The 72,089-nt window shown below is 43.7% G+C and overlaps 4 protein-coding genes and 1 pseudogene across 4 annotated transcripts in view; all 5 read left to right on the top strand.

The window, feature by feature from the left end:
* The window catches only part of LOC124595451 (cuticle protein 21-like), a 2,028-nt gene extending 139 nt beyond the window's left edge, over window positions 1-1,889 (top strand). Inside the window, exon 2 of the mRNA XM_047134196.1 lies at window positions 1,252-1,889. Within this exon, the coding sequence (XP_046990152.1) occupies window positions 1,252-1,857 (606 nt within the window). The 3' untranslated portion in view covers window positions 1,858-1,889. The remainder of the gene's footprint in view (window positions 1-1,251) is intronic.
* A 13,951-nt stretch (window positions 1,890-15,840) lies between these two features.
* Window positions 15,841-18,333, top strand: LOC124595436 (cuticle protein 21-like). The gene is made up of 2 exons (XM_047134177.1): window positions 15,841-15,867; window positions 17,728-18,333. Exons 1-2 carry the CDS (start codon window positions 15,856-15,858, stop codon window positions 18,331-18,333), a joined length of 618 nt encoding a protein of 205 aa, XP_046990133.1. The 5' UTR covers window positions 15,841-15,855.
* Window positions 18,334-45,521: 27,188 nt separating this feature from the next.
* On the top strand, window positions 45,522-47,893 carry LOC124594888 (cuticle protein 21-like). The gene is made up of 2 exons (XM_047133361.1): window positions 45,522-45,619; window positions 47,206-47,893. Exons 1-2 carry the CDS (start codon window positions 45,608-45,610, stop codon window positions 47,809-47,811), a joined length of 618 nt encoding a protein of 205 aa, XP_046989317.1. The 5' UTR covers window positions 45,522-45,607; the 3' UTR covers window positions 47,812-47,893.
* Window positions 47,894-50,931: 3,038 nt separating this feature from the next.
* On the top strand, window positions 50,932-51,049 carry LOC124597103 (annotated as a pseudogene).
* Window positions 51,050-67,365: 16,316 nt separating this feature from the next.
* Window positions 67,366-70,275, top strand: LOC124594889 (cuticle protein 18.6-like). Its single transcript, XM_047133362.1, has 2 exons — window positions 67,366-67,405; window positions 69,650-70,275. The coding sequence occupies exons 1-2, from the start codon at window positions 67,394-67,396 to the stop codon at window positions 70,214-70,216; spliced, it is 579 nt and encodes a 192-aa protein (XP_046989318.1). The 5' UTR covers window positions 67,366-67,393; the 3' UTR covers window positions 70,217-70,275.
* Window positions 70,276-72,089: the final 1,814 nt, after the last annotated feature.

Below are 72,089 nucleotides of genomic sequence, written 5' to 3'. Positions count from 1 at the left end.
GCCGACACAGACGTGAGCATGTGGGACTCTGTATAAACTCGACACGAACGTTGTGTAGGATTCAGTGCCTTGAACTGGCTAGTCAGTGTGACTGTGTTTTAGAGTAGCTAGTTGGGAACTACACGGAATGTGGGGAGGGGATGTGGAGCTTTCTCGAAGATTCCAGATAGAGCATTCTAAAGATAAGAAGGAAAGTTAAACATCTCGTCAACGTAAAGGTCGACTCATTTGAGCATAAGCTCAGAATCAACGTAAATGGAGAAAGGAATCGGTCGTGGATCCCGTTGAAGGACTGAACCAATATTTACCTCTAGTGATTGAAGGAATTTATGAAACATTTAAATCAGGTTGGATGGAACAGAACACGAGTCCAAAGTGAAGTGAATACTTTCTAGACAAAATAATCGCATGCTCACGTGGACAAGCACGAGCCTGTTCCAAAATCTTACTGATTGGAGTCAATGGGGAAATGTTTATGCGCGAAAATAACAGTGAGACGGAAGGACGTACTGAACACTAGTACTGGATGCAGATTTTAATTTGGATTTACGCCACCTTCCTCCGTACAATACATCCTTGAGAGTCGGCCGAGCGCATTATGACCCGGGTGAGGGGTGCCAAGGTAACTCAGTTATTAAGAAGATACCTTTGAACCCCATCACAAATATTTAATCTACTAGCAAGTTTCATTAGAAAGTTCGTCATGTCTCAATGATAGTTACGTCAGTTTTTGAAACGATAAAAAAATAAGATCTTACAAGATAACGAGGGTTTCCTTTTTCCCAATTTATCTCCAACTCTAAGTAAAGTACATGGAAGAACGTTACTGCCACACGACGATTGCCGAAGAGAGCAAAATAACGCTGACCATACTAAGCACTCAGTTGCGACATTGCACATGGTATGTTCATTGTAAAACCAAATTCTTATTCGTTTTGCAATACTGTGCCATCAAATTGACGTCACAGACGTAACGTTACTATGTAACTAATGTGGATTAGAAAGATTAGGTGCCAATGTAATGTCGTAATGATGATTGTCTTAGTAGACTTCTAATGGTCAAGAACCTTTCACACGACAGCTATAAACCGGATCTTTAAAACGCCAATGGCCCCCACTTCTCCATCCATAGCCAAATAACTACACCTCCTGACCTTCCTTTTGAAGCTCCGCAGAAGAACGTGCAAAGAACCACTGCCTCACTAGCAAATAAAGGTAGACACTATAACTAACAGATTTCCTGTGTTACAGCTGATCGTCCTCGCCGCCTTCGTGGCCGTAGCCCATGCTGGTTTCCTGGGCGCCCCCGCCGTCGTTGCCCCCGGCCCAGCCATCGCCGCCCGCGCTTACGCCGCCCCCGTGGCGTACGCCGCCCCAGCCCTTCGTGCTGCTCCCGTGGCATACGCCGCCCCCGCACTGCGTGCCGCCCCCCTGGCCGTCGCCCCCGCCGTGAGAGCTGCCCCCGTCGCAGTCGCCGCCCCCGCCGCAGTCGCCGCCGAGTACGACCCCAACCCCCAGTACAGCTACGCTTACAGCGTGCAGGACGCCCTCACCGGTGACTCCAAGAACCAGCAGGAGAGCCGCAGCGGAGACGTCGTCCAGGGCAGCTACAGCCTGGTCGAGCCCGACGGTTCCATCCGCACCGTTGACTACACCGCTGACCCCGTCAACGGCTTCAACGCCGTCGTGCACAAGGAGGCCGGCGCCCACCCCGCCCCCGTCGTCGCCAAGGTGGCCGCCCCCGTCGCCTACGCCGCCCCCGCCGTCGCTAAGATCGCCGCCCCTGTGGCCTACGCCGCCCCGGCCATTGCTAAGTACGCTGCCCCCCTTGCCTATGGCAAGGCCATCCTGGGCTAAGCTAAATAAACAACTGTCCAGGCTATATTTGTTGTGTGTGAATGAGTTTTGTATGGTATGATGAACGTAACGAATAAAATTCGTTTCTTAAAGTAATCCATTGTTTCTAATTCGTTACCTGAATATTCTCATTTTCCAGTACTGTTTTACTTCATATGTCTGCTTTCACTGGGCATTAATGTCAGATAATACTACGATGCTCATATAATGAAAGGTACACTTCGCACCCAAAGAGTAACACTACTGGAATTACAATGTTCCTTAAATATTTACCTTTGACACACTAACAAACTGTTCTAGTTTGTCCCTTGTTGCTATCGAAGTGATCACTTAGTGACTGCGGAATCGTTCCCTCAAGGGAAAGTGTTCAATAGAAGGCGCCGCACGTGACAAAGCGTGGAGGGGATAGGGGGTGGGGGCTTACGTGCACTGTCCAGGACCAACAGCGCCGCAAGCAATCGCTGTGTTCTCCCAACGTAGGGTCTGAACCTTGCTGCAGCACTGTGTTACAGTGACGAAACGAGCGATGATAATGAAACTGATACTTTTGTGTTTCTTGATGAAGAGAAAAAGAAGAAACCTGACGGAAAAGTGTTTGGGCGAACACTTTGTATCTGAGAGGCCTGCATTCCTCGGGGCATGCAAGGAGGCGAATGACTCCCCAGGGGGCCGAAAGTAAGGCCTCTCCTGTCAGTCTGACAAACAGGTTCAAGGTGCTGCCTACGGATGACACTGTCCTTCAGCCAGATGCAGTCGCTGGTCCTGTTTAAGAGGAAACCTTCCAGAGGGCAAGAGCCAGACAACCACAGACCATGGGAATATTCGCAGTTGGGAACTCCAATGTTAGTCGCGTTATGGGGCGTCTTAGGCACATGATTACCAAGGAGAAGTAGAAAGCCAGTGTGCACTCCGTGTGCATAACAGATGGAGTCTTTCCAGAAGTGGAACGGGTTGCCATGAAGAGCACAGGGTGCAGCCAACTGCAGGTGATGTGCCATGTCGGTACAATTGATGTGGTCTCTTTGTATCGGAAAGGATTTTCTCGAGTTTCGTGCGGTTATCAGAAGCTGTAAGGGCTGCCAGTCTTTCTTACGAGATGAAAGCAGATCTTACCACTTGCAGCATAGTCGACAGGACCGATTGCGGACTTCTGGTACAGAGTAGAACATTCAGAGGCTCAGTCAGTTCTGCGACCGTGTAGGCTGCAGATTCCTCGAATTGCGCCATGGGGCGGTGGGTTTTCGTGTTTCGCTAAATAGACCAGGAATGCATTACACACAGGAGGTGGCTACACGGGTAGCAGGGGCTGTGTGGCGTGGACTGGGTTTTTTGGTTAGAGGGTCTCGGAGAGACACAAGAAGATCTTCAGTCTCAAACGCTGCATGACGAACAGAGGAAGAACGTATATCTATTAATCAGAGGTATAACACTTCTAAACTATAGTAGCTGTGTTGGGAAGTACCAGATCCAAACGCTAGTAGAAAGCACTGACACTCCAATCGCTACAGGCAGTGAAAGCTGGCTGAAGCCGGAGACAACGTAACTTTGTCTCGAAACCTGGCAGAAATCCAGAGAGATTCTGGTCGTATGTAAAGCATGCTGCCGTCAAGACTCAATCAATGCTTTCTCTGCATGGTAGCAATGGATATACGGTCGATGATAGTGCTGCTAAAGCAGAGCTACTAACCACAGCCTTCGGAAATTCACTCGCCAAAAAAGACGCAGTAAACATTCCAGAATACGAATCAAGAACAGCTGCTACCATGAGTAATCAGCAGTAGATATACTAGGAGTAGAAAAGCAACTTAACTCAATAAAAGCAAGTCTTCTGGACCAGACTGTATACCAGTTAGGTTCCTTTCAGAATATGCTGATGCAATAGCCCAATACTTAACAGTCATATACAACCGCTGGCTTGGCGAAAGATCCATACCCAAAGACTGCAAAGTTGCACAAGTCACACCAATATTCAAAAAGTGATTCAAATGGCTCTGAGAACTATGGGACTTAACATCTGAGGTCATCAGTCCCATAGAACTTAGAACTACTTAAACCTAACTAACCTAAGGACATCACATACATTCATGCCCGAGGCAGGATTCGAACCTGCGACCGTATCAGTCGCGCGATTCCGGACTGAGGCGCCTTGAACCGCTCGGCCACCGCGGCCGGATCACACCAATATTCAAGAAAGGGAGTAGGAGTAATCTACTAAATTACATACCCATATCATTAACGTCAATGTGCAGCGGGTACTAACATTACGAATTACCTCGCAGAAAACGGTCTTTTAACACACAGTCAACACGGATTCAGAAAACATATTTCTTGTGAAACACAACTCGCTCTGTCCTCTCACCAAGTGGTGATTGCTATTGGCAGAGGATTTCAATTTTATTCCGTATTTCTAGATTTCCAGATGGTTTTCAACACCATAGCTCACAAACGGCTTGTAATCAAACTGCGTGCTTATGGAATATTGTCTCATTTATATGACTGGATTCGTGATTTCCTATCAAAGAGGTCACAGTTCGTAGTGACTGATGGAAAGTCATCAAGTAAAACAGAAGTGATTTTTTGTGTTCCCCAAGATTGTTTAATAGGCCGTCTGCTGTTCCTCACCTATATAAACGATTTAGAAGACAATCTGAGCACAAGTCTTAGATTGTTTTCAGATGATGCTGTCGTTTATCGCCTAGTAAAGTCATTAGAAGATCAAAACAAATTGTAAAACGATTTAGAGAAGGTATCTTTATGGCGCGGAAAATGGTAGTTGGCCCCAAATAACGCAATGTTTGAAAAGAATGCGTCAAACTTCGGTTACACGATTAAACAATCAAATCTAAAGGCCGTAAGATCAGTTAAATACCCTGGAATTATAATTACAGACAATGTAAATTGGAAAATGTTGTGGGGCAGGCGAATCAAAGACTAATTTTTTTTTGGCAGAACACTTAGAAGATACAGCAGATCTACTAAAGAGACTGCCTGCACTCGGCTTGTTCGTCCTCTTTTGGAGCAATGCGACACGGTGTGGGATCATTTACAGACAGGGTTAACGGAGTGTATCGAGAAAGTTCAAAGAAGGGCAGCACGTTTTGTATTATCGAGAAATGGGGGAGAGAGTGTCACGGATACCATACAGGATTTGGGGTGGACATCATTAAAACAAAGGCGTTTCTCGTTGCGGCAGTGTCACCTCACCTAATTTCAATCACAAACTTTCTCCTCCGAATGTGAAAATATTTTCTTGACGGCGACGTACATAGGAAGAAACGACCATCATAATAAAATAAGGGAAACCGGAGCTCGTAAGGTAAGATACAGGTGTTAGTTTTCTCACAGCTCTCTTCGAGAGTGGTATAATAGAGAATTATTGTGGAGGTGGGTCGACGAACACCCTGCCAGGTACATAAGTGTGATGTACAGAGTCTTCAGGTAGATGTAGATGTAAAACAAAACAGCAGAATAAAAATTACTACGAACGCTGGGAGAAACAACTATGGCAGTACTTCTCGATCAGGTATGCAGCTGCCGTCTGACTTAAAAGCAAAATGTTATAATTCCAGTATTAAAAACGGGATGTGTTTTTAAGTACTTGATAAGGCACAGCTGCAGAACACAAACAAGAATTAGCTAAAGAAGAATGGAACGGCTGGTCAATTTGTGTTCAGGAGAAATACAGGAACATGTGAGGCAATACAGACCTAACGACTCGTCTTACCAGACATATTGAAGTAATTCTTTTATTTAGCAATTGTAGAGTTATAAAAAATTGTTAAAGTTCAACAGCAATACATTCTTTGAAACTCAGAAGTTATTGGGGGTATAATTCTGGTAACGAAAGGTGATTTACGACTTGTGCAGAAATCATATAACAATTATAAGACTCTAAGGACATGAAAGTGAGGCAGTCGTTGAAGAAAGCCTGAGAGTGGATAGTATCAGCCGATCAGTCTGCACAGCTAAGTTTAATTCAACGGGTAATTACTTGAAAAGTGGTTAAAAGATATAAATCGGTATTGGAATATAGTCAAGTGTTGTTGGGAGAGATAAAGTAGGAAATGAGACATCAGAAGTAGTAGAACCACTCCGTCTACAAGCCACAAGTGACCCATCGGGACCATCCGACCGCTATGTCATCCTCAGAGGAGGATGCGGATAGGAGGGGCACTGGGTCAGCACACCTCTCTCCTGGTCGTTACGATGGTATTCTTGACTGAAGCCGCTACTATTCGGTCGAGTAGCTCCTCAAATGGCATCACGAGGCTGAGTGCACCCCGAAAAATGGCAACACCGATTGGCGGCCTGGATGGTCACCCATCCAAGTGCCGACCACGCCCGACAGCGCTTAACTTCGGTGATCTCACGGGAACCGGTGTATCCACTGCGGCAAGGCCGTTGCCGCAGAAGTAGTAGAAGCACTTTTCTTATTCCTGCATCAAATGATGGTAGAAGTACAAGGGATTGAAATACAGACTGACGATGGGCAAAAAATGACAAATATCTCCTAAAAAGAGGAATGTACTAACATCGAAAAGAAACGTACTTTTCAGAAAGTGCGAGAATCATTCGAAAATTAACCTCCGTTAGGCTACAAACAAAATAGTGGAATACTTAATACAAACTTATTAGGAAAATCATAAAACTCCAACTACAGAATCACCATCAAAGCATCTGTCACTTCTCTTAATAAGAAGACAAATCCCATCTGCAGAAAATTCTGCCGCCTGTGACTGTAGCCATTCCGGAACAGAATCTCGAATTTCTTGCCCGGATTCAAAGCTAGTTTTTCATTTTCATGAATAAGTGGAAATGACTTGGCGCCAAGTCTGAGCAGTAGAATGGATGTTCAAAAATGTTCTGTTCGGACTGATGCGATAATTTTTGTTTACTGCGTAGAGTGTGGCCGAGCATGCTCCCTGCCGCCGTTGGATAAGCAGCTGAGCAGCAAGTCGTATACTCCTAGCTCACTCGTTTGTTACATAGTTTAATTCTTAATTTCTTTGCGTGCTTTTGGTACTTGTATTGTTTAATTCATAAATTTCGGGCGTATTATAGTATTTGAGAGTTGTAGCATCGCGTTTTAGTACCTGAATAGTGTAAATTCGCGTAGTCGTTTGTCTACTGTTTTTGTTTTGAACGGCCAGTGTCGGTTGGTCACAGTCAGTGTGCTCCCTGCCGCCGTTGGATAAGCAGCTGAGCAGCAAGTCGTATACTCCTAGCTAACTCATTTGTTACATAGTTTAATTGTTAATTTCTTTGCGTGTTTTTGGTACTTGCATTGTTTAATTCATAAATTTCGGGCGTATTATAGTATTTGAGAGTGTAGCATCGCGTTTTAGTACCTGAATAGTGTAATTTCGCTTAGTCTCCTTCCGCCGCCGAGCAGTGTCAGCAGTGCGCAAGTAGCAGCATTACTGCATTTACTAGGCAATCTTGTATTTTAATAACCGTTTAAATTTTGTCGATTTGTTTGCGCTCTCTGTAGATTAGTTCAGACGTTCTTTGCAAAACAGTTTTTAGCATGGATAGGGACTGCAACTGCTGTGTTCGGATGCAGGCTGAGTTGGCATCCCTTCGCTCCCAGCTTCAGGCAGTGTTGGCTTCGGTCACACAGCTTGAGGCTGTTGCCAATGGGCATCACTGTGGGGGTCCGGATGGGGGTTTGTCGGGGACGGCCAGCTCGTCCCACGCATCCCCTGATCGGACTACGACTGTGGTTGCCCGGGATACTGCCCGCAATGAGGCTGATCCCTCACCTGTGGTAGAGTGGGAGGTCGTTTCAAGGTGTGGCAGGGGGCGAAAGACATTCCGGAGGGCTGAACGGAAAGCCTCTCCAGTTTGTCTGACGAACCGGTTTCAGGCTCTGTCTCAGGCTGATACTGATCTTCGGCCTGACATGGCTGCTTGTCCTGTTCCAGAGGTTGCCCCTCAGTCTGCAAGATCCAGGCAGTTGCAGAGGGTGGGCTTACTGGTAGTTGGGAGCTCCAACGTCAGGCGCGTAATGGGGCCCCTTAGGGAAATGGCAGCAAGAGAGGGGAAGAAAACCAATGTGCACTCAGTGTGCATACCGGGGGGAATCATTCCAGATGTGGAAAGGGTCCTTCCGGATGCCATGAAGGGTACAGGGTGCACCCATCTGCGGGTGGTCGCTCATGTCGGCACCAATGATGTGTGTCGCTATGGATCGGAGGAAATCCTCTCTGGCTTCCGGCGGCTATCTGATTTGGTGAAGACTGCCAGTCTCGCTAGCGGGATGAAAGCAGAGCTCACCATCTGCGGCATCGTCGACAGGACTGACTGCGGACCTTTGGTACAGAGCCGAGTGGAGGGTCTGAATCAGAGGCTGAGACGGTTCTGCGACCGTGTGGGCTGCAGATTCCTCGACTTGCGCCATAGGGTGGTGGGGTTTCGGGTTCCGCTGGATAGGTCAGGAGTCCACTACACGCATCATGCGGCTACACGGGTAGCAGGGGTTGTGTGGCGTGGGCTGGGCGGTTTTTTAGGTTAGATGGCCTTGGGCAAGTACAGAAAGGGCAACAGCCTCAACGGGTGCGGGGCAAAGTCAGGACATGCGGGGACCAAGCAGCAATCGGTATTGTAATTGTCAACTGTCGAAGCTGCGTTGGTAAAGTACCGGAACTTCAAGCGCTGATAGAAAGCACCGAAGCTGAAATCGTTATAGGTACAGAAAGCTGGCTTAAGCCAGAGATAAATTCTGCCGAAATTTTTACAAAGGTACAGACGGTGTTTAGAAAGGATAGATTGCATGCAACCGGTGGTGGAGTGTTCGTCGCTGTTAGTAGTAGTTTATCCTGTAGTGAAGTAGAAGTGGATAGTTCCTGTGAATTATTATGGGTGGAGGTTACACTAAACAACCGAACTAGGTTAATAATTGGCTCCTTTTACCGACCTCCCGACTCAGCAGCATTAGTGGCAGAACAACTGAGAGAAAATTTGGAATACATTTCACATAAATTTTCTCAGCATGTTATAGTCTTAGGTGGAGATTTCAATTTACCAGATATAGACTGGGACACTCAGATGTTTGGGACGGGTGGTAGGGACAGAGCATCGAGTGACATTATACTGAGTGCACTATCCGAAAATTACCTCGAGCAATTAAACAGAGAACCGACTCGTGGAGATAACATCTTGGACCTACTGATAACAAACAGACCCGAACTTTTCGACTGTGTATGTACAGAACGGGGAACCAGTGATCATAAGGCCGTTGCAGCACCCCTGAATATGGAAGTTAATAGGAATATAAAAAAAGGGAGGAAGGTTTATCTGTTTAGCAAGAGTAATAGAAGGCAGATTTCTAACAGATCAAAACGAAAATTTCTTTTCCGACACTGACAATGTTGAGTGTTTATGGAAAAAGTTCAAGGCAATCGTAAAATGCGTTTTAGACAGGTACGTGCCGAGTAAAACTGTGAGGGATGGGAAAAACCCACCGTGATACAACAACAAAGTTAGGAAACTACTGCGAAAGCAAAGAGAGCTCCACTCCAAGTTTAAACGCAGCCAAAACCTCTCAGACAAACAGAAGCTAAACGATGTCAAAGTTAGCGTAAGGAGGGCTATGCGTGAAGCGTTCATTGAATTCTAAAGTGAAATTCTATGTACCGACTTGACAGAAAATCCTAGGAAGTTCTGGTCTTACGTTAAATCAGTAAGTGGCTCGAAACAGCCAAAACTATAGACCTATATCTCTTACGTCGATCTCTTGTAGAATTTTAGAACATGTTTTTTGCTCGCGTATCATGTCATTTCTGGAAACCCAGAATCTACTATGTAGGAATCAACATGGATTCCGGAAACAGCGATCGTGTGAGACCCAACTCGCCTTATTTGTTCATGAGACCCAGAAAATATTAGATACAGGCTCCCAGGTAGGTGCTATTGTTCTTGACTTCCGGAAGGCGTTCGATACAGTTACAAAGTAAGAGCCTACGGAATATCAGACCAGCTGTGTGGCTGGATTGAAGAGTTTTTAGCAAACAGAACACAGCATGTTGTTATCAATGGAGAGACGTCTACAGACGTTAAAGTAACCTCTGGCGTGCCACAGGGGAGTGTTATGGGACCATTGCTTTTCACAATATATATAAATGACTTAGTAGATAGTGTCGGAAGTTCCATGCGGCTTTTCGCGGATGATGCTGTAGTATACAGAGAAGTTGCAGCATTAGAAAATTGTAGCGAAATGCAGGAAGATCTGCAGCGGATAGGCACTTGGTGCAGGGAGTGGCAACTGACCCTTAACATAGGCAAATGTAATGTATTGCGAATACATAGAAAGAAGGATCCTTTATTGTATGATTATATGATAGCGGAACAAACACTGGTAGCAGTTACTTCTGTAAAATATCTGGGAGTATGCGTGCGGAACGATTTGAAGTGGAATGATCATATAAAATTAATTGTTGGTAAGGCGGGTACCAGGTTGAGATTCATTGGGAGAGTGCTTAGAAAATGTAGTCCATCAACAAAGGAGGTGGCTTACAAAACACTCGTTCGACCTATACTTGAGTATTGCTCATCCGTACCAGATCGGTCTGACGGAGGAGATAGAGAAGATCCAAAGAAGAGCGGCGCGTTTCGTCACAGGGTTATTTGGTAACCGTGATAGCGTTACGGAGATGTTTAATAAACTCAAGTGGCAGACTCTGCAAGAGAGGCGCTCTGCATCGCGGTGTAGCTTGCTCGCCAGGTTTCGAGAGGGTGCGTTTCTGGATGAGGTATCGAATATATTGCTTCCCCCTACTTATACCTCCCGAGGAGATCACGAATGTAAAATTAGAGACATTCGGGCGTGCACGGAGGCTTTCAGACAGTCGTTCTTCCCGCGAACCATACGCGACTGGAACAGGAAAGGGAAGTAATGACAGTGGCACGTAAAGTGCCCTCCGCCACACACCGTTGGGTGGCTTGCGGAGTATCAGTGTAGATGTAGATGTAGATTATCGTGCGGAAAGACTTCACCGTTGCTCTAGTGCCGTGTCTTTCTTCTTATTTTTCTAACTGTCTCATGACAGGCTGTAGAATTGACTGCCGTTTCCCTTTCCGCAACATGCACCAAACAGTCATAACCTGGATTGCAGAGATTGGGAAGCGTTTTCCGGTTTGACGGGCGAGGCGTTGCGACTCCCTACAATTGATTGCATAGGAAACCCATGTCGTGTCACCGGTTACGATTCCGTTCAGTATAAGGTTTCTCCTTGTGCGTCGAATGAAGAAAAGAGTCCCGAGAAGGAGTCATCCGTTGAGTTTAATGGTTCTCAGAAAGGAGTTATAGTAACATAATTCATTACTTACGATCTGATGCAGGAAACTCTTGGAAACTTGTCCAGCAGTGGAGAAATCAGTCTGCAATACGAAGAGTTCTGTGGCCGACAGAAATAATGACAATAACGTTACCCAGAGCTAATTCGAACTGTAACGTTTAAGATCGCAATATTGTCGGCGGACCGGCAGAAAGCTAAGTTTAACAGAAAGCAGAACGTAAACAGCCCGTGCAACTGCTTTTCACTTATAATTAAGCAATATCGGCTTGACATGGAGCAACATCATCTAATGAGATGCGCGATCTTCAACGGTTGTGAACACGCATGAACGATCTACGACAGGCAAAGCTGCGAGACAAATATCGATTCATTCAAATGCCAGTCGACAGCTACAAAATGGTTCAAATGGCTCTGAGCACTATAGGACTCAACATCTGAGGTCATCAGTCCCCTAGACCTTAGAACTACTTAAACCTAAGGACATCACACACATCCATGCCCAAGGCAGGATTCAAACCTGCGCCCGTAGCAGCAGCACGGACTGAAGTGCCTACAACCGCTGGGTCACAATGGCCGGCTCGAAAGCTACATTTACGGATAATGAGGGAGGAAGCGAGACACCAGTGTGTCATAGATTGTAGTTTCATAAAAGCTTTATACATGCGACGGCAAAATCGTCCACCCAATTTTAGAACATTATTTGATGAGTACTAACCAATACAAACATAATGACGATGAAGTTACTTGTAACTCGATGTCATTACTCCTAAAACAACACTACATCATCACTTTGGCACTGAATGTAGCTATAAAAAAAAAGCAAACGAGCTACTGAGGAAATACACGGGTATCTATCGCGTAAAAAGCTGAGAAAAGCACAAATGTTACAACTGAACAAAGCGGGTAGAAGAAGCAAAAGAAAAAATTTGTTATCTCTAAAGAAAATGCTAAACCATCAAAATCGGAGGTTAGTCCAACTATAGAGACTGGAAAGAATTTTAATCAGGTTAGTGTGTCCTGCAATTGAAATGTTGAAATTTCAGTAAAATTCAAAAACTGTAATTTTACGAGTTTTATAGCTTGTAAATAATAATCATGGGAACCGTTAGGAAAGCGATAATTGGTTGTAACAACAACAATACACTATAAATTTTAACTTATCTCTCTCTCACACAGACATTGTCTATCTCCCTCCCTCGTGAAGACAACAGTGTTGTTGTAATATCTTTTGCTGGAGAGAGGTCACTGAAAACACAAAACGGTAATTAACAAAAAGTTGAAAATATCACCAAAAACAAATCTCAGGTATTGTTCACATCTGTCAGTTGCCATATTCTTTTCTTTTTTTTTTTAAACAAAAAGTGTCGTTGGCACGAAGTTGATGACATAGGTGCTTAATCTAATTTCGAAAGAATGACGGGCCAAATACTTTTGGAATAAATATCCCAGTGAAGTACAGATAAATTTCAGAAAACCACAGTAAACTAAAATCAGGGTAACAGTAGGATTATAGTCACCGTGGAAGCAGTAGTCCTTGATGTTGTTGTGGTTTTCAGTCCAAAGACTGGTTTCATGCAGCTCTCCATTGTACTCTTTCCTGTGCAAGCTTCTTCCTCTCCGAGTAACTACTACGATTTTTACCCCCCATACTTCCCTCCAGTACTACGCTGGTGATCCCTTGATGCCTCAGAATATGTCCTACCAACCGAGTCCTTCTTTTAGTCAGGTTGTACCACAAATTTCTCTTCTCCCCAATGATATTCAGTACCTCCTCATTAGCTACATGATCTACCCATCTGTTCTTCAGCATTCTTCTGTAGCAACACATGTCAAAAGCTTTTATTCTCTTTTTGTCTAAATTTTTTATCGTACATGTTTCACTTCCATACATGACTACACTCCATACAAATACTTACAGGAAGAAGTTCATGACACTTAAATCTATACTCGACCTAAACAAATATCAATTCTTCAAAAATGCTTTTTTGCCATTGGGAGTTTACATTTTATATCCTCCCTGTTTCTTGCTTCCCAAAAAGCAAAACTCGTCTACTACTTTAAATGTCTCATTTTCTGATCTAATTCCCTCAGCATCACCTTATTTAATTCGACTACATTCCATTATCCTCGTTTTGCTTTTGTTGATGCTCAGCTTATATCCTCCTCCTAAGACACTATCCATTCCGTACAACTACTCTTCCAAGCCCTTTACTGTCTCTGACACAATTACAATGTCATCGGCAAACCTCAAAGCTTCTTTTACACCAAATGGATTTTAATTCCTACTCCAAATTTTTCTTTTGTTTCCTTTACTGCTTGCTCAGTGTACAGATTGAATAACATCGGGAATAGGCAACAACCCTGTCTCACTTCCTTCTCGAACATTGCTTCCCTCTTGTGCCCCTCGAATCTTACAACTGCCATCTCGTTTCTGCACAAATTGTAAATAGCTTTCCGTTCCCTATATTTTATCCCTACCACCTTTGGAATTTGAAAGAGAATATTCAAGTCAACATTGTCAAAAGCTTTCTCTGAGTCTACAAACACTATAAACATAGCTTCATCCTTCCTTAATCTATCTTCTATGAGAATCGTAGGATCAGTACTGCCTCAGGTGTTCCTACATTTCTCCGGAATCCAAACTGATCTTCCCTGAGGTCGGCTTCTACCAGCTTTTCCATTCTTCTATATAGGATTTGTGTTAGTATTTTGCAAACGCGACTTAGTAAACTGACATTTCTGTAATTTTCATACCTGTCAGCGCTTGGTTTCTTTAGAATTGGAACTACTATATTCTTCTTGAAGTCGGAGGGTATTTCACCTGTCTCATACATCATCCTCACAGAGATTGAGGAGTTTTGTCATGGCTGGCTCTCCCAAGGCTATCAGTAGCTCTAACGAAATGTTGTCTACTCCCGAGGTCTTGTTTCGACTTAAGTCTTTCAGTGCTTTGTCAAAGTCTTCGGCCGGCCGGGGTGGCCGAGCGGTTCTAGGCGCTACAGTCTGGAACCGCGCGACCACTACGGTTGCAGGTTCGAATCCTGCCTCGGGCATGGATGTTTGTGATGTCCTTAGGTTAGTTAGGTTTAAGTAGTTCTAAGTTCTAGGGGACTGATGGCCTCAGAAGTTAAGTCCCATAGTTCTCAGAGTCTTTTTTTTTTCAAATTCTTCTCGCAGTATCGTATCTCTCTTCTCATCTTCATCTACGTCCTCTTCCATATCCATAACGTTGCCATGAAGTACATCTCCCATGTATAGACTCCCTGTATACTCCTTCCATCTTCCTGATTCCCCTTCTTTGCTTAGGACTGTTTTTCCATCTGACGTCTTGATATTCAAACAGGTGGTTCCCTTTTTAATTTTCCCCTTTTAATTTCTCTATTCGCAACATCTAAATCCTTACATTTGTCCTCTAGCCATTCCTGCTTAGCCATTTTGCATTTCCTCTCTATTTCATTTTTTAGACATTTTTATTCCCTTTCACCTCCCTCATTTATTGTAATTTTGTACTTTCTCCTTTCATTGATTAAATTTAATAGCTCTTGTGTTGTCCAATGATTTCTACTACCCCTCGTCTTTTTACCTACTTGGTCATCTGCTGCCTTCACTGTTTCATCTCCCAAAGCTACTATTCCTCTTCCTCTGTATGTTCTTGTCAGTCGTTCCCTAATGCTCCCTCTCAAACTCTCTGCAACCTCCGGTGCTTTCAGCTTATCCAGCTCGCATCTACGTGAATTCCTACTTTTTGGCAGTTTCTTCACTTTTAATCTGCAGTTCGTAACCAATAGATTGTGGTCAGAGTCCCTATCTGCCCCTGGAAATGTCTTATAATCTAAAACCTTGTTTCGAAATCTCTGTCTTACCACTATATAATCATTCTGAAACCTCCCGGTGTCTCCAGATCTCTTCCACGTATACAACCTTCTTTCATGCTTCTTAAACCAACTGTTAACTACTATTATGCTCTGTGCAAAATTCTACCAGGCGGATTCCTCTTTCGTTACTTTCCCCTAGTCCATATCCACACACTACTTGTCCTTCTCCTCCTTTTCCTACTATCGAATTCCATTCCTCCACGACTACTAAATTTTTGTCTCCCTTAACAATCTGAATAATTAATTTTATCTCATCATACATTTCCTCACTCTCCTCATCATCTGCGGAGCTAGTTGGCATATAAACTTACACTGCTACGGTGGGTGTGGGCTTCGTGTCTCTCTTGGCTACAATAATGCGTTCACTACGCTGTTCGTAGTAGCTTATCCTTGTTCCTATTTTGTACTCAATATTAAACCTACTCCTTCATTGCCCCTATTTGATTTTGTATATATAACCCTGTATTTACCTGACCAGAAGTCCTGTTCCTCCTGCCACCGAACTTCACTGATTCCACTTTCATATGTTGACTGTGTTGCTGTAATAAAACATAACTGAGTGTTCCAAATATTTCGATCAATATAACTAGAATGGCAGTGGCCTCTCTGCTAAATGTCTTGACTACCAGCCGGATTGCATTTCGTAGCGGACGGCTGTGTCTCAATTGGGGTAGGTGTGCCTACGGCTTGCCTTGGCCGATGGCCGTCATCCACGCCACGCGTTGCGAAAACGCGGGCAGCGCCCCGCCACGCCTGCCGGGTATATAACTGCCGGCCGGACAGTGCATCGCCAGTCCAGCGCTCCACTCAGCGAGAAACTCACCGACATGGCCTGCAAGGTGGGTGCCGCCGGAAGACTGCACTACTTACACCTGCCGACTGTGTTTCCAGTGTCAATACATCAGTGGTGTTACAGTTCCGTCATGTGCTTCGAATTTGACAGCGTATTGCCAGCTGCAATCACAGCAGTGCCGACACAGACGTGAATATGTAGGACTCTGTATAAAGTTGACACGAACATTATGTAGGATTCAGCGCCTTGGACTGGCTGGTCAGTCTGACTGTGTTTTAGATTAGCTAGTGGGGAACAATACGAAATGTGGAAAGGGGATGTGGAACTTTCGGACTCTCGAAGATACCGAGTAGAGAATTCCAAAGGTAAGAAGGAAAGTAGAACATCTCGTCAATGATAGGTCAACTGATATGCAGCATTAGCTCATAATAAACATAAAAGGAGAAAGGAATCGGTCATGGATCCCGTTGAAGGAACTGAAGATGTATTTACTTCAAGCAATAGAGGGAATTTATGGAAAATTTAAATCAGGTTGAATGGAGCAGAACACGAGTCCAAAGTCAAGTGAATACTTTCTCGAAAAAAAAAAAAAAAAAGCACCCTCACGTGGACAAGCACGAGCCTGTTTCCAAAATCTTACCAGATTAAAATCACAGGAGAAACGTTTATGAGCGAAAATAACGAACAGTGGGACTTAAGGACATACTGAAGATTAATGATGGATACAAATTTCAATTTGGATCTACACCACTTTCCTCAGTACGATATATCCTTGAGAGTTAGTCGAGCGCATTATGAGCAGGCTGAGGGGTGCCTAGGTAACTCAGTTATTAAGAAGATACTCTTTGCAAAGAAAGGATACGCATTTCATTCGAACCCCATCACACATCTTTAATGTACTAGGAAATTTCATTATAAAGTCCGTCATGTCTCAATGAGAGTGACATCAGTTTTTGCAACCGTCAAAAAATAAGATTTTTAGAAGATGGGAGTGTTTCTTTCTTCCAAGTAAAGTTCATGGACGGCCAGCACACAACTACAGTTGAAGAGAGATAAATAACGTTAACCATACTAAAACTCTGTTGCGACATTGGACATAGCATGTTCACTGTAAAACCAAATTCTCGTTCGTTTTGCAATACTGTGTCATTAAACTGAAATCGCAGACGTAACAATACTATGTAGCTATTGTGGATTAGAAAGATGTTAAATACAAAAGTAATGCCGTAATGATGATTGTCTTAGTAGACTTCTAATGGTCAAGATGGTATTATACGGCAGCTTCAAAATGGGTCTTCAAAACGCCAATGACTTGCCCTTTTCCATCCATGCTACTTACATATCCATGTAATTACACGTCCTCAACCCGCCAGGTTAGCCGAGAGCGCTAATGCGCTACTTTCGCGACTCAGATACACGCCGCCCACGGATCAAATCCGCCTGGCAAATTACCGACGCCGGCCGGTGTACCGGCCAGCCTGGAAGTGATTTTTAGGTCGTTTTCCACATCCCTCTAGGTGAATACAGGGCTGGACCCGCGTTCCGCCTCAGTTACACGACTCACAGGCATCTGAACTCGTTCGCAGTATTCCATGGATTACACTGGACGCAGACACCTGGGGTACACTAATTCCGTCCCGGGGGTACAGGTGGCAGCAAGAAGGGTATCCAGTCACCACTTAAAATTAACCTGCCAAATCCCTTCCTAACCATGCCGACCCTGTGAAACAGCGGGACAAGGCACCAGCAAAAGAAAGAAAGATAATTACACCTCCTCACTTAGCTTTAAAAACGCCGCTAAAGAACGCACATAGTACTAAGTAAATGTAAAGATTTAATTTATAGACTGCCTCACAAGGAAAAGAAGCTGGACACAATTAACTGACAGATGTCCTGTGTGTTTCAGCTGATCGTCCTCGCCGCCTTCGTGGCCGTCGCCCGTGCCGGCTACCTGGGAGCCCCCGCCGTCGTCGCCCCCGGCCCTGCCATCGCCGCCCGCGCTTACGCCGCCCCCGTGGCCTATGCCGCCCCCGCACTCCACGCTGCTCCTGTGGCGTACGCCGCCCCCGCGCTGCGCGCCGCCCCCTTGGCCGTCGCCCCCGCCGTGAGAGCCGCCCCCGTCGCAGTCGCCGCCCCCGCCGCAGTCGCCGCCGAGTACGACCCCAACCCCCAGTACAGCTACGCTTACAGCGTGCAGGACGCCCTCACCGGTGACTCCAAGAACCAGCAGGAGAGCCGCAGCGGCGACGTCGTCCAGGGCAGCTACAGCCTGGTCGAGCCCGATGGCTCCATCCGCACCGTCGACTACACCGCCGACCCCGTCAACGGCTTCAACGCCGTCGTGCACAGGGAGGCCGCTGCCCACCCCGCCCCCGTCGTCGCCAAGGTGGCCGCCCCCGTCGCCTACGCCGCCCCCGCCGTCGCTAAGATCGCCGCCCCTGTGGCCTACGCCGCCCCGGCCATTGCTAAGTACGCTGCCCCCCTTGCCTATGGCAAGGCCATCCTGGGCTAAGCTGTATAAATAGAATATATTTATTGTGTGTGAATGCGTTTTGTATGCTATCATAAACATAACGAATAAATTCGTTAATAAAAAGAATCCATTATTGTGTTTTACTTCATATGTCTGCTTTCAATGTGCATTAATGTCAGACAATACTACAGTACAGTGGAAGGTACATTTCGCACCCAAAGAGTAATACTACTGGGATTACAAAGTTCCTAAAATATTTTCCTTTGACACATTAACGAGCCGTTCTAGTTTGTCGCTTAGAGCTATTGAAGCGATCACGTAGTGGCTGTTTTCTGCGCGCGTGTCGTTCTCTCAAAGTAAAGCGTCCTCTGGGAGGCGCCGCACGTGCCCAAACCGCCGAAGGGCACAAATTATTTTTGTGGAGGAGGACATACGTTCACATTAACAGCGGCGCAAGCAATCGCTGTGCTCTTCCAGTGTAGAGTCTGAAGCTGAAGATGACGGTCCATCTTTTGCTGCAGCACTGTGTGTCAGTGAAGAAATGAGCGATGATGATGATGAAACTTTTGTTTGTGTGCTGCTTGATGAAGAGGAAAAGAAGAAACCTGGCGGAAAAGGATTCTGGTGAACAATATGCATCTCAAAGGACAGGATCATGTAGAGTTCATACTCTGTTTCCAGATTTCATGGAAGACAATTTATTTTCTGTGTGGTATCATCGAACAGCTTACGAGAAATTTACTTCTGTCCTTGAATTACTCAAGATGGTTCAAATGGCTCTAAGCACTATGGGACTTAACATCGGAGGTCATCAGTCCCCTACTTAAACCTAACTAACCTAAGGACATCACACACATCCATGCCCGAGGCAGGATACGAACCTGCGACCACAGTAGCAGCGCGGTTCCGGACTGAAGCGCCTAGAACAGTTCGGTCACAGCGGCCGGCTTAAGGAAGTTCGTTTTTCCTTCACGTGTCATCTCCACTGAAATGTTTTCTGATGATTCATCAGCAATCTTCACTTCTGTTGCGGATGCTCTGTAACGTACTACTCTTTCTATTTCGATATATTATCACAATATGAAATGTTTTTACCGTTTTCGATAGACTGACGAAGAAATAGTTCAGCTTTGTCTCTCGTATTGTTTTTACTTCTCAAATATTCTCGTAGGGCAGCAGCTGCGAAAAGTTCTTAATTACCTTCTTTTTTCATGCCGCAGGCTTGTATGGTTTCCACAGTATTGCAGCTTGAAGGCGTCTGAATATTACTAAACTCCTTTTTTGTCTTTTCGTTTATGTCGAAGTATTTGAGTGTTTAGTGTTCTTCTCTATAATTTTTTCATGTCCGTGATAAAGCGTTGCCGGTTCTAGGCGCTCAGTCCGGAGCCGCGCGACTGCTACGGTTGCAGGTTCGAATCCTGCCTCGGGCATGGACGTGTGTGATGTCTTTAGGTTAGTTAGGTTTAAGTCGTTCTAAGTTCTAGGGGACTGATGACCACAGATGTTAAGTCCCATAGTGCTCAGAGCCATTTGAACCATTTGAACCATAAAGCGTTGCACGGTTCATTGAAGCTACTACCAAATCCCTGACCCTCCTGTAAATGCTGCCATCTGACTGGTGTCGCAAAGTTCACAACGCGGTATTTGTTTGTGACGTCATCCGCAACAGCCGTACCGGCCAAATGGTTGCCGACACGACACTATTGGCCACGTTCTTCGCTGCTAGACCCACGCGTCGCCGCCTAGAGCAAGCTCTCCAATTGTAGTCGCTGCAGAGGACACACGTCAGTGAGATGCATGCAGCGCATCCCAGTTAGTTCACATAACTATAATGGTATGTTAGTTACTATGACCGAATCTTATCCAAGTATTGCATTAATCTCTAAAAGGGACTAAAAATACAAAATTTTCGTTGAAGACAGAGGTGACGGTCTCGGTGGAGTCGCCTTTGTCATGGATAAAAACATAACCTCCATCCCGGTTATTTCCAGTCAAATAATGCACGTATTTCCAACCCCCGCAATTTCCAGTTAAATAATGCACATAGTGATATTTTATCAGTTAATACTACGCTGAAGGGCCAAACAAACTGGTATAGCCATGTGTATTCAAATACAGAGATATTTAAGCAGGCAACGGCTACATAAGACAACAAGTGCCTGGCGTAGTTCTTAGATCGATTACTGAGTTTAAACGTGGCGTTATAATCGGCACAATAGGACACAGTATCTCAGAGGTAGCGATCAAGTGGGGATTTTCCCGGCGAGCATTTCACGAGTGTGCCGTGAATCTCTGTAATCCGGTAAAACATCAAATCTCCGACATTGCTGGGACCAGAAAAAGATCCTGCAAGAACGGGACCAACGAAGACTGAAGAGAATCCCTCAATCTGACAGAAGTGCATCCCTTCCGCAATTTGCTGCAGATTTCAATGCTGAATCATGAACAAGTGTCAGCGTGCGAAGCATTCAACGAAACATCATCGATGTGAGCTTTCGGAGCAGAAGGCCCACTCGTGTACACCTGATGACTGCACGACGCAAAGCTTTACGCCTCGCCTGGGCCCGTCAACACCGACATTGGACTCTTTCTTCATGACTGGAAACATGTTGCCTGGTCGGACGAGTCTCATTTCATAATCTATCGAGCGCATGGACCTGTACGGGTATGGAGACAACCTCATGAATCCATGGACCTTGCATGGCAGCAGGGAATTGTTCAAGCTGGTGTAGGCTCTGTAATGATGTGAGGCGTGTGCAGTTGGAGTGATATGGGACCCATGATACGTCTAGATACGACTCTGACAGGTGACATTTACGTAGGCATCCTGTCTGATCACCTGCATCCATTCTTGCCCATGGTGCATTCCGACGGACATGACCAATTCCAGTAGGACAATGCGACACCCCACACGTCCAGAATTGCTACAGAGTGGCTCCAGGAACACTCTTTTGAGTTTAAACACTTCCGCTGGCCACCAGACTTCCCAGACACGAATACTATAGAGTACATCTGGGATGCCTTGCAACGTCCTGTTCATAAGAGATCTCCACCCCCTCGTACTCTTACGGATTTATGGACAGCCCTGCAGGATTAATGTTGTCAGTTCCCTCCAGCACTATTTCAGACGTTAGTCGAGTCCATGCCACATTGTGCTGCTGCACTTCTGCGTGATTGCAGGTGTACTTTTTTTTTTTTTTTTTTGTTGGTCATCAGTCTGCTGACTGGTTTGATGCGGCCCGCCACGAATTCCTTTCCTGTGCTAACCTCTTCATCTCAGAGTAGCACTTGCAACCTACGTCCGCAATTATTTACTTGACGTATTCCAATCTCTGTCTTCCTCTGCAGTTTTTGCCCTCTACAGCTCCCTCTAGTACCATGGAAGTCATTCCCTCATGTCTTAGCAGATGTCCTACCATCCTGTCCCTTCTCCTTATCAGTGTTTTCAACATATTCCTTTACTCTCCGATTCTGCGTAGAACCTCCTCATTCCTTACCTTATCAGTCCACCTAATTTTCAACATTCATCTATAGCAGCACATCTCAAATGCTTCGATTCTCTTCTGTTCCGGTTTTCCCACAGTCCATGTTTCACTACCATACAATGCTGTACTCCAGACGTACATCCTCAGAAATTTCTTCCTCAAATTAAGGCCGGTATTTGATATTAGTAGACTTCCCTTGGCCAGAAATACCTTTTTTGTCATAGAGAGTCTGCTTTTGATGTCCTCCTTGCTCCGTCCGTCATTGGTTGTTTTACTGCCTAGGTAGCAGAATTCCTTAACTTCATTGACTTCGTGACCATCAATCCTTATGTTAAGTTTCTCGCTGTTCTCATTTCTACTACTTCTCATTACCTTCGTCTTTCTCCGATTTACTCTCAAACCATACTGTGTACTCATTAGACTGTTCATTCCGTTCAGCAGATCATTTAATTCTTCTTCACTTTCACTCAGGATAGCAATGTCATCAGCGAATCGTATCATTGATATCCCTTCACCTTGTATTTTAATTCCACCCCTGAACCTTTCTTTTATTTCCATCATTGCTTCCTCGATGTACAGATTGAAGAGTAGGGGCGAAAGGCTACAGCCTTGTCTTACACCCTTCCTAATACGAGCATTTCGTTCTTGATCGTCCACTCTTATTATTCCCTCCTGGTTGTTGTACATATTGTATACGACCCGTCTCTCCCTATAGCTTAGCCCTACTTTTTTCAGAATCTCGAACAGCTTGCACCATTTTATATTGTCGAACGCTTTTTCCAGGTCGACAAATCCTATGAAAGTGTCCTGATTTTTCTTTAGCCTTGCTTCCATTATTAGTCGTAACGTCAGAATTGCCTCTCTCGTCCCTTTACTTTTCCTAAAGCCGAACTGATCGTCACCTAGCGCATTCTCAATTTTCTTTTCCATTCTTCTGTATATTATTCTTGTAAGCAGCTTCGATGCATGAGCTGTTAAGCTGATTGTACGATAATTCTCGCACTTGTCAGCTCTTGCCGTCCTCGGAATTGTGTGGATGATGCTTTTCCGAAAGTAAGATCGTATGTCGCCAGACTCATATATTCTACACACCAACGTGAATAGTCGTTTTGTTGCCACTTCCCCCAATGATTTTAGAAATTCTGATGGAATGTTACCTACCCCTTCTGCCTTATTTGACCGTAAGTCCTCCAAAGCTCTTTTAAATTCCGATTCTAATACTGGACCCCCTATCTCTTCTAAATCGACTCCTGTTTTTTCTTCTATCACATCAGACAAATCTTCACCCTCATAGAGGCTTTCAATTTACTCTTTCCACCTATCTGCTCTCTCCTCTAGACGGTATTAGGCAGATGTACCAGTTTCTTTGGATCTTCATTGTATGAACTAACAAGATATCACGAATATTACGGTCATATATTGTTCTCCTCACAGACACCTTTCTGAAGGCACTTGGATCGCCTGTTCAAGCAGTTCCCGAATAATTCCTATTACGTAACTATGTAAACCGACATAATGGTCTGTGGGACGATCGTATAAATGTAGTGGGATCGGGCAAGAAACTTCCATTGGTCGTTCTATCTAGTTCTGTTTAACACGAAACACACTACAAGATTCGGTACTCCATTTAAACAGAAATCCTCCCCTGACAATGACGTCACGTTAGTATCTCCTACTTCATCTCTGAAACGCTGGTGCATGCAGCTTTCTGACACCTAACTGAGCAACTGTCTGGTAATAAAAGTTTCTTTGACTCATCCTGTTTTCCATCAGCATGGTCGTGCAAGTGACGGTAGAGCCGAGAAACTGTAAACACCTTTTGCTTTTCAAATTTCTTCGCATGGTTTTCAACGGTACGTAGTGGCTACACCCAGCATATCAAAACAAAAATTGCGGTCGCGCTACACTCTATAGGGACCTAATCACGTTCAAGGGCGATGGAGCCTCGCGACGTCCAGAGTGAAGAGTTTAATCGCCCATGGGGTGTCAGCAGTGTGGAATATTGTCTAGAATGTTTTTCTGTTGTTCATCGCACTGCGAACTGTAGTTTTCGATCGCCCAACGGAAGGAATGGTTTCTTGGCGCCCTTTTGGCCTCCTCCTCATAGGTTTTCGTGTTAATTCTGAGTGTCGGTGTGTCTGAAATGTTTTCCTCTGCCACCCATAAGGAAATGGCGTCATTAAAACTCTAATCGTCGAAGTTTTTACTTCCATCACGGAGACGTCGAAAGAAGGGATGAAATGTGGGGAAGAGGGGGTGTGACGAGCTTCCCACGCTGCGACACTTCCACGGTGGTGTGAGGCTGAATGGTGGTATAATTTGTTGCCAATGTGATATCATTAACCCGTATGAACTTTTTTTCCTCTCATGTGTCGACACATAGCTATTTGAACCGTCGCCGAACCCGAGGGAGACGTCGCAGGGCGCTACTCCATTGCAACATTACAGAGGAAGGTTGTTGGCATCTTTGAGCTAATTTCTGCGTCGCAATCGGAGACAGTTACAGGGTTTCGAAAAAATGACCTTTTAATTTTGTTGAATAGTGTACTTACGAGTACTACAAACATACGTATATGACGAGTACACAGATTGCAAACGAAGGAGATTCGAATTAGCAGCAAGCTGTCATACTCTGAACTGATACATCAACAAATATTGAAATGTTCAAATCTCGCATAGACAATGGAGGAACGTGAAGAGATATCTCTGTAAACAATCACAGACTAGCTCGCTATAGTCTTCCGAAACTGTTACAGAAGAGACGACGTGAACTACTGAAAACATCATCTGTAAATAGTTAAAACGTACTGCTCTGACTCGCTGATTGACTGTCATCTATGGGTATTAGTAAAGTGGGCAAGTTGCAACGAGCTGATCAGATGCATGCGTAAATACTAAAAACATATGGGTCTTGACGTGGAATCAGATAGGTTCATCATCACTCTATGGTTGTTCGCTCATGATGCTGTAGGCTATAGCGAAGTATCGTCGCTGGATAAACGTAATGAAATGTAGAATGATTTAAAAGGTACCCCCATTTGATGCACTGGATAACAGCTCTATTTATGAGTACTTCCATACCCAAAAGTATGTGAACGGCTTGAATTGCGTTCCACCTGATATGTGTGCGATCCGCATAACGTATCTTTTTTTTGGGACAACTTATCTCTTCGCGGTACAGTCCCTTCACTATGCAAAATGGTTACCACAAGAAACACTGTGGCAATCAGTCCTGACGTAAATTAAAATCACAGTATTTCAAATATTAGGAAACAGGTTATTAGAAGTAGGACGGCTCTTAACACTTGTAAACTTAACTTTATTACAGTTACTGTCATTTGAAAAGTATTACTTTCATTACAATCTGAAACAGCTGACTATCACGTAAATCATTCAGTAATCCTTTTTTTTTTTTAAAAAAAAAAGAAACATTTTGAGAACGTGAGCAGTTACTTGTACGCATGTTTGAACTTTAAATGACGTGACTAAAGTTTTTGTCCTGGATCTATACTCAAACCCATCACCTATAGCCAAAGCTAACCAAGCAAAGCTTTCGTGCATGATCAAGACTCAATCACTGCAACGATCGTCTTTGCTAACTAGGAACAAAGAGACGTGAAATACTAAAGTGTTTACAAGTATCAGTTAGCCAGTATGAACCTGAAAACAAAAGGCGACAATGTTTGCACTGAACCGCGAATCCCATGAAGACCACGAAAGATGTTCAGTATAGTTTCACTTACAATTAACAAGGCGAGGGCTTGTTGGACATGGAAATGCAATGCTGTAAAGTTTTGTGATGGAGATTCGAACCGGATGGCTGGTCGGATTGTTTACTTAGTGAAATCACGTGTCAGGTACAGAATATTTTCAGCGGTGGCCTTACCACAGGTGAAGGACGTCCGTTAGTGCCTGTTAAAAAAATTGAAGCCTGAAGTGGGAATCGAAGCCATCTTTTGGACAATCAAACTATGTCTGCCGCTGAAGGATTTTTTTTCCTCAGAAACATCTTAAGCAACAACGTTCACAAATTTCCGCACAGGAAAAGCTCATTGACCAGATGAACATTATGTAACACATAGGGGTACGGTTGTGTTAAAATCTCGAAGCTTTTACCGAACGAAGGTTGTTTTCATCCTCAAACCTAGGCGTATAATATGGAGGTAAGAATTTTAATTTGTCTTCTGCCGACGACATTCTCAATGAATTTAATGAATTTCTAGCTACTCTGATTGTTGTCTGCGACATTGAATTTCGCCAAGTGTTGTAACGTCTCAGAGCGGAAGTCTATACAAATGCGTCAAAGCTCTTCACCCTTGTAGTCGTGAGAATCAACTCTTTCTAGCTGTATATTAACTGCTGCACTAATTACAAGTTAAATAACCAAGGGCTCATTCTCTACGTGATGGACGCCACGTGTCCAGTGACCAGTGAATGTGATGACAGACGTCTTTTGGCGAAGATAGTCTCTTCTTCGTTTACTGTGGTCAGGGACAAATTCCTGTCAGTTTAAGAACCGTGGATTTTACCATCGGAGAGATGATTTGAGCATCTTCAGTTTGACTGCATATAGGAAGATCGCCGGCACGCATTTCACAGACAGTCGTAAGTTGCAGGGTCGATCGTGGTCCCCTGGTTTGGAGAAAAGTGGAAGATCTAAACCAGAAGCTCAGACGATTCTGCGACGGTATCGGATGTGAATTTCTAGAACTCCCCTATCGAGTGCAGAGTTGTACGTTTCCCCTTAATAGGACAGGCTTGCGCTACACGCAGGAAGCGACTACTAGGGTAAGGGTAGCACAGTACATGTGAAGTGCACATGAGGGTTTTTTAGGTTAGAGGAATCCTCGCCCCCCCCCCCCTCTCTCCTTGGGATCACAGATGAATTGCCTGGCTAAATCGATGATACATCAGCTGCATTATTCTCAGATAATCTTAATAAAAGGTTAATAAAATTGTGTTAGTAAGCTGCAGGAGCGTCCGTGGTAAGGTCTCAGAATTAGTATCGCTAATTGAAGATTATAATATCCATGAAGCATTAGGAATAGAAAGTTGGTTGAAACCTGAAGTGAATAGCAACGAAAACCTAAATTCAAAATGGTTCAAATGCCTCTGAGCACTATGGGACTAAACTTCTCAGGTCATCAGTCCCCTAGAACTTAGAACTACTTAAACCTAACTAACCGAAGGACAATCTTTTTCCGTTGTCGACGTACGATGATTTGTAGTGGCTTTAAGTGTAGGACGTAAAATTCGCTATTACAAAGTACGTGAACTGAATTCGTGGAAACGGTTTAAAGTGAATCGAATGAAAAAGACAAATTCATTACGCTCGCCACTTATAAGTTTCAGAATTGTGTGTATCGGTTCAGCTTTGTCTCTCGTATTGTTTTTACTTCTCAAATATTCTCGTAGGGCAGCAGCTGCGAAAAGTTCTTCATTACCTTCTTTTTTCATGCAGCAGGTTGTATGGTTCCCACAGTTCAAATGGTTGAAATGGCTCTGAGCAGTATGGAACTTCTAAGGTCATCAGTCCCCTAGAACTTCGAACTACTTAAACCTAATTAACCTTAGGACATCACACACATCCATGCCCGAGGCAGGATTCGAACCTGCGACCGTAGCAGTCGCGCGGTTCCAGACTGTAGCGCCTAGAACCGCGCGGCCACTCCGGCCGGCACCTAAATTCAGATTGGAATATTTATCATAAGGATAGGTTAGTCGCCAGTAGTGCCAGGGTACTTACTGCAGCAAGGAATTCGATAATATCCAGCAAGGTTATCACAGATTTCGAATGTTAATCAATTTGGGTGAAGTTAAGTATAAAAGGTGGGTCAAAAACGATAATCTGATGCTTTTATAGACCACCTGCGTGAGGAGCTGTAGTGGTAGAGTGGTTGAAAAATAACTTGCAGAATATCACGAATAAGTTTCGTTGTCATGCTGTTGTAATGGGGAGGGGGAGGGGGATGACTTCAGCTTACCAGGCAGAGACTGGGAGAGTCATGCTGTCAAAACTGGCCCAGATATAAAGATTCATGTGATATTATTCTGAATGTCTTGTTCGAAAATACAACGAGCAGATAGAGAACCAACTTGAAAAGGTAACTTCTTAGACCTCCTAGCAACAAACAGACCTGAACTCTTAATCATTTAACGTAGAGGAGGGTATCAGTGACCATTAGCCTGTGGTAGCATCTGTGACTACGGATATTACAAGGAAGGCCAAGAAAGGTAGAAAAATGATTACGCTTAGCAGGAATGACAGGATACAAATCGCAGAGTCTGTGTGTAATCAACATCAAATATTCAGTGCTGAGGACGAAGATGTGGAGCACAAATGGAAAATATTCGAAAGCATGTTCAGTATGCGTTAGACATGCATATTCTGTGCAAGGTCTTAAGGGATGGGAAAGACGCACAGTGGTTTAATAGCCGTGCTAGAAACTACTACGCAAACAAAGAGAGCTTCATCACAGATTCAAGACAGGTCAAAACCTAGCGAAAATAAGCATAAGGAGAGCAATGAGAGGGACCGATGGCCGTTGTAGTCTGGTCCCTTCAACCCCGCAAACCAACCAACCAGAACAATGAGAGAAACTTTTAATGTCTTTGAAAATAAAATTTTGTCAACCGAACTGACTAAAAACCCTGAGAGGTTTTGGTCCTACGTAAAATTAGTAAACGGTTTAAAATCATCTATTTAGTCACACAGTGATCATAACGGCACCGAAACGGAAATCGACGAGAGAAGGTCAAAATACTGATTTCGGTCTTCCGAAACTGTTTCACCGCGGAAGGTGGTAACACGGTCTCTCATTTCAAACATCGTACGAACTTCTGAATAGCAGATATTGAGATAACTGAGAGCGGAATAGAAAAATAACTACTTTGTAGTGGCCAGGCATCAGGACCAGATAAGATACCTGTAAGAATATGCAGAGATTATGCGAAAGAATTTGCTTCCCTTCTAGCCTCAGTTCATCGTAGGTCGATGGAGCAACGAAGGATATCTACTGACTGGAAAAAAGCGCAGGTCATTCAAGTTTTCAAGAAGGGTTGTAGGATAGATGCAATTAATTATAGGCCCATATCGTTGACGTCAGTCTGTTGTACCATTGTCAAATATGTTTTATGCTCATGTGTAATGACGTTTCGGGAGAACGAAAATCTCCTCTATAAAAACCAACATCGATTCTGCATACAGAGAACTTGCGAAACGCAGCCCGCTCGGTTCCTGCTTGACATCCACAGCTCTATAAACATCGGCGCTACGGCCGATGCCAGTTCGTCGACTTCAGGAGGGGACTTGACGCCTTGACGCCATCCCGCACGACCGTTTAGTGAAAATAATAATGAAAAGAAAATACCAGCTCACCGAGTGTCGGACCAGATTTGCGAATGGATTTATGACTCCCTTGCAGATAGAACTCAAAAGGCCGGTGTTAACGTAACAAAATGGACAGATGTGAAGGTAATTTCTGGGGTACCTCAAGGAAGTGTGAACGAACCGTTACTATTTACAGTGTATGTAGAATGCTTCGGAATCTCTTTAAGAGTGTTCGCAGATGATATCGTTGTCTACAAGAAGGTAGCAATGCGAGGAGACACTAACGATTTGTAGAGGATCGATGAATGGTGCAGTGACTGGCAGTTGACCTTGAACGTAAATAAATGCAACATATTGTGCATATATAGAAAAAGAAATTCACTATTGTGAAACTACAGTATTGATGACAAATTACTGGAAACAGTAACCACCGTAAAATATCTAGGACTATCTAACAAAAGCAACCGTAAGTGGAATGACCACATAAGACAAATAGTAGGATAAGCAGACGCCACCCAGTGATTCAGAATAAGAAGTTTAAGGAAAAGTAATTCATACATTAAAGAAGTAGTTTTCAAGGCGCTTGTTCGATCGATTCTTGAGTACTATTCATCAATGTGGGATCCTTACCAGGTAGAAGAAACACACACACACACACACACACACACACACACACACACACACACAGAGAGAGAGAGAGAGAGAGAGAGAGAGAGAGGGAGGGAGGGAGAGGGAGAGAGAGAGAGAGAGAGAGAGAGAGAGAGAGAAGATCCGAGAGCGTTACAGGGAACACTCAAGTGGCAGACGCTACGCGGGAGGTGTTCTGCACCACCGAGAAGTTTACAATTGGAATTTCGCAAGAAACTTTCCGGGAAGAGTTGGACAAAATATTATTTCTTCCCATGTATATGTCCTGAAATGACAACAACGAAAAAATTCGAGAAATTAGAGCTGAAACAGAGGATTACAGACAGTCACCCCCACGTACCATTCGCGAATGGAAGAGGAAGGGGGATCAGTTAGTGGTACCGGAAGTACCCTCTGTCACACAACGTCAGATGGCTTGCGAAGTATTGATGTGTATGTAGACTGGCTATGACTCTACTAGTCTTTCCGATGAGCAAGACATTAGGCCAGTGTCCAGCATCTCTGAGAGAATAAGTAGCATTGTATGAAGGCTTTCACGACCGGATGACATATCTTCTGGTAAACCTTCCGGGATGTAAGGTCGTGGTCCATGAAACTCTTCAGCTCCTAACGTTTCGTCCACAGCTGCGCTGGACATCTTCAGAGGGGTGTTTCTCCTCCGGTGAGTCTTGCCGACTCACCGGAGGAGAAACACCCCTCTGAAGATGTCCAGCGCAGCTCTGGACGAAACGTTAGGAGCTGAAGAGTTTCATGGACCACGACCTTACATCCCGGAAGGTTTACCAGAAGAATAACTAGCATTGTCAGCGGAGAGGCTTATCGTAGTACTGTGTGCTGGACTCGATAATGAAGACGATTGTTGAGATACTGTACTCCACAGAGTATATCTTTCAGGTATCAATAAAAAAAGCATTAAACTGTTAATATGAGTCTTTTCAAATATGCATCCATTCATTTCCCAAAAGCTCTACCTTCTCGAAGAATCGTTCTATCTTTATTTTCAAATGTTCAAATGTGTGTGGATTCCTAAGGGATCATCGGTCCCTAGACTTACACAGTAATTAAACTAACTTAAACTAATTTATGCTAAGAACAGCACACACCCATGCCCGAGGGAGGACTCGAACCTCTGGCGAGAACGGCCGTGAAGTCCGTGACCTGGCGCCTCAAACAGCGCGGCCACTGAGCGCGGTACTATTTTTATTTTATTTATTTGTTTATGTAGCGTGATCTCATTAAGGCCACCACGCCCTTTCTTAAATCGGATCAAGGTTTCAGATACACCATTTTTAGGTAATGGTTTCCTGAGAAATAACAGTTTTAATAAGACACTAGGGTGGAGATTCAAAAATGTTCCGTCTGAACTGACAGGAGGCTTCTTGTTTACCGCGTAGAGTGAAACCGAGCATTCTCGTGCAGAAACACGTCACCATTACTCGAGAGATGCGTCTTTTTTCTCATTTTTCTGTCTAACGATGGGCTTCAGAACTGATTGTCTCTCCCTTTCCGTAATATGCAGTATATTCTCTTAGGGTCTATAAAGGCACATTTGCATGCCGAGCGTGAGTTTCCTCGGAAACGCGAGATATTAATTAAATAAATAATCAGTGACAAATAAATAAAGCCTATGGCACACAACTGCAGCGCTGTGTCGCTGATAAAACAAAAGTACATTTACGTTACTCGTATGTTTGATTAAGAAGAGCTCTCGTTGATGTGGTGCGAGAAGCACGTATTTTAGTTTATTGTCTGGCACACCGCCATATTTCATGATATAGAAAATTACTGCGAGTTGCAACCATACTAGGCACTCGATTCTGTAAAGAATTTATATTTATAAAAGTAAGTAGGATTATGAACTGTAGGCTTATTCATTGAATATATCTGATTTAACTAACTGTGTAATTTTTTGTTTAGTAGACAATCACCTCTGTACGACGTTTTGGCATGGCTGGCAAATTATTGTAATATTGAGATTTAGTTTATGAGTCCGCACCTACCGCAGCAGTCTTTGGAAACGATTTAATTACGAAGTCCGATTATTTCAGTTTTATTTCACGGTCAACTACGAGTAACATTGCCTTTACGAAAAAGCCATTGTCAAGCGTCTGATACCGAATAATCAAAACCTGACGACTCATAGGAGAGCCAATCATACAGATAAAAATAATTAATATTTCATTTTATTTTATTTTATTTTATTTATTTTATATTGGCGACTGCGTGTCGGACTTGTTATTTTGTCATTTGTTACATTGTTCTCTTTGTTTCATGTGAAAAATCAACCTTCTGGTCCTGGACTTGACTATATGAGAAATAAAAAAATCAGAAGATATTTGCCAATTATAAAATTTTGCGGGAAGACGCAAAGAAGCTTCCAGCAAAATAAGGTAAGACGCAGCATCTTTGCATTAGCAGGCTTGACCAGACGTATAATTCAGTGTATTAGCTTTTCAGTAAAATTCTGTAGTGTTTCTTTTCCGCATAACAGTTTCAGTGATAAATTCCATTCTCAGTATTTTTTCCTTAAACAATAACGTATGCAACAATACCAATACACGAGTGTACAATATGGCCGACTTCTGTACGATATCATGTAACATGGCCAGCAGCCATTACCAATAATCTCAAATTCAGTTTATATTTTTAAATTAACAGACAGCCATTGTTGCTACGACCGATTCATACTCAACTGTATTTTATTTTAAAATCAGTGTCAAATATTTTCTTGAAACATATATCACGTGTGGCATGGTAATAACTAGAAAACAATACGCAAAAATGGAACAGCAAAGACGTACTATTCAGACGCAATCCGACTCGGACGAGAGGCAAATGTTAGAAAATGACTTTACGACAGCAACCGGTAGTGACGATTCATCAAACATTGACGCGAGTGTTGACGAAAATTTTGACAATAGGCCTTCCACCACAAAAATTTCAAAGTCTCAATCAGAGCCCATGTTAATGCATGACGTCACGTCTAATGACGCGGCGGGGGCAGAGACCTTGCAAACGGTAAACATTGCCGACATGTTACAAATGCTAATGAAGCAAAACGTCGAAAACATGGCAACCTTACAGATGCAAAATGAACAGTTAAAGACACAAAATGACGGAATCAAATCTGATCTCATAGCACTCAAGACAGCTAATGACACTTTATGTAAGCGTGTGGAACTTATAGACGCCACACTGACAAAACAGATGACTGAACTCAGTACGAAATTTTCCAAGCTTAATACGAGACAAGAAAAGACTACAAATGACGTAGCACTTTTACAGACACAATTAAAAAACCTTAATGTCACGTGTGAAGCTCTTACTGAACAAATTCAAACATATCCTTCAGTACACGACAACCTTGAAAAACGAATTACTGACGTGCAGAATAAATTTGACGGTGTTGAACAACACCTGACTGACATCTTACAATCTGATGCCACAGCTCATTTTCAAAATTTTAATAAAGAATTTCATGATTGGGTAGAGAACAAAGACAAACATTTTGATAGATGCATACGTGAAAATTTACCAACAATTGTGCACGACTCCGTAGCGGAATACATCACTAATAACAAACAGCTGATTAGTGACGCAGTACAATCCGTCACTGCACCCATGAGACAATTCACCGATCAACCACAGTCTGAATGTAACGAAAATATCAGTCAAAATGTACAGTTCAGAAATCAATATACATTCGAGTATGACGCACACATACCGCACACAACATACACACAAGAACAAAACACACCACGACAACAACACATACCACAACGTGCAAACACAAACACAAGGTATTATCATGGTAAACCACAGCAACATTATCGTAATTACTCGCCAGCTGAGCATTGCAGTAATTACAGTGGTACAAATCCATATCATAATGCAAAGGAAGAAGAAAGTTTAATAAAACACAGGCAATTTCAGGCTTTTATCCCAGAAAAACGAACCATTCATCCGGTGATTTTTCTCAAATCTTTTAGTAACGCATTTCCACGCACTTGGAGTGACCGGAAAAAGATTTCATATATTGTCGGTTACATCCAAGGCGATGCAGCTGTCTGGGCATACAGTCAAGCTGACGTATGTACCACGTACAGTGAGTTTGAGCGTGCTTTTCTGAACAAATTCTGGTCGCAATCCGTCCAGGAGCGACTCAGAAGACAAATTTTAGAACCTGAAACTTTTAACAGTAAAAATGGTAACTTACGCAGATATTTTGAAAAATACTTGAACATGGGACATTTTTTAGACGAACCAGTCGCAACACGTGATATACTCCGAGCGTTGAAGGCCAAATTGCCTTTCAACATTAAGGAAAAACTTCTACATATCTCGGATGACGATTCAGATTATTTTTTAACAGCTTTAGATTCGGTTGACATGTTACTTGAAGATCAGCGCTTCGCGCGGCAAAACAGCAGCCACAATGTTTACACTAGTGGTATGCAAAACATGCAGGCTTGCCAACACAATTCTGGCGCGCCCACAGTTGGATACGCGGTACAACAAAAACAGCAAACTCACATGCCGTCTCAGTACGGAAATCAAAATCAACACGCGTATTCCAATACGAACAATAGTTACAACAGTAATAACATTTCATGCGGCAATCCATACAAAAGGCACCGCGGTAATAACTACAACGGTAACAACGGATACAAAGGTAATAACAAAAACACAAACAGAAATAGAAATAATAATAACTACGAGCCAAGACAGCATCAAGGTTGGACTCGTAACGATCAGTACTTTCATTCAAACTCTGCTTTACCACAGCAGCCACCAGGTCAAAATTGGAGCATACCTTACGACCGACAGGTAAGTTATAATGCGCAACAGCAACAACAACCGCAAAAGTTTGGAGATCATAATAGGCAATATCCGAATGTGAATATAATAGAAATGACACCTGATGCACAACCTCAATCTGTGTCAGTACCTAGTACAAATGCTAATCCAACAAACTAGAAACAGTCACTACTTTGCCCCAGGTCGTGGCTGAAGAATCCTTGGGGGGCGGCTTCAATGTTAATCAGTTATTTGACACCACACTTGAACAACAGAATAATGATATGCCGAGTAATTCTAAACAAAAACTACCTGTTTTATTTATAAGATACAACCACAATAACAATATATCAGATGAACTTTTACAAGACAGTACACAATGTCGTTTAAACACAAATGAAATTGTTTTAGCATCCACTACTGGTGTAGTAGGTGGGATTCCAACTACTATTATCCTAGATACAGGTGCAGCTGTGAGCGTTTTATCTTTTAATTTTTATAAAAAGATGTGTGAATTGGAACCTGTGCCTGAGTTTCCTGCCCAAAACTGTAAAATAACTACTGCACTAGGTAATAAGTCATGTAGGGTTACGAAGCAAGTTTTTGTAAACGTTAAAATAGGTAATGGAACCGTACAATGGCCATTCCTGGTTGTACAAAACCTTGTGACTAATTGCATATTAGGAATAGATATTATGAGCGAGAAGGACTGCATTATAGACTTCTCCAAAGGTAAATGTATTTTAAATGATAAAAGCAGGGTAATTATTATTGATTTGGACAGGAGAACTCTAAAGCATGACAAACACTGTACAGGGTACAAGGTTCAGTTAGTACTTAACAAAGACATTCAACACATGCAAACACACTCATCTGACGCAGAGCTAATGGACTTGAAAACATTGCTTGATCATAAGATAAGTGAAGCTACAGCTCTCAGTGTACATGAACGCATAAAACTACCGGAAGTGTTATCCAAATATTTACAAGTTTTTACCAAACGATTAGGTGTTATCAACACGTATGTGTACAAGATTGAAGTTAAGCCTCACAAGATCTTCTACCATAAGACATATAACGTACCGTTATCTCAACGACCTGCTGTGTGGCAAGAATTAAAACAAATGTTAGACTGGAAGGTCATTGAACCATCCACCTCACCTTATTGTAGTCCTCTACTTGTTGTCAAAAAATCAAATGGAGGCATTAGGTTAGTGTTAGACGCACGAGCTATTAATGAAATAATTTTACCGGTTCACACAAAACCTGAAAATTTAGAAGAGCAATTACAGAAATTTCTAGATGCAAAATATTTTTCCACAATAGATCTCGCTAATTCGTTTTGGCAGGTGGGTATCACTCCTGATTCTCGGAAATATACTGCATTTATGTTCGGGGGGCGAACCTATCAGTTTTGTGTTCTACCCTTCGGACTGAATGTCAGCTCTGGGGTATTCATTACAGCCCTGGATACCGTGCTTGGCGACGATTTAGTTGAGACAGTCACACACTATGTAGATGATATACTGATAGCTACACAATCCTGGAATGAACACGTTGACACACTTCAAAGAATTTTAGAAAAATTTGCACAAGCTGGAGTCACAGCCAATCTTAGAAAATCAAAGTTTGGTTGCAGTGAGATAAAGTATTTAGGACATATCATTAATTCACAGGGCATACGTCCGGATCCCAGTAAATTAGATGCTATCAGAAACTGTCCTAGCCCTCGAACTAAAAACCAGTTAAAATCATTCCTTGGGCTATGTTCATTTTTCAGACGTTTTTTGCCACAACCACTTTTGAACAGTAAACATCTGCTAAATCTACTCAGAAGGAATCAAGTTTGGATCTGGTCGGAACAGTGCCAGAATGACTTTAATACAATTAAACATGCTTTAGTGAATGCTAACATATTGAGCCATCCAGATTTCAATTTAGATTTTTGTATGACTTGTGACGCTTCACGTACTGGCTTGGGCTGTTGCTTATTTCAAGTTGTAAAGAATAAAGAGGAGGAACAGATAAGAATTATTGGGTTTGCGAGTCGCACTCTAACTGAATGTGAGCGTACATACTCCACTACTGAGTTAGAAACACTTTCCATAGTATGGGCATTCAAGAAATTCAATTATTATTTATTTGGAAAACATACGGTAATTTACACCGATCACCAGGCCCTGACATTTTTGTTAACTTGTAAACTTGTACATCCTAGACTATCACGATGGGCAGTTACACTTCAGAACTACTCTTTTGAAATTAAGTACATAAGAGGTAAGGACAACACCATTGCAGACACTTTGTCTAGACTTCCACAAGGTATGAATGATACCAACAGTGACTTAGAAAATATAAATGACTACAGGATTCTCTTAATGCAAGACAAGCAGTATCACCAATATTATATTGATATGTGCAGAAACATGGCTGAATTACAAAAATCTGATCCTCACTGGTATAAGATAATAACATTACTGGTAGAAAAACACAATCATCCTTTGACTAAGTATTACAAGTTACACAATGATGTGCTATTTTACCGCCGACATCCAAATGCTACTAACTGGTGCGTATGCATTCCCAAGGAGTCCGAACGTAATCTAATTTGGCACACACACTTAGTTTGGGGTCATTATGGGACGAAAAAGTGTTTGGCAAAGCTCAGTACATACTGTTATTTTAGCAATATGAGAAGAAAAATTTACAGGGAACTAAAAACATGTGTCATATGTCAAAAATCAAAACCTCAGAATTTATCCACAAAAACAGATTTACATTCTATTTTACCTAGTAAACCCCTGGAAATTCTGTGTACTGACATCAGTGGACCGCATCCAGCAAGCTCTGGAGGCGTCAAATATATCTTAGCTTTTTACGATATATTTTCTAAACATGTTAAACTTTATGCTTTAAAATCCGCCACTGCAAGTGCTATAATACGAAGATTCTCAAGTGATTACCTGACGCACGTGGGAAAACCTAAAGCAATTCTATCAGATAATGCAGCATACTACTCTGGGTACAAATGGAGAAATTTCTTGAAGGACAATAACATTAAAAGTATATTTATTTCGAGGTTTAGTCCACAATGTAACGCGACTGAGAGACTTTTCCGAGAATTAAATCGTTTCATGAGGACCTATATTTCATCAAAACATACTAATTGGGTGTCCTACCTAAGTCTTTTCGAAGACGTACACAATAACTTAAATATTTACGATACAAATTACACACCTAACGAGATCATGTTCAATTGCAAACAGAACGATCAGTGGATAGAACCATTACCTAAGTTGTCAGACAAGGAAATCACACCTGAACAGAAGATAAAAGAAGTATTGACTACATTGACACATCACGCACAAATACGAAACAAACATCACAGAAACATAATAAAAAGAAAACAAAAATTCGAGGTAGGAATGCTTGTACTACTTCGTACTCATCATAAATCTGTTGCACTCAAACGACGCAACGCTAAGTGGCGTCTGCTATATGAAGGACCTTATATAATTGTTAACATACCGCACCCTGGTGCGTATCTGTTACAACATCGTAGAACTAACAAAATTATTGGGCTATACGCACACCGAGATCTTAGAGCATTTCAGGCTGAATAATGTGAAAGTCATACCCATCAAAATATTGCTAAGCAACTCGAAAAACTCTGTTGCTACAACACAGATAATAAGTAGTATAGAAATTTTCATTTCAGCGTTCCAGTGACGCAGTTGAAGACAGAAGAACTTTTCTTTCAACGCCGCGGCTCCACCGAGAAGACTGAATATTAAAGTAAAATTTATGATTACGTAGCAGTGAATGATATATAAATTTTTCACGGAACATTTGTGACTGTAGGTACCACTGACCTGGTATGACACCTGACGAACTGACAGACGTCACCTGTGAAGCGATCTTTTACTTTGAGAAGTAGATTAGACGCACATCTCTCAACACGAAAAGCATCTATCAGTAGTCAAGGCCACACAGACACTCTACACACACGCACAAAACGCGAGGAATCGAACATTTTCTCTCTCTTACTATTTTGAATATTTATTGAGTAGTGAAAACGCCTGGTCTTGCCTACTGATGTAACGAATGTTGTGTCTAACCTATCTTAATTTCAGATGACATCACAAAAAACATCGATAATATCCCAGCAAAACCGCTAAAGAGGATGCAATTCATGTAATCAAATGTGACACAATGTAATAACCTATAGCTATGTAATGATGATGTAAACATGTTTATGTGCAACTGTATTATGTTTATGCTAAGAAAATATGTGACGTGTGTATGTATAATTACTTATTTTTTTAACTGATGTATCATGTAAAAATTTGAACAAAACGAGTGCCAAAAAGACATTGCATAGTGAACCTCTGTTCACGGACGAACATTTAGGTGAGCTATATTCAGCAAAAAACTGAAAATGTGAAGTGAATAATTCGTGCATCGTATAGTGACATTACTACAGTACCCAACTTCAAGATGTTAACTGGATTAAATGGACACAAAGTGCCTGTCCAGAAAACAACACGACGGGTGGAAGAGTTTTGGTTGGAACTTCAGGGAATGAAATGTTCTCGAAATGTGACGGACACTCTTACCTGGACTGTCCAAGGATCGACGCCAGCTATGTGCCGTCCGAGGTTCTGCAACCAAGCTTCCACGGAATGTAAAAAAAAAAAACGAACTGCACGTGGACCAATTACTCGACGGGTCACGTCTGATCTGTAATAAACAATGCTTTTTGTCACAACGAACTGCATCACAACGACTATAATGGAAATAGGAAATGGACACGCTTATGTATTAATCACGTTGTTATACAACGATGTTACTGTGATCAAAAAACTTTACCACGACGATACTAACCTGTAAAAAATTATTGTGCAGCAGATGAATATGAACTGTGATAACGACACCACGTGTATAGGTCAACGCACCTGAAACAACAGAACATTTTTCGTTGAAGCATTTCATTGCAATGCTATGTAACTAAGAACATTCAACAATCTAAAGTTGTATTGTATTATAACAAATATTGTAATTTTAAAACTAAGTTACCTGTCATAGAATGTAGTCTTCATATGTAATCTTGGTGGAATATTTTCTTTGTGCAACGACTAAGAAATGCGCGCGCACACGAACAATATGAACTGCAATACTGTGCCGCGTGATCTAAATTTACGAAATAACGGCAGTGCCGTAGTTACACAGACGCTTCTGCGCATGCGCGCACTCTGTTTTGCCAACATAAGAACTTTTTCGGCGCACGCGCGTCATTCAAATTTTGTATATAATATACAGTATAATGTAAGTCATGTAAATAGTTGTAGATAACTTAGATTTTCTTGTGCCTTTAGGTGAATTGCTCGCCTGCAGGTGTGTCCTTTCGCCTCGCAATTCAGGGGGCAATATAAAGGCACATTTGCATGCCGAGCGTGAGTTTCCTCGGAAACGCGAGATATTAATTAAATAAATAATCAGTGACAAATAAATAAAGCCTATGGCACACAACTGCAGCGCTGTGTCGCTGATAAAACAAAAGTACATTTACGTTACTCGTATGTTTGATTAAGAAGAGCTCTCGTTGATGTGGTGCGAGAAGCACGTATTTTAGTTTATTGTCTGGCACACCGCCATATTTCATGATATAGAAAATTACTGCGAGTTGCAACCATACTAGGCACTCGATTCTGTAAAGAATTTATATTTATAAAAGTAAGTAGGATTATGAACTGTAGGCTTATTCATTGAATATATCTGATTTAACTAACTGTGTAATTTTTTGTTTAGTAGACAATCACCTCTGTACGACGTTTTGGCATGGCTGGCAAATTATTGTAATATTGAGATTTAGTTTATGAGTCCGCACCTACCGCAGCAGTCTTTGGAAACGATTTAATTACGAAGTCCGATTATTTCAGTTTTATTTCACGGTCAACTACGAGTAACATTGCCTTTACGAAAAAGCCATTGTCAAGCGTCTGATACCGAATAATCAAAACCTGACGACTCATAGGAGAGCCAATCATACAGATAAAAATAATTAATATTTCATTTTATTTTATTTATTTTATAGGTCTTAATTAACGGCAGTCATACCCGTCTGGTTGACAGAGGTATATGGTTTGTTGGGCGATACGACCCCATACAACTATCAACATAGGAAACCCATGTCGTGTCACCGGTTACGATGTAACCTCCCCACTACATGTTTCTGTATGAAATTTAGCCGAAATTTACATCCAACTCTATAAAGAGACTACCTATTACCAAAACTATGTACTCACAATCTGTTTCCAACTTAAACTCGTATGCTGACCTTTGATTAAACAGAACCTAATTTGAACTGAACTGTAACTTGTCCTTACGTTACATGCGTAACTGAAGTAAAACAGTTATCTAGCCAAACATCAAAATTGACAGCATTGTTGCAGATTTATCGGAAGCAAAACAGCAAACAGCAAGCAGGCAGCTAGATTTCTATTTTTAAATAAAATTTCCAGAGAATATTCAAACTGTTGCATACTCTATGGTGCACTGTGGTAATGAGTAATGACAAACCTTCTTTAAACAGTGGAAAGGGGAGTGTAACTATACCAATGAAATTATATTCCAAGATAACGACTTTAGAATAAAGTATATATTCAAAAAGACAGAGTAAAATTTCGCGTGATATTCACACATAACATTGGTCTATGCTTAACGAAGTCAACAATGATTTGAAAAATGTACAATGTTAACAGACAATTTCTATAAAAATCAAGCAACTACATCAATTAATATCTTAATGTATGACTCAGGGAAGTGGCGAGGTTTTTCTCTCAGCTCTGAGCAAGTTAAGTAGCTGAGAGAATAAAAAAATATTCGAAATTTATAGTCTTTTCGCCTTCCAATATATACATCATACTCATCTCTGCTGTCCTTTACAATAAATCTTCCTTCATCCAACAGATACAATCACAAGTCAACACAGCACTACTGAATACGTCCATCGCCTACCAAATTTCAACTAAGAATGAATCAGACTGCGCAGGGGCAAAGACTGTGCCACAACAAGGTCAAAGACTGTTTAACAATAACATAACTTGCTCTGTCTCTGAAGTGCACATCGATAACTTACAAAAATCAAAATAACATGCCTACCTTACAACGATTCCGTTCAGAATAAGTTTTATCTCCTTCAGTTGCGTAGCGAGGAATCCAGAGAAACATTCATCAGCTGAGCTTTATTGTTCTCAGAAAAGAGTTATGGTACTCTAATTATTTACGTGAATGTCATGCATAACACTCGTAGCAATCCGCGAGTAGCTGTCCGGCAGATGAGAAACAGCGAAACGACGGTTGTCAACAATTTTCTCACTTATTGTCTACTATTTCTTTGCTGACTACAAACAGACGGCGACTGCTAATATCATCATAAGCATTCACCTTAAATTCATAAACAAAGTGATATTATTGGCGCACAAAAATTTCATTGATCAATTCGGTGCGTAACAAGCAAAATATTTGCGATGAATGTCAATAGCTATTAGACATTTTCCGCTGGAAACCGTATTACAGTACAGATTTCATATTTGGCAGGATACTATTTTTAACGACTACCATAAGCGAACGAGGTCATGTAATAGAGCTAAGAGACGCTGGATGTTCCTTCCACGATACTGCAGAAGTACTCGGCAGGAACAGAGCCACTGCACTTGATTGTTGGCAGCGGTGGTATGGACTCTGGACGGCCACTTGGCATTACTGGTAGGAAGAGCATCGTGTTCGGCGTGTAGCTCTGGCGAATTTTACTGCATCTGCAGCAGCAATTTGAGCAGCAGTTGCACCACAGTGACACAACGACCTGTTACAAATCGGTTACTACAGCTCCAGCTCTGAGCCAGACGCCTTGTAGCGTGCATTCACCGCCATTTGGGATTTCAGTTGTGTCATGCGATAGCTCATTGGAAGACAGGATGGATGTCTGTTGTGTCTTCTGATGAAAGCCTGTTCTGCTACGGTGCCGGTGATGACCGTGATTTGGTTAGAAGAAGGCCAATTGGGAGCCTTCACCTAACGTGTCTGAGTGCTAGACACTAGTACTGTTAATATTTTTAAAATTATCAGTAATCCGACGTACCGATGGTTAAAAAGTATCGTTATCGGCCCTCGATGTATCGACAAAGATTATCGATATAGCTATATTTCATATATACGTAGCGACACACCAGTCAAGAAAATATCGACTGCACATTGTAAATATACTATCAGTCTTAGAGCTGTTCATTTAAGTATTGATTTATTACTAGATATTCTGTACATCAACAAGCTAGCAGCCTGCTTATCCCCTCTCATAGCAAGGATTGAAAGGAAAACAATGCACTTTCACGCTTACTGAAAATGGTAACTGTCGATAAGTGGCACAATAAAAGGTGCCCGTCGTTCGGCTTCGTAGGATATGTCTGGAATACTTTATTTCGACTTCCCTGTTTTTTCATTTCTGCAAACGTCAGCGACCTAGCTGTTGTAGTGACAGAATTGCGTGGTTGAGTTAGACGTTGCAGTTTCTGTTGGTAGCGCCTAGCGCCAATTACGTTAGCATTTCCCCTCACACATCTCCGCCCACCGCAAAAACCAATCGTACCATTTAGATTTTTGTTCATCAGTTTCAGCAACTGTTTTTGAAGAATATTGATGTGAAGAAATAGCACACTAGTTGAGTTAAAAACTGATTTTTTTTTTTTTTTTTTTTTTACGTGGCTGGTGTGCTATTTCTTCACATCGAACGAATATCCTGTTATTCCATTCACACCGCCACCACCTCCCCCCCCCTCTCCCCGCCCCCCCCCCCCCCGCCCACCAGTGCAATCGGACTTCTTCTTTGTGCCATCTGAGAGACTGGACGTGTTGAAAGCTCAAAAAGTAGTTAGGCTCCCTCACTCACGAAAATAAAATTATGTTCTACCACAACTTCAAAAGAACAAATATTTGTTGAAAATTGCGAAAAATATAATATAAAATATAAATATCAGCCCTAGATACTGCCATTTAGATATCGATATATCGGTGAAATGAGCAAACTTGCATCGATATAATTTACAGTGAATATTATATAGATATATCGAAATTTATAGTCAGCCTGCTAGACACTATGGAACTATATCTGAAGGTACGGTCCAGGGTGCGATTTCATGCGACAACAGGAGAACTCTCGTGGTTATCCCACGCACCCTGACTGCAAAACTGTACGCCAGTCAGGTGATTCGATCTGTTGTGGTGCCATTCATTAACAGCATTCCAGCGGGTGTCTTCCACAGGACAGCGCTCGCCCACATACCGCTGTTGCAACCCAACATGTCCTGCCGTGTCGACATGTTGCCTCGGCCTGCCCGATCACCAGATCTGTCTCCAATCGGGCAGCAACACCATCGAACGACAACTCCAGTATCATCCACAAACAGCATTAACTGTCTCTGTATTGACCGACCAAGTGCAACAGGCATTGAAGTCCATCCCACAAACGGCACCCGTACAAAAAAATGCATGGATGTTTGTATGGCTCAAATGTTTCAAATGCCTCCGAGCACTATGGGACTTAACTTCTGAGGTCATCAGTCACCTAGAACTTAGAACTACTTAAACCTAACTAACCTAAGGACATCACACACATCCATGCCCGAGGCAGAATTCGAACCTGCGACCGTAGCGGTCGCGCGGTTCCAGACTGTAGCGCCTAGAACCGCTCGACCACCCAAGCCAGCGATGTTTGTATGCTTGCATTCAACATTCTGACGGTTACACCGGTTATTAATATAGCAGCATTTCACATTTGCAATGGCTTATCTCGCGCTTCTATTAACCAGTGATCCTGGGATATTAATCACTTAAATCTACATCTACATCTACATTTATACTCCGCAAGCCACCCAACGGTGTGTGGCAGAGGGCACTTTACGTGCCACTGTTATTACCTCCCTTTCCTGTTCCAGTCGCGTATGGTTCGCGGGAAGAATGTCTGAAAGCCTCCGTGCGCGATCTAATCTGTCTAATTTTACATTCGTGATCTCCTCGGGAGGTATAAGTAGGGGGAAGCAATATATTCGATACCTCATCCAGAAACGCACCCTCTCGAAACCTGGCGAGCAAGCTACACCGCGATGCAGAGCGCCTCTCTTGCAGAGTCTGCCACTTGAGTTTATTAAACATCTCCGTAACGCTATCACGGTTACCAAATAACCCTGTGACGAAACGCGCCGCTCTTCTTTGGATCTTCTCTATCTCCTCCGTCAGACCGATCTGGTACGGATCCCACACTGATGAGCAATACTCAAGTATAGGTCGAACGAGTGTTTTGTAAGCCACCTCCTTTGTTGATGGACTACATTTTCTAAGCACTCTCCCAATGAATCTCAACCTGGTACCCGCCTTACCAACAATTAATTTTATATGATCATTCCACTTCAAATCGTTCCGCACGCATACTCCCAGATATTTTACAGAAGTAACTGCTGCCAGTGTTTGTTCCGCTATCATATAATCATAGAATAAAGGATCCTTCTTTCTATGTATTCGCAATACATTACATTTGTCTATGTTAAGGGTCAGTTGCCACTCCCTGCACCAAGTGCCTATCCGCTGCAGATCTTCCTGCATTTCGCTACAATTTTCTAATGCTGCAACTTCTCTGTATACTACAGCATCATCCGCGAAAAGTTGCCTAGACAAACGTTTTCCCCAAATTTCCTTACTCTGAGTTAGTTACTTTTTGGTGCTGCGATTATTTTCCCGTCAGTGTATTTGTATCAGTATTATTAGAGTATTAGTGCTCTGCGTGCTGAAAGTCTCAGCGCCAAACGGGTTGCATTTCGTAGCGGACGGCTGTGTCTCAATTGGGGTAGGTGCGCCCAAGGCCTGCTGTGGCCGGTGGCCGCCATCCACATCGCGCGTTGCGAAAACGCGGGCAGCGCCCAGCCGCGCCTGCAGCGGGTATATAACTGCCGGCCGGACAGTGCATCGCCAGTTCTCAGCTCCACACAGCAAGAAACTCATCGACATGGCCTGCAAGGTGGGTGTCAGCAGAAGACTGCTCAACTTTCGCCTACCGACTGTGTTTCCAGTGTCAATACATCAGTGGTGTTACACTTTCTTCACGTGTTTCGAACCTTAAAGCGTGTTACCAATTGCAAGAACAGCAGTGTTGACACAGAGATGAACGTGACAGATTCTGCCTGAATTTGATAACGAATATTATGTAGGATTCAGTGCACTTTACTATCTACTCTGTCTGACTGTGCTTCACAGCTGCAAGTATGGTACTCCACGCAATATGGGGAAGCGTTGTGGAACTTTCAAACTATAAAGGTTCTAAGTAAAAAATTCCAAAGGAAGGAAGGTTCAAATGGCTCTGAGCACTATGGGACTTAACATCTATGGTCATCAGTCGCCTAGAACTTAGAACTACTTAAATCTAACTAACCTAAGGACAGCACACAACACCCAGCCATCACGAGGCAGAGAAAATCCTTGACCCCGCCGGGAATCGAACCCGGGAACCCGGGCGTGGAAAGCGAGAACGCTACCGCACGACCACGAGATGCGGGCAGGAAGGAAGGAAAGTTAAACATATTCTCAATGTCCACGCATTATGATATGCAGCATTTCCTCGGAAGAAAAGTAAATGGAGCAAGGAATCGGTCGTGGATCTCGTTAAGGAAATGCTCCAATATTACGTTGAGTGAATTATGGAATTTGTCAATAATTTAAATGAGATTGAATAGACTAGAACACGAATCCAAAGTCAATCTAATACTTCTTGGGGAGCGGGGGGACTGACAAAAAGTTTCTGACGAAAATAATTAAGACCAAAAAGTAACAACGTATTTAAGGCTAGTACTGGACAGAGATTTGAATTCGAATCTACGTGGCTCTGCTCTGTGCGATATTTCCTTGGGAGTTATCAAGAAGATATCCTCTGAAAAGGAAAGAGAGAGAATTCATTCGTAGCTCATTACTAGGAACTTTAATTAAAAAGAATGACGCACCCAACAGTGAGCCACTCATGACCCAATGTCTGTCATGTCTCATTCCGAGTGAAATCAGTTTTTCCACCGGGGAAAGAATATGATTTTTACGAGGTATCAGCGCTTTTGTTTATTATTCCAACAAATTTCCAAACAAAAGCTAAGTATATGCACGGCCATTACTCAGTTACACAACTGTTGAAGAAAGAAAAATAATGCTGACCATACTAAATACGCTGCTGCGACACTGTACGTAATGTGTTCACAGTTAAACTGAGTTTCCATTAGTTCTACAACATTGCGTCAGAAAATTAACATCACAGACATAACAGTACTATGCAGCAAATGATTAAAAAGATGTTAAAACCACTGCAGTGCCGTAATGATGATTATCTCAGTAAACCTCTAGTGATCAAAAACCTTTCTTTCGGCAGCTATTAACGAATCTTTAAAATGCCAATCGCTTGCACCTTTCCATCCATATCTATATAATTACGGCTCTCATTAGCTTTTAAAGCGCCGCTGAAGAACGATAAAGAACTAAGTAAATGTTATGATTTAAGTCTACACGCTGATTCACATGGAAATGAAGCTGGACACAATTAACTGACAGATCTACTGTGCGTTTCAGCTGATCGTCCTCGCCGCCTTCGTGGCCGTCGCCCGTGCTGGCTACCTGGGAGCCCCCGCCGTGGTCGCCCCCGGCCCAGCCATCGCCGCCCGCGCTTACGCCGCCCCCGTGGCCTATGCCGCCCCCGCACTCCACGCTGCTCCCGTGGCGTACGCCGCCCCCGCGCTGCGCGCCGCCCCCTTGGCCGTCGCCCCCGCCGTGAGAGCCGCCCCCGTCGCAGTCGCCGCCCCCGCCGCAGTCGCCGCCGAGTACGACCCCAACCCCCAGTACAGCTACGCTTACAGCGTGCAGGACGCCCTCACCGGTGACTCCAAGAACCAGCAGGAGAGCCGCAGCGGTGACGTCGTCCAGGGCAGCTACAGCCTGGTCGAGCCCGACGGTTCCGTCCGCACCGTCGACTACACCGCTGACCCCGTCAACGGCTTCAACGCCGTCGTGCACAGGGAGGCCGGTGCCCACCCCGCCCCCGTCGTCGCCAAGGTGGCCGCCCCCGTCGCCTACGCCGCCCCCGCCGTCGCTAAGATCGCCGCCCCTGTGGCCTACGCCGCCCCGGCCATTGCTAAGTACGCTGCTCCCCTTGCCTATGGCAAGGCCATCCTGGGCTAAGCTGTTTAAATAGGATATATTTATTGTGTGTGAATGCGTTTTGTATGATATGATAAACATAACGAATAAAATTCGTTAGCAAAAAGAATCCATTGTTACTAATTCGTTACCTGAATATTTTCACTTTTCAGTAGTGTTTTACTTCATATGTCTGCTTTCACTGCATATTAATGTCAAATAACACTACAGTACAGTGGAAGGTACTCTTCGCATTCATTGAGTAACACTTTGACAAACTAAGAAACCGTTGTAGTATGTCGATTAGAGCTTTTGAATTGGTCACATAGTGGCTGCGTCCCACACCGAATGGTTTCGTAGGGGTAAAGCGTTCACTAGGAGTGGGAAGGGGGGGGGGGGGGCGTCGTACGTGCCGAAAGCGCCAAAGAACTCACATTTTTAAGGGGAGAGGTGGGGGAGGGTCATGCGTTCACTGACCAGAATCAACAACGCCGGAAGCAATCTCCGTGTTCCCCCAGAGTCTGAAATGAAGATGACGCTCCATCTACTGCAGCACTGTGTCACAGTGAATAAATGAGCGATGATGATGGAACTGTAGCCTGTGTGCTGCTTCATGAAGAGGAAAAGAAGAAAAGCTGACGGAAAAGTGTTTTGGAGAACAATATGTACACCAAAGTACATGATCATGGAGTTCACACTTTATTTCCAGTTTTGATGGAAGATAAATGTTTTTCTCTACCGTATCATCGAATAGCTTACGAGAAATTTACGTCTCTTATTGAATTACGTTAGCGTGATCTAACCATGCAAAGCACGTCGTTTAGAAAGGCTGATGGGCTGAATGGGTCTACTAGTTACATTGAGATTCCGAATTTATTTTAAGCTACGAATTACATTTCATTTAAGCATGGAACAACATATTACGAACTCACTTTAAACATGAATGATTCATTCTACTAAGCGGAAAGGGCAGCTTTCGATACAGATGCTGCAAACGAATAACGAATACTTACTTGTCTTGAGGCTTGTTAGCTGTTAGCTGTTTCCTCTACTCTCTCACTCTCTCTCTCTCTCTCTCTCTCTCTCTCTCTCTCTCTCTCTCTCTCTCTCTGTGTGTGTGTGCGTGTGTGTGTGTGTGTGTGTGTGTGTGTGTGTGTGTGTGTACGGGCTTGCGTATTTTAAACGAGAGAAAATAAACAAGGGTTAAACAGTTCCACGTGCAAGAATCAAAGTTATTTGATCATCTGTGTGGATGAAAAATTTAGGTTTACTTATCACAGAAAAAATTCGTCCCTACATTTATAACCACTATGTGAGGGATTGTTTCGATGTCTTATACCACTTTTTGAGAGTTTTGTAGTCCTTCCACAAAGGCCGATGTGGCTACAAATAACACTACTGGAAACGAAAAATGTACACTCTAAAGCAGTAGCACCTTATGAATGAAATTTCATCCACGTATTATGTAGTTAGTACATTGTTGTTGTGGTCTTCAGTTCGAAGGCTGAATAATCACACTATTATACACCTGCGGGTACAGTTTCTTGGACAGTTATCTCAGTTTCTGCTATAGCCTCTTTGAGCTGTAATTCAGTCTCGCCAGTTGCGCATAGGGATAACTGTAGAGGTGTTAAGAGTTCCATGTTTTTTCAACTGCCGTCGCAAATTGTCAAGACATACTGCTTTCAATGCAGGTCGAATCGGGTGCCGTCCCGCCATCTCCCATGTAGTGTAAAAGAGGAACAAGTCAGGAGATTGTGATAACGAGAGTTTAGGAGCGTCCGTTGGGTAATGCGTGAAGTCTGCTTACGCAGTTGTTGTGCTGGACATGTTTAATCAGTAAACACTAAAGATTTAGAGTCAGTGTAAGCTGTGGTAAGCCATATCGAAGGCGGTCTCTTTCTTACGGCCTGAAAGACATTAAACTCCCTCTGTTCGAGCTTCACAGGCAACAGATTCCGCTTGCATCAGTGCCCAAAACTTCGCGCCATTCATGTTTATAGTTCTGTACGTTCTTATACCACGGGAAATGCGATTCACAGTGAAGATTTGTGGAAGGGTACCTAGCCACTGACATCCTTGTTCTTACCTTGGATTTCAGTGAACTATTCCTGATAGTCCTAACTGACACTTTGTTTGTAACTTTCGTCTTAATTTGTGCTAAGGTTGCTGCAGGGGTACCCCAGAATTTGAGGAAGGAGAGTGAAGCTTATTTTGTTCTCTTTTTCACTTATAAGTGCTTCTGTTGCACATCTGTCAGTATTCGAGAAATTCCAAAATAGTGATGGAGATTTCATCGCAAGAGTCGAAGAACTGTGGACCGAGTATTAATTCTTGGTTGTACAGCAATGCTGCCGCTAGGTTGCTCGAAAGTAGCGAAGTTATGAAACGTAATTCAATATTGATTATGAGCACCAGACCAAAGCTAATGTTCCAGAAACATCTTATGTATATGTTTCGTTTGACTTTCCGGCACGCTCTCGCAGCTGGTATTCATTTACGTGAGAGAAATGAAGAACGTAAAACCCATTTAATTGCCCAGGATGAGTGTCATACGCAATATCATCTTCTAGAATCGCTGTATCTCGTTACGTACAGTTCACCGCATATAATGACTGGTTTCTTGTACCTTAGAAATATTTTTATTCCGCAACAAGTGAGTACTATTTTAATCGGTATCATAACTTGAATGCGAGGAAAAGCAGAAAGAAGCTCGCCACTACATAATACAAAGAGTGCCAAGAACAGAAACGGTATGGTGAGATAAGCTCTTGTGATGTTTCGGACGCGAAGATTGACGTACAGAGGGAATGAACGTTGAGGTATTTCAGGTAATGGAGTTTGAAGTTACTTTATGAAGTAACAGATGCAGCAAACAGTAGACTTTTATGAGTAGATGAAATAGAAGTGTTTATGTTAGAGAGAGAGAGAGAGAGAGAGGGAGAGAGAGAAAGAGAGAAGAGAGAGAGAGGGAGAGGGAGTGTATTCCTTTCACTGTATGAAAATCAAATACAGTGTATTTCAAAAAAATTTGTCCAACTTCACAAGACAATATTGTGTAAAGAAGAAACTTGAGGCGAATTATAACTTACACTTTGTACTATTGTTTTATTTTTTAAAAGAGAAAAATATATCCGATTTATAAGGATGTATTTCTTTACAGCCAACGGCCTTGCGGCTGTGGTAACACCGGTTCCCGTCAGATCACCGAAGTTACGCGCTGTCGGACTGGGCTAGCACTTGGATGGGTGACCATCCGGTCTGCCGAGCGCTGTTGGCAAGCGTGGTGCACTCAGACCTTGTGAAACAAACTGAGGAGCTACTTGATTGAGAAGTAGTGGCTCCGGTCTCGGAAACTGACATACGGCCGGGAGAGCGGTGTGCTGACCACATGCCCCTCCATATCCGCATCCAGTGACGCCTGTGGGCTGAGGACGACACGGCGGCTGGCCGGTACCTTTGGGCCTTCATGGCCTATTCTATAGAAGTTTAGGTTATTTTTAGTTTATTTCTTTACATGCATGTACGTACACTGTCAAGTCACATTAATGTGGCCACCCGTCAAAAACTTGAATAAGCACATTTTGCAACGCGGAACGCTGAGAGACAAACAATGAGAGAGTCAATGAGGCTCTAGAAGGTACTGACAGCAATGACGCGGCCAGCTGCACAAGGTTTCTCGGTTGAGGATCTATGGCTCGAACAGCCCTATCGAGGTGGTCCGACATATTCTCGACTGCATTTAAATCGGTGAGTTTGGTGACCATGGGGTTACGGTAAGCTTATCCTAGTGCTCTTCGAACCACTCAAGTACACTGCAAGCCGTGTGGCACGTAGCATTCTCTTGATGGTAAATGCCATCATGCCAGAGGAAAAACAAACTGCATTTGCACGTGGACACGGTCTGTAAGGAAATATGCATACTAGTGTTGATCCATTGTGCCTCCGATAATGAGGAGATCACCCAGGGAATTCCAAGAAAACATTCCCCAAACCATACCGCTCTCTCCTGGTTCAGGGTGTTTCCTTTGAGGCCTTGCATGCTGTACACGCCGACTGCCGTCTGTCCTATGGGGAACAGAACGTGATGCACCTGCAAAAGCCACCTGTCGCCCTGCAGTGGACTCCAGTTGCCGTACTGGCGTGCAAAATCCAGCCTTCGTCGCCGATGAACAGCAGTCAACAAGGTGCACGAACCAGGCGCATGCTGCGTGGCTCATATGCAGCAACGTTCGCTGAACGGTCATTGAGGCGGCACTGATGGTTTCCCCTTGGTTCATTTAGGTGGTCAGTTTCTCAACAGCTGCACGTCTATTCACCCGTACATATCTCCACAGTCGTCGTACACCCCTGTCATCTGTGTCCGGTGGTGCATCACTGTTGCCTCAGCGCCGGTTTTGGACAGCGCCATTTTAGCATTTATGGTATACTTTAATCTCGAGGGTACGTGAATAGTTTACCAACGTAGCCGTTTCGTAAATGCTTCTACCCTTGACCCCGAAAGCTAATGATCAGCCCCCTTTCAGAACTCAGACAAATCGTTCCGCTTCCGTGTTCCGTGTTACGACGAGTACTGCAATATTTTCCGCTCCCCCTCCCTCCACCCCCCTCCCTGACACGCTTTATATGCCCTCCACCGCCAATGCTGCCATCTGCAGTCTGTGAGTGGTTATTCCACGTTGCCGTAGAACATAGGTGCTGGTCAAATTACTGTGACTGGACCGTGTACGACGTTTTGGTACTTTTTACAACTACACTACTGGCCATTAAAAATGCTACACCAAGAAGAAATGCAGATGATAAACGGGTATTCATTGGACAAATATATACATACTAGAACAGAACAACCGCCTCTGGACGTAATACGGCCTTGATGCGCCTGTGCATTGAGTCAATCAGAGCTTGGATGGCGGGTACAGGTACAGCTGCCCATGTAGTTTCAACATGATACCACAGTTCATCAAGAGTAGTGACTGGCGTGTTGTGACGAGGCAGTTGCTCGGCCACCATTGACCAGACGTTTTCAGTTGTTGCGAGATCTGGAGAATGTGCTGGCCAGGGCAGCAGTCGAACATTTTCTGTATCCAGAAAGGCCCGTGCATTTTCCTGCTGAAATGTAGGGTTTCGCAGATATCGAATGAAGGGTAGAGCCACGGGTCGTAACACATCTGAAATGTAACGTCCGCTGTTCAAAGTGCCGTCAGTGCGAACATGAGGTGACCGAGACGTGTACCCAATGGCACCCCATACCATCACTCCGGGTGATATGCCAGTATGGCGATGACGAATACACGCTTCCAATGTGCGTTCACCGCGATGTTGCCAAACACGGATGCGACCATTATGATGCTGTAAACAGAACCTGGATTCATCCGAAAAAATGACGTTCTGTCATTTATGCTCCCAGGTTCGTCGTTGAGTATACCATCGCAGGCGCTCCTGTCTGTGCTGCAGCGTCAAGGGTAACCGCAAGCATGGTCTCCGAGCTGAGAGTCCATGCTGCTGCAAACTTCGTCGAACTGTTCGTGCACATGGTTGTTGTCTTGCGAACGTCCCCATCTTGTGACTCAGCGATCGAGACGTGGCTGCACGATCCGTTACAGCCATGCGGATAAGATGCCTGTCATCTCGACTGCTAGTGATACGAGGCCGTTGGCATCCAGCGGGGCGTTCCGTATTACCCTCCTGAACCCACCGATTCCATATTCTGCTAACAGTCATTGGATCTCGACCAACGCGAACAGTAATGTCGCGATACGCGAAACCGCAATCGCGATAGGCTACAATCCGACATTTATCAAAGTCGGAAACGTGATGGTACGCATTTCTCCCCCTTACACGAGGCATCACATCAACGTTACACCAGGCAACGCCTGTCAACTGCTATTTGTGTATGAGAAATCGGTTGGAAACTTTCCCCATGTCAGCACGTTGAAGGTGTCGCCACCGGCGCCAACTTTATGTGAATGCTCTGAAAAGCTAATCATTTGCATATCACAGCATCTTCGTCCTGTTGGTTAAATTCCGCGTCTGTAGCACGTCATCTTCGTGGTGTAGCAATCTTAATGGCTAGTAGTGTACTTTTAGGATCAATGTTTTCATTCATATATCACAAATCTTCAATGTGCCCTACACCAGATACACGGCAAACATCCCATCCAGCCAATAGACAAACCCGTCCTATACTTTTTCTAGCATGTCTGGAGTTCCTGCTTTCAGTGCTGCTACTGTGCGGCGTCCCAGTTCATCTAAAGCTGGGTCTTTCGTAGATCCTCACCAAATAAAACTGACATGCTGTGAATGAATGGAGCCTTGGAGGTGAATAGTTCAATGCAAGATCCGTACTCCCCTTGCAGCCACGCCATCGCTGAAGTAACTCACTGTTAAGAAACGCTCTTACATGCGGGCATTTAGTATGGTAGTGCTCAGTTCTATTGAAAAAGTTAATTTTCGCCATACTGCCGCAGTTGTGGAAAAGACAGAACTCCGACACATCCCATGTATGCTTTAATAGTTTAGTTTCTTGAATTTCTGCTTGTTAATTTAATATCTAATAACCAAAGTTTTTGCGTTTTCGTTTGCATCAGGAAATAAACCGATTTTGTGACATTTTACAAATTCCTAATCAGGGGCGAATTATTTAGTTTCACCTGAGTGCTTCGGTAGTTAGGTTTTTTGAATCTCTGCGTTTTAATCTAATTTTTAGACACAGTTCCTGAGTTTTTGTCAGTGCCTTCAATAGAGTTCTGACACATGTGCTGATAGTCTGTTTATCTGGGTAGTTTAGTTTTCCATGGTCTTTAGTATGGATAGGGACTGTGACTGTTGTGTACAGATGCAAGCCGAGTTGGTGATACTTTGCTGTCAGCTCCAGGCTGTGATGGCTTCAGTTGCACAGCTGGAGACTGCAGTGGATGGGCACCACTGTTGTGGGCCAGCTGCAGTGATTCAACGGACGTCCAGCACGTCCAAGTCGCCCGATCAGACCTCACTGGTGGCCAGCCCAGTTACTACTTGCACTGAGGTTGACCCCTCACCTGTGATCGAGTGAAAGGTCGCCCCTGGGCGTGGTAGGCAGCGAAAGACTTCCCAGAGGGCCACACGTAAGGCCTCCCCTCTTAGTCTGACAAACAGGTTCCAGCTGCTGTCTGTGGCTGACACTGCCGCTCAGCCATATACCGTCGCCTGTCCTGTTTCAGAGGAAATCTCTCAGCCTGTAAGATCTGGACAGTCACAGAAGGTGGGATTATTGAACGTTGGGTGCTCCAGCGTTAGGTGGGTTATGGGGCCCCATAGGGACCTGGCTGCTAAGAGGGGGAAGGAAGCCAGTGTGCACTCCGAGTGCATATCGGGTGGAGTCATTCCATATATAGAATGGGTCCTCCCAGATGCCATGAAGAGCACAGGGTGCAGCCAACTGCAGGTGGTGGCTAAGGTCGGTACCAATGATGTGTGTCACATTGAATCAGAAGAGATTCTCTCTGGTTCCGAGTGGCTAACAGAAGTGGTAAAGGCTGCCAACTTGCTTGCGAGATGAAAGCAGAGCTGCCTATTTGGAGCATAGTCGACATGACTGATTGCGGGCCTCTGGTACAGAGCCAACTGTAGGGTCTGAAACAGAGGCTAAGGTGGTTCTGCGACCATGTAGGCTGCAGATTCCTCGACTTGCACCAATGAGTGGTTGTGTTTAGGGTTCCGCTGAATAGGTCAGGAGTCCTCTATACGCAGGAGGCGGCTGAACGGGTAGTAGGGCTGTGTGGCCTGGACTGGGCGGTTGTTTAGGTTAGAGGATCTCGGGAAAACACAGAAAGGGCTTCAGTCACAAAGGATGCAGGCCAAACACAGGAAGAACGTAGATCCAGGAACCATTGGTAAAACGTAAATTTTCGTAGATGTTGGAGAACTACCAGAGCACCAAGCGCTAATTTTGATGCGCAAATCGTTATGGGCACTGAAAGCCGGCTAAAACCATACATAAGCTCAGTCGAAATTTTTGCGAAGAACCTAACGTAGAAGGAAATATCCTCGGAGTTGTGAAGCAACTTAAATCACTTAATAAAAGCAAGACTTCTGGTACAGATCGTATACCAATTACGTTCCTTTCAGAGTTTGCCGATGCAGTGGCTCCGTACTTAACAATCATGTCCAACCGTCCGCTCGACGAAAGATCCGTACCAAAAGATTGGAAAGTTGCAGAGGTCACACCAACATTCAAGAAAGGTAGTAGGAGTAATCCACTAAATCACAGTCCCATATCATTAACGTCGATATGTAGCAAGATTTTGGAACATATAATGTGTTCGAACATTATGAATTACCTCGAAGGAAACGGTCTACTGACACTCAGTCAACATGGATTTAGAAAACATCGTTCTTGAGAAACACGACTAGCTCTTTATTCACATGAAGTGTTGAGTGCTATTGACAAGGGATTTCGGATCGATTCCGTATTTCTGGATTTGCGGAATGTTTTTGACACTGTACCACACAAGCGGCTCGTAGTGAAATTGCGTACTTATGGAATATCGTCTCAGTTATGTGACTGGATTCGTGATTTCATGTCAGAGAGGTCACACAGTTCGTAGTAATTGACGGAAAGTCGTCGAGTAAAACAGAAGTGATTTCTGGCGTTCCCCAAGGCAGTGTTGTAGGCTCTTTGTTGTCCCTTATCTATTAAACGACTTAGGAGCCAATCTGAGCAGCCATCTTAGGTTGTTTGCAGATGACGCTGGCGTCTATCGACTAGTAAAGTCATCAGAAGATCAAAACAAATTGCAAAACGATTTAGAAAAGATATCTGTCTGGTGCGAAAATGGGCAATTGACCCTAAATTACGATTGTGAGTTCATCTACATGAGTGCTAAAAGGAATGCGTTAAACTTCGGCTACACGATAAAACAGTCAAATCTGAAGGATGTAAATTCAACTAAATGCCTAGGAATTACAATTATGAACAACTTAAATCTGAAGGAATACATAGAAAATGTCGTGGAGAAGGCTAACCAAAGACTGTGTTTTATTGTCAGGACACTTAGAAAATGTAACAGATGTACTAAGTGGACTGCCTACACTAGCTTGCCCGTCCTCTTTGAGAATACTGCTGCGCAGTGTGGGATCCTTACCAGGTAGGACTGACGGAGTACATCGAAAAAGTTCAAAGAAAGGCAGCACGTTTCGTATTATCGCGAAATATGGGAGAGAGTGTCACAGAAATGATACAGGATTTGGGGTGGACATCATTAAAACAAAGGCGTTTTTCTTTGCGGCAGAATCTTCTCAAGAAATTCCAGTAACCAACTGTCTCCTTCGAATGCGAAAATATTTTGTTGACACCGACCTACATAGGGAGAAACGATCACCATGATAAAATAAGGGAAATCAGAGCTCTCACGGAAAGATATAGGTGTTCGTTCTTTCTGCGCGCTATACAAGATTGGAATAATAAAGATTTGTGAAGGTGTTTCAACGAAACCTCTAGCATGCATTTAAGTGTGATTTGCAGAGTATCTAGGTAAATGTAGACGTAGATGGAAACGCTTGTCATTAAAACTGTTTCAAGCTTTAAGAGAAAGTGGCAAAGAAAAACGAGCTGAGTTTTGTGTAGAGGTGTTTAATAAAATGCAGACTGCAGACGATTTTCTTAACAAAATTGTGTTTAGTCACGAAGCCACCTTCCATTCCGATGGTAAAGCGAATCGGTATAGTTTTTTGATATGGGGTGAGCAGAAACCACGATACGTAATCGAATATGTACGGGACTTCTCTAAGACAAATGATCTACGGCCCTTTCTTTTTGCTGGGTCAGTTGTAGCTGGCATATCGTACCTGGACATGCTTGAACATTATCTAATGCCTCTCAATTACAGCACGATACTGGCAAATAATTTATTTTTCAGCAAGATGGCACGCCACCACATTATCATCATGAAGTCGTCGCGTATCTCGGTAGGAAAGTTCAGACTTGGAGTGGACGTTGCCACCAAAATCACTTGATTTAACACCAGTGAACTTCTGTGTATGGGATTACATTAAAAACAGAGTGCTTCCTCCTTCACTTCAGGAAAACATCGACGAAATGCGACCATGGATAACACGAGCAGTTGCCACCATACTTCAAGACTTGTTTAAGAGGATTTGGCGGGAAACGAATTACAGACGGGACTTTAATCATGTTGAAAGGAGTGTACTGGGGCACATTTGTATGTGGCACCCGAATATGATTTTTATAAAAGATGTGTGTCTTTGATAGGCTTTATATCACAGACCCAGAGATATTGCTAGTGTTGGTGTAAGAGAGCGCTTGGCGCACAGTTGTAGGTAGCTGTCTGTTAGGGAAAGGACGATGGAGCAGGCAGTTTTTGTGGTGTGCTGTGTGAAGCCACCAAGAGTTAGATTAATTTAGGTATATCAGTATTGTTGAACGTGAAAGCAGAAGTCTTCATGCAATCAAGGTAAAGATGGTAAATAATTAATTTTTGGGAACATTTTTAAAGGTACTGAGGAAGGTAGAACGAGGGAGCTGGTACCCACTTTTCAGTCAGAGTCTTTTAAACCGGAGCATATTCGCCGTTTTGTGTTCCGACAGGAGCATTTTCCGCTGGTTCCCTTCGTTTCCTTCATGTCACTCATGTGAAATAACTTTGTGCGTCAGTTGAAATTTTGATGGCTTACTTGTGAACAACTGAAATAACAGAAAACTAATTTTACACCTAAGACGGTATTTTATGTGCACACCAAATTTTGCATGAACTTCAGTACTACAACATGGGATAGTAAGGAGACACTTTAAAACATATTTCTCTGTGTTACGTCACTTTATAAACTACGATTTCGGCTCACATCATATTTTAGGTGTGTATTTTACGTGTACAAGAAGGATAACTTTTAACATCTGTATCTCGGACACGGGTAAATATATCAAGAAAATTCTCAATTTCGTTCGAGATCGGAATCTTAGTAATATATTGGAAAGACTGCAGCCATTTGCTGTGTTCAGACGTCTTAAAATTCGAGGCTCGTGATTGTTACCCAAAAACCATGTTTTGATGTTTTACCTGATAGCGGATGTAGATTTTTGAAAATGGCAAGACGGTAGTTCTAGATAAATTCCTATAGAATACACCGTTAAACTTTGAGCAATTTTCTGCTGTTAGTTATTTAGATATCTGCTGCTAACGGCGAAAAAATGACGATATACGTTTTTTTCCGAATTTTGTCATGAACCGCCCATGAATTAAACGTTGCCTCCATAAGCCCCTTAAAGGCGCGTCAAAGGCCACCTCTAAAGCAAAAGGAACCAACCGATTTGCTCATTTTGCCTAAAGTGGAGAAACTGTACAATATTCAAAAATTGGCTCTGTGCTGTAGGACAGTTACAGTAAGACGATTGTTCTGCCAGGTATGCAAATGGTCCCTAACCCAAGAGCTGTCCAAAGCAGTTGATCCTACCTTTCCATTGCCAATACAAGCCGAGGCATGAGCCCGGAAAATTCCCGTTCTTATGTGCAGTGTATTGGAACATACTGGTAGCCCATGAGCGTGCGGAGTGAACAGCAATGTAGGAGCACACATATTAAGTACAGCTGGATAATGTGATACTCAGTAAAACATAAGATTATGAGACTCTATACCATGGGAATTTATTCAAAGGAAATGACTTTTTATATAAAGCTCTTTTTGGTCTGCAAAGTTCCTCTTAAATCCATGAACATGGCATATGTAAATCACAACAGTCTAACTTTTCTTGTGTCGGACCAAGTGCTCAGAGACGAAGTAACAGGGCTATCTATCAGATATTTATTACTGAATTTCTAAGGAAACACACGCTGCCCGTCAGCAGTTTTGGAAAGACCTAAAAATCGTCAGCCCTTGTATAACTCTTCACGTAGCTAGTATTATTCCGTTTTGTGCTGTTGGATTGCATTATTCACAAAGATACATAGTTTCAAGAAATTGAACAGTCTGTACTGAGTTGGTGGAAATGTAAGGGAACAACGAACCATTATGTGCGTGGTTGGATGGTGCAGACACTTCCAACGTGGTCAGACAAGTCTGTATGACGAAGAACGAAGTGTGAGACCACGTCTCTCTGAAGAACCGCAGGAGAAGTGGAGGTCCTCGTGCTCGAAGTCTAGCGTATCGCAGTCCAGGCGATGGTGGAAAACGTGAAGATCTGTCGGGAAACAGTTTTAAACATCTTGCGCATGAGAAGGGTTGCAGCTCGCTAGGTTGCGAACCGCTCTCATCCATTCAAAAAGCCCTCAGCGCCGCAGTATTGAGCGGAAATGCTGCAACTGTGTCAGACCGATGCAGAATCACCTATTCACCATGGATGAGTTTCGAGTGTATCACCATGATACCGAGACAAAGGAGCAAAATGCGCCGTGGAAACTTCATTCACCGCAGCTGAGAAAGGCCAAGGCTCAACCATCATCGGGAAAATTGATATTGTCACTGAGTGTATTTTGGGACTTCCGTAGTGTGCTGCGAACAGACTGCGCGAGTGAGGGGCAAATCGTCACAGGAGCATTCTGTCGAAATCTCCTTCGAAGGCATGGAGAACTGTTAAAACTATGGAGTCTCAGGAAGATGCCGAAGGAGTTAATTTTGCTCCACGACAACGTCACAGCTCATCCTCTTTTCCACCGCACTCGGTCACGTGTTCTGTTTTTTTTTTTTTTTCAGTCCCCCATATTATCGCGACATGGCAGCAAGTGACTTCTGTCTCTTTTCTCAGGTGAAGAACTGATGGACAACCATCAGCTGTATAATGGAATGACGACAATGGAAATTTGTGCCGGATCGGGCCTCGAATCCCGACTTCCCGGTTATCAAGAGTCCCGTTATAACATTAGAGGGCCGTATAACATTACAGGCTGGGATTGATCTATGAGGTCTTGAATATCTTACTTGTATCTGTCAGTTGGTATGGACAAACTAAGATTTGGGGGATTTCTTTATACAGTTTTGCGTGATTAAGTCCCGAAGCAATGCAAAGCTGTCATTTGGTTACGTGCGATTTGCGATCTGTTATGTGTTAGTTTCCGATAATGAAACATTTTTTTTCTGATTACCGTTAAAATATAATGACGATAAATGTTTGAAATCATTTGGAATAATATTTTAATAACTATGTAGATGACGTGACATCATTCGTTTACTCTTAGAAAAAAATTCTGTTAATTGGGCGTTTATGGATCACTGATTACGATTCCAGAAATAACTGATTGGACGAAGTTCAATTGCACAGAATCGTGTAGGGCGAATTATGACCCTGAAATTGGTTGCAGAAGTTTTCAGGTCAATTTCGTGACAGGATAGTAAGCGTCGCGAGTGTGTCGCGGTATCAAGACTGCTTTCGCGCCGCCTATGGTTTGTTTTAAACTCGCGAAAATACGATTTACACGAATTCTTAATTATCTCGAAAGGGTAGAATATTTGATGAGCCACTGTGGAGGACGTAAGTTTGAATAGAAAGATCATTTTCAAAATCCAATATAAATCATGTTGATCGAAGTAGCGTAGCAACCCAAAAGCTCATCCGTGATTATCAGCAAAAACAGTGTACAATTTTTCATGCATACGTTTACACTCTACATTGAGGTGTGGATGATTTGTGGGCGCGAAATAAACATTTGAAAGAATCTGATTGAATAAAAGGAAAAATATAAAGAAGTTTATTCGTATGTTTTGTTATTTCATGATCAGTGATATTTTCTTATAGTGGTGTAGAGCCTTACGTACTATTAATGTTATGAGAGACTGATCGTAAGTGCTCTCGTTACAAGTTGAGTTTTGGGCCTGATCAAGAGTAGCTGGTTCTTAAAGTCTCAAAGGTTAAGTGAAGAATAATACCACACTTAAATAACGCAGCATCGAAACCCACTATCTTTATACTATATTAAGCTAGCTATTCCGGAATCAGGTGATACCGTGGCCGTGTAGTTGTGTGTTGTCGACAACAAAGAGATGCCGGCCGGAGTGGCCGAGCGGTTCTAGGCGCTACAGTCTGGAACCGCGCGACCGCTACGGTCGCAGGTTCGAATCCTGCCTCGGGCATGATGTATGTGATGTCCTTAGGTTAGGTAGGTTTAAGTAGTTCTAAGTTCTAGGGGACTGGTGACCTCAGAAGTTAAGTCCCATAGTGCTCGAAGCCATTTGAACCAATTTGAACAACAAATAGGTAAACGCTAACATAAACATTTCTCTGATATCGACGAGGGAAAGAAGAGACGACAACGACGACATACAAGTAAGTATACATATACAAATGGTATACGTGGCACCTTACAATACAACAACACAACGGACGTCACGGTATACCGTGATAAGCAAGGAAATCCGGGTTCGAGTCCTGGTCCGGCACAAATTTTCACTGTCGCCATTCCATTATGGTTGTCCGTATTCGCACCCGCAAATACATTGCACATATTTCATAACGGCTGTAGTCGCCGCAGTGCGTGTTCCTTTGAACATGTATGTCCGAAAGAACATTGCACCGTAATTCTGAACACTGCAATGGCACTGAAATATCATACGAGGTGTGTCGTTTCCTAAACAGCCAATACGCACCCTTCTATAATCAAAGACTCCTCAAAGCTATTCATAGTTGGGGAGAATGTGTTACTTCGACAGGTGAATATGTAGAGAAGGGCTAAAACTATGTTTCATACTTACAATTGATTTTTTCGAGGTTATAATTAAAACTATATGACTAGAGAATACACTGCGCCCGAACAAGCTCTGAAGGCCCAACGGTCCGACCCGCCGCCGTGTCGCCCTGAGGTGCCACTGGATGCAGATATGGAGGGGCATGTCGCCAGCACACCGCTCTCCCGGTCGCATGTCAGTTTACGAGACCGGAGCCGCTACTTCTGAGTCAAGTAGCTCCTCAGTTTGCCTCACAAGGGCTGAGTGCACCACACTTGCCAACAGCGCCGAGCAGACTGGATGGTCACCCACCTAAGTGCTAGCCCAGCCCGACAGTCTCCTTAACTTCTGTGATCTGACGGGAACCGATGTTACCACTGCGGCAAGGCCATTGGCAAAGCTATATGACTACCCCTCGTAACAGGGCTACATATTCCACTTAGGGTGCTAGAAATAAGGTCAACGTGACACAGTGTTTTGGAAACAGAAATTTGTTATCATGTCGAAGTTTCAAAACGGACTTGTTCGGATAGCCGCGCGTGGTTGAACGGAACGCCCCTCCCGTGACTGAGAAAGGCATTCAGGCCCCGGATCGAATCTGATCGACAGACTAACGACGAGGGTCGGTGTGTCGACCAGCCTGGAGGTGGGTTTTAGGCGGTTTCCCACATCCAACAGTGTGAATACCCGACTGGTACCCCCGTCCCGCGTCAATTATAGTGTACGATTTGCAAACAGTTCAAACATCTCACACTTTCAAGTGGGATGACACTAGATGCTGGCAGATAGGGCACACGTTTTGCACTTGTTTGTGTGGAACGGCAGGAAACTTTTACAGTGTCGCAGATATATAAGCTTAGATACACTCATACGTAATAAATGCTGTTTGCTTACAGTCATGTTTCAGAACTTGAACAAATAACGGAAAAAAGATGTGAAGCGTACAATTACATTGGTGTGAAAAACAAGGACGAAAGTAACTTCCGCATGATGTATCACATAGTTCCATGAAATATGGACCACACATAGGAAAAACTGCTACAGTATAGTACAGAAGATGACAGAAAGGAATACGCAATGAGACGACGATAAATCATACTTTTATTCAAAGGCAATAATTATACTGCCAACGCGATTTATGATATGCCCCTGGACATAAAAAAAGGCGGAACACGGTTATTAATAGGGTGTGCGATCACTATAGACTTCAGTTCATGCTCTGCTGCGTACTCATACGCCTGACACGCTGTTGATAGGAAGTTCCTATGTTAGTAGGTACGGCGTTCCGGGGTCGGACCATCCACACCTGCTGGATGGTCACTGGTGCGTGTGGACGTGCTGCACTGTGTCTTCCCAATGCATCCCACACGCTCTCGATGCGACTGAAGTCGGCGGACGGATAGGTCAGCCCACTCGTCCAATGTCTTCTCGAGCTCCTTCGAGACGCTCGCGCGTTTTCATCCATAGAAACGAAATCCGGGCCGAACGCATTCCTGAAAAGGCCCACATGGGGAAGGTGTACAGTGTCATACTAACGTTTACGGTGTTCAAAGATTTGGGGATCAGTACGCCCTTCTAACATTACGCTTCCTCACACCACAACAGCCGGCCGCTGTGGCCGAGCGGTTCTAGGCTCTTCAGTCCGCAACCGCGCTGCTGCTACCGTCACAGGGTCGAATCCTGCCTCGGGCATGGATGTGTGTGATGTCCTTAGGTTAGTAAAGTTTAAGTAGTTCTAAGTCTGGTAGAAGCCGACCTCGGGGAAGATCAGTTAGGATTCCGTAGAAATATGGGAACACGTGAGGCAATACTGACCCTACGACTTATCTTAGAAGCTAGATGAAGGAAAGGCAAACCTACCTTTCTAGCATTTGTAGACTAAGAGAAAGCTTTAGACAATGTTGGCTGGAATATTCTCTTTCGAATTCTGAAGGTGGCAGGAGTAAAATACAGGGAGCGAAATGCTATTTACAATTTGTACAGAAACCAGATGGCAGTTATAAGAGTCGAGGGACATGAAAGAGAAGCAGTGGTTGGGAAGGGAGTAAGACAGGGTTGTAGCCTCTCCCCGATGTTATTCAATCTGTATATTGAGCAAGCAATAATGGAAACAAAAGAAAAATTCGGAGTAGGTATTAAAATCCATGGAGAAGAAATAAAAACTTTGAGGTTCGCCGATGACATTGTAATTCTGTCAGAGACAGCAAAGGACTTGGAAGAGCAGTTGAACGGAATGGACAGTGTCTTGAAGGGAGGATATAAGATGAACACCAACAAAAGCAAAACGAGGATAATGGAATGTAGTCGAATTAAGTCGGGCGATGCTGAGGGAATTAGATTAGGAAATGAGACACTTAAAGTAGTAAAGGAGTTTTGCTATTTGGGGAGCAAAATAACTAATGATGGTCGAAGTATAGAGGATATAAAATGTAGACTGGCTATAGCAAGGAAACCGTTTCTGTAGAAGAGAAATTTGTTAACATCGAGTATAGATTTAAGTGTCAGGAAGTCTTTTCTGAAAGTATTTGTATGGAGTGTAGCCATGTATGGAAGTGAAACATGGACGATAAATAGTTTGGACAAGAAGAGAATAGAAGCCTTTGAAATGTGGTGCTACAGAAGAATGCTGAAGATTAGATGGGTAGATCACGTAACTAATGAGGAAGTATTGAATAGGATTGGGGAGAAGAGGAGTTTGTGGCACAACTTGACAAGAAGAAGGGATCGGTTGGTAGGACATGTTCTGAGGCGTCAGGGGATCACCAATTTGGTATTGGAGGGCAGCGTGGAGGGTAAAAATCGTAGAGGGAGACCAAGAGATGAATACACTAAGCAGATTCAGAAGGATGTAGGATGCAGTACGTATTGGGAGATGAAGAAGCTTGCACAGTATAGAGTAGCATGGAGAGCTGTATCAAAACAGTCTCAGGACTGAAGACCACAACAACAACAAGTCTAGGGGATTGATGACCTCAGATGTTAAGTCCCATATGCCTGGACCACCAAAGCGATCATGTTCCGCAATAGTCCTGGGTACATAATGTGTTCCAACATGTCACCGTATTAGTGTATGTTCAGCACGACAAGAACCCCTTACCAACCTTGTGGACAGTACGGGAGCACGTTGTAGAGCATGCGCTGAAGTTCATGGTGATCACACACAGTATTAAGAACTTTGTCTCGCCTTTTGTAATGTCCAGAAATCCATCATAAATCGCGGCGACTTCTGTGCAATTGTTTTCTTTGAATAAAAGTAGTGTTTCTGTTTGTCTCACTGGGTATTTCTTTCACTTACCTTCGATACCATACTGCAACAGTCCCTTCAATCTGTGATCCAAGATTTATGGCGCTATGTTGCTAGGCTATGACACAAAATGCCAAAGTTACGAGGGGCGTTTGAAAAGTCAGTGCAAAGTCCGACAGATGGCACTACCGGCGCGTATCGAGGTCATTTTTAGTTAGTAGCATCTTTGGAAAGAACGCACACTAAGTTTCAGCCATATTGGTCTATTTCTTTGCGTTTGGCATTCGTGTGAATCAAGGAAGTCAAGTGGTTGTCAAAAATGGACGAAAAAAAATTTCGTATGGTGATTAAACATTACTTCATGAAAGGCAAAACGCCTCAGGAGACTAAAGAGAAGCTTGATAAACATTACGGGTACCCTGCACCTTCGATTACAACAGTTTATAAGTGGTTTCAAAATTTTCTGAGTGGCCATTTGGGTGCAAGTGGTGCTGAACGCTCTGGACGCCCTGTGGAGGTTACAACTCTAGAAATCATTGGTAAAATCTATGATATGGTGATGGATGATAGAAGAGTTAAGGTGCTGTGGGCATCTCGAATGAACGGGTACATAATATTTTGTCGACTGCTCACGCTTGACCAAAAACGGAATGGTGTGAAGTGTTGCAAGGATGGTTTGCAGCTGTTCACGAAGAATCCGCAGGACTTTAAGCGTCGTTTCGTCACTGTGGATGAAACATGGATATAGTATTATACTCCTGAGGCCAAAGAACAATCTAAACAATGGGTTACCAAGGGAGAATCTGCACCAAAAAAGGGCGTAGACCATTGCTTCGACCGGAAAGGTTATGGCGACTGTCTTTTGGGATTCGCAAGGGATAATCCTCATCGACTATCTGGAAAAGGATAAAACTATTTCAGGTGCATATTATTCATCGTTATTGGGCGCGTTTGAAAACCGAGCTACAAGAAAAGCGCCGGCGATTGGACCGCAAAAAGTTCTTTTCCATCATGACAACGCACCAGCGCACATCTCAGCAGTTGTGGTCGCAAAATTAATGGAAATAGGATTCCAAGTCGTTTCACATCCTCCCCCCCCCCCCCCCCCCAATTCTCCCGACTTGGCTCCCTCAGACTACTGTTTGTTCCCCAATTTGAAGAAATGGCTGGTGGGACAAAGATTTTATTCAAATGAGGAGGTGCAGCAACTAGTAGCTGTTTTGCAGACTTGGACAATTCCTATTATTTGGAAGAGATCAACAAATTAGAACAGCGTTGGACGAAGTGTATAAGTCTAAAAGGAGACTATGCCGAAAAATAAAAAAGGTTTACCCCAAACACGTAAGTAGTTTTTATTTTTGCACGACTTTTTCAAACGCCCCTCGTACTTTCGTTCTTAAGTTTTGCAAATCAGCGTACTTTTTTTTTATTTTGTTCTCGCACATTTTGAGTAATAAGTAAAGAACATTTCGTTGTATAATTCAAAAGTGAAAAGTGAGCACTACAGCTAATCTGCACTTTATTCAACCTCATATTCGCCATTAACGATTTGTAAAGTAGAAAGTATGCGCGCGACAAGCGCGACAGGGGTCAGGTTTTGTGCGGTGAATGGCAAAAATTTTGCGCCCGAGGGGGGACCAGGCGGCTTCGGCCGTGGCTATATAAGCTGTGACCGCCGCCCAAGCAGGCACACAGCAGCGGAACGTAGCAGCAAACAGCAACAGCAACAGCATGGCGTGCAAGATGAGGCAACCGGCAGCAGCGCACTCCCGCGTCCGCTTGTCATCGTACCGACGTCTTTAGCGGAGCTATGTGTAGAGCTTACTTTCACCTCTCGTATCTCATAACAAGGACAAAGGAATCTAACCAGCACATACACAGAGAGGTGACAAAAGTCATGAGACAGTGATATGAGTACTGATGGCGATAGTATCGCGTACACAAGGTACAAAAGGGCAGTGCATTGGCGGAACTGTCATTTGTACTCAGGTCATAATGAGCGTATGGTATTGGTGGCCGGGAGACCCCTCGCGGGGCGTTTCGGCCGCCACTCCACAAGTTCTTTAACGCCACTACGGCGACTTGCGAGTGAATGAGGATGAAATGATGATGAAAGACACACAAGAGCCAGTCATCTCGAGGCAGAGAAAATCCTTGACCCCGTCGTGAATCGAACCCGGGACCCCCTGCGCGGGAAGCGAGAACGCTACCGCAAGACCACGAGCCGCGCACTGTACTCAGGTGATTCATATCAAAGGCCTACCCACGTGATTATGGCCGCACGACAAGAAATTAACAGACTTCGAACGCGGATTGATAGTTGGGGCTAGACGCATGCAGCATTCCATTTCGGAAATTGTTTGAGAATTCAGTATTCCGAGATCCACACTGCCAGGAGTGTGGCGAGAATACCAAATTTCACGCATTACCTCTCAACACGGACAACGCCGTGGCCGACGGCCTTCACTTAATGACCGAGGGCGACGGCGTTTGCTTAGAGTTGTCATTGCTAACAGACAAACAACAGAAATCAATGTGGGGCGTACGACGAGCGTATCCGTTAGGACAGTGCAGCTAAACTTGACGTTAATGGGCTATGGCCGCAGACGGCCGACGCCAGTGGCTTTGCTAACAGTACGACATCGCCAGCAGCACCTCTCCTGGGCTCGTGACCGCATCAGTTGGACCCTAGACGCCTGGGAAATCTTGGCCTGGTCAGATGAGTTCCGACTTCAGTTGACAAGAGCTGATGGTAGGGTTCGAGTGTGGCGCAGACCCCACGAAGTCACGGACCAAATTTGTCAACAAGGCGCTGTGCAAGCTGGTGGTGGCTCCATAATCGTGTGAGATGTGTTGACATGGAACAGTGACTGGAAATGGTTATGTTCGGCTGCTTGGAGACCATTTCCAGCCATACATGAACTTCCTGTTCCCAAACAACTTTGGATTTTTCATGAACGACAGTGCGCCATGCCACCGGGCCACAACTGTTTGCGGTTGGTCTGAAGAACATTATGGATATTTCGAGTGAATAATTTACCCACCCAGATCGCCCGACACAATTCCCATCGAACATTTATGGAACGTAATCGAGAGGTCAGTTCGTTCACAAAATCCTGCATCGGCAACATTTTCGCAATTATGGACGGCTATAGAGGCAGCATGGCTCAATATTTCTCCAGGGGACTTCCAACGACTTGTTGAATTCCCGCCGAGTTGCTGCACTGCGACTCCGGCGGGCCAGAGGAGGTCCGACACGCTATTAGGAGATATCCGACGACTTCTGCCATCTCAGTGTAATGCAGATGAATTGAGCACAGTGGACGGTAGTGGACCACAGAAATGTGTCATACGACATACTTTTGTTATTATCTTAACACAATAATTAGATCATCTAGTGAAAAATTTTCAGGGTACATGAGTCAGGATTATTGTCAAAGAAACAATGGATTTTCCTACGATTCAGAAGCCACGATATTTACTACATTACTGTAGAGACAATATAGAAACATTTAGGATAGATTAATATAATGTGTAGTACTGCGAGTTCAATGTGGATGTGTGTATTTTCACAAGTAAGTGTTCGACTATCTGAACGTTCTTCACTATTGTACTAATAAAAGATTGTAGTATGTTGTTGTATATTAGCCCAACCAATGTAGATTGAATAATATCTTTTGAAAGAAGACTCTGCATTCGTACATTTTCTTAAAGTTACATTTTCTACTACTCATTGGCGCTTATCAAAGGACCATGTCCCTGTGTTACTTTTTTTGCTTCGAATGGTGCTCTTCATACACGTGAAAGTCCCCGCTTGATATTTGCCAAATTTTTCTTGACTTCAGATTTCCACACAGGAATATCGTATATAGCCACTGCTGGGCCACACCAATGGGGTGGAATATCTCATGCATAAAAGAGGTAGCATTGTTTAATTAGGGTTCTGATGACGGGAGGAATGATAACAGTGTTCTGTTTCTTTTGCAGTTGATCATTCTGTCCGCGGTGGCGGCCATCGCATGCGCCGGCTACTTGGGCGCCCCCGCCGTCTACGCTCCCGGTGCACCTCTGGCTGCCCGAGGATACGCCGCCCCCGCCTACGCCGCCCCCATCGCCCGCTACGCCGCCCCCGTCGCCAGGGCCTACGCCCCAGCTGTCGCTGCTGCCCCCGCCGCCGTCGAGTACGACCCGCACCCACAGTACAGCTTCGCGTACAACGTGCAGGACGCCCACACTGGAGACTCGAAAGCCCAGCACGAGAGTCGCAGCGGAGACGTCGTCCAGGGCAGCTACAGCCTGGCCGAACCCGATGGCTCCATCCGCGTTGTCGACTACACGGCTGACCCCGTCAACGGCTTCAACGCCGTCGTGCACAAGGAGGCCGGCGCCCACCCCGCCGTAGCCGCCCCCGTGGCCGTCGCCCACGCCCCCGTGGCCGTCGCCGCTCCCGCCAGGGCTTACGCCGCTCCCATCGCCAGGGCAGCCTACGCCGCCCCCCTCGCTAGGGCCGCCTATGCCCCCGCCCTGGCCTACGGCGGTGCTTACCATGGTTAACGACTGACATGGACCAACCAACCTCTCATTCTCATTTTGTACAAATTTTGTATCCACTAATGAACATCAAAATAATATTCATCTAAACAATTTATTGTTACATTATTAAATATTTTCATTCCCAGTCCAATACTTTAAACGTTTGTTAAATTATGACAGGTCACCCAAATGTACCTATTTGAGTTACAATTTTTTTTTTTTTTTTTTTTTTTTGGCACATTTCATTCCCGCCCTGATGGAGAGGGCGGGCCTTTTTAGAGCTTGCTGTTGCTCTTTTTCGGCCGATGGTGTTCGATACAATTTTTTGCTTTTTGGAGTGTCAATTGCTTGCAATTGTGCCAAACATTGTTATTCCGGTAAGATATAGAGTTTATATTGTCATTTTTGAACAATATTGGGTTTAAATTATTTTGACATTCAAGAGACATTTATGCAGTTATCATGTAAGACATATAGTAAGAATTTAGAAATAAAATTAGAACATAATGAGAACAATTAATTTTAGGAAAAACATATAAATTTAAGGAGAACATATAATTTTAGAAGATCATATAAAAACATATAATTTTTAAATAAATAAATTTATGTAGACATATATTTGAGGTGGCGATTTGTAATTAAGAGGGAAGTGTATCTGCTCAGATTTTCGTGTTATTGCTTATTTGTGTATGTGGTCGTTGCGTGCGTTGTGTGTGATTGTGTGTGTGTGTGTGTGTGTGTGTGTGTGTGTGTGTGTGTGTGTGTTATAACCGCACCGACTTAGCAAATGTTACGTGACAGGCACGTAACATCGCATGGGGCCTCCTCTGGTCCTGAGGATTGCTGTGGGGCGCCTTGGAAGTGAGTCTACAAGTTTCTGGTATTCCTAGAAAACAGCTAACACCAAATCGTTTGCAGACTGGCAGTCAACTCTGGTCTGTTTGTTGGTACAGGATCCATGGTACAAAACCTGCGTTAAATTACATCCCAGATATGCTCGATGGGGTTCAAATCTGGGCTCCAGAGTGGCCATCTCGGTCTCGGACCTCCCCTGCATGTTCCTGGAACCATTACCAGGTGACATAGGAGCGATGTGGCGGCGCATTATCATCTTGAAACACAGCAGAACTGTAAGGGTGTTTGAAGGCCAAAAATGAGTAGAGATGGTCCTCGAGCAGCCCAGCATATGGCGGACTGTCCAAAGACCTTTCAAGAATAACCAGGGTGACCATTCTGTACCAGAAAAACGAACCCCAGACCATAACACAGACACAACCACCTTGGACCACAACTTCTTGGCAGGCGACATCCATCGATTCACGTGGTGTGTAGCACATATGGTGCCCTCTGTCAGCACAATGCAGTTGAAATCGTGATTCGTCCGACCATATCACGTTACGCCATTGTTCCAGTGCCCATCCCTGGTGACTGGTAACAAAAGCAAGCCGTTGTGCCCAGTAACATTGGGTTAACAGTGGCAACCATGTGCGGCGCCGGCTACCATATCCCATGGAACCTATGTTGCTACGGACTGTCCACTGGAAAACGTGTGTAGCAAGTCCTGTGCTGAATTGAGCCGTGATTTGTTGCTCTGCTGCCTTAGTAACTATTAACGATCAGTCTCAGATGTCGCTGGCCACGATCATCAAGGGTGGCTGGACGGCCTCAAGTTCATCCGTCGTGGACTGTGACACCCTCATTCAACCATTCACGACACACACTGCACACAGTTGAACGTGTGAGGACGAATTCCTGCACCACTGTCGAAATTGAAACTCCCATCCATCGCGCACTGACCACCATACCCTATTCTAATGTCGTCGTCTCACGAGGACGTTGCATGTTACACAAATAACTTGCACAAACGCTTCTCAAAAAGTCTCCTACACAATTG

This window comes from Schistocerca americana, chromosome 2, assembly GCF_021461395.2.
Source record: "Schistocerca americana isolate TAMUIC-IGC-003095 chromosome 2, iqSchAmer2.1, whole genome shotgun sequence".
Lineage (NCBI taxonomy): Eukaryota > Metazoa > Arthropoda > Insecta > Orthoptera > Acrididae > Schistocerca > Schistocerca americana.
Note: the sequence above shows the minus strand (reverse complement) of the source record. Positions and strands in the feature narration are given on the sequence as shown.